Genomic DNA, 72,089 nt, shown 5'->3' with positions numbered 1-72,089 from the left:
CGCGCACCACGGCACCGGTCTTGATCCCCGGCGCCGATCCCGCTGCCCCACGACATCTTGACTTCGGCACCGACGACTTCAGCTTCAGCTCCAGCACCAACAGCTCCGGCACCGACGCTTCCGGCACTTCGCAGGCGATCCCGCTCCTCACGGTCCCGCTCCTTGCGTCAGCACCGACGGCACCACAGGGGGGAAGTGTCGACGCAAGATGTCGAGGCGGAGGAGACATTCCAGCTCAATCAGCTCCTCTCCACGCCGGCACCGCAGACGTCGGCACCGGCATTCACCATCATCATTCTCCAGGAGCTGCTCCCCTGTAAAGGGAAGTAAGCAGAGGTCCAGCGGCTCCGGATCCAGATCCCGGCACCAGGTGTCCCAGTTGGCACCGATGCCAGCTTCAGCGTGGCCTCAGGGACCTTGGCAGTGGCCATATTGGGGTCCTTGGGGTACACAAGTGGGCCAGGCTACCACCTTGGTCCACTCATCGGTGGCCCCGCCACCATACCCCCCCTACGAGCCAGCCGGATAAGGGCCATCCCTCCGATGGGGGATCAGACCCTGAGGAAGGCCCCTCCACAGGGCCACTTCCTCAATCCTCCTCCTCATCCCCGGACGATGTGACCTCCCGGGACCGTAGGGCACCACTGCCCGACTTCAAGGCTCATCAGGACATGCTCAAAAGAGTAGCAAGCAACCTGAGCTTAGAGCTAAAAGAGCTTTCAGAGAAGGAGGACTTCCTCTTTGGGGTTTCGGGGATGGCAGGCCCATCTAGAGTAGCCCTGCCAATACACGAGAGGGTACTCAAATTGGAAAAATCCCTCTGGCAAACCCCTGCCTTGGTTCCCCCTACTTCTAAGGGCGCCGAGAGAAAATACTTTGTGCCCACCGAGGGGTTTGAATACTTATATAACCACCCTGCCCCATGCTCGCTAGTGGTGGATGCAGTTAACCAGCGGGACAGATGGGGGGCCCAGGGTAACACCCCCAAAAATAAGGATGCCAAAAAGCTAGACCTGTTTGGCCGCAAGGTATACTCAACAGCGTCTCTGCAGCTAAGGATCGCGAACCACCGGGTGCTCCTCGGGAGGAATAACCTCCAACCTCTGGTCCTCACTGCAGAGGCTCTCTAAGATCCTGCCACAGGTGTTACCCCAGGATCAAGCGGCGGACTTCTCGACCATCATCGAGGAGGGCGCTGCGGTGGCAGGAGCGGCCTTGCAATCCACCAGCGATGCGGCGGATGCTGCCAGCAGGGCTAAGGCCTTAGCCATAGTCAGGCACTGATCCTCGTGGCTCCAGTCGTCGGGGCTGTCCCAAGAGGTCCAGCAGACCATACAAGATCTTCCATTTGATGGTGCTGGCCTCTCCTCGGACAAAACCGATGACAAGCTCCATGCCCTGAAAGATTCAAGGGCTACGCTGTAGTCCCTAGGGCTCTACACCCCACAGGCCTCAGTCTCGGCCTCAGGTTCAGCGGCAACCTCAGCCTCCCCCAAGGCAGCCCCCCAGACCCGCTCAACCCAGGAGGGGTCGGGAGCGGTTCTGGGGCCTCAACCACCATGACCATTCGGACTCTTCGGCGGGGCCTCAGCAAGGCCCAAATAAGGGCCAAAATAATAAAAAGTCCTTTTGACGGTGCGCATGAGGGTGGCACTCTTCCTTTCCTCCTGGATCTCTACCGGCCCTTTGCCCACAGACTCAGGCCACATTATGCCTACTGGCAAAATATTACTTTGGATCGATGGGTCCTGGGTATAGTCCGCAGGGGCTATGCCCTACAGCTGATGGCCTTCCCCCCAGACTCCTCCCCTACCCAGTCCCTCTTCAGGGACCCCTCTCATGAGCAGCTCCTCACTCAGGAAGTCTGCTCCCTCCTCCAGCTAGGAGCGGTGGAAGAGGTTCCTCCACAGGGAAGGGGATTTTACTCGAGGTATTTCCTGATCCCCAAGGCCAAGGGGGGCCTGAGGCCCATTCTAGATCTCCGCCGTCTGAACAAATTTATCAGATGCCTCAGGTTCCGTATGGTCTCCCTAGCCTCCATCATTCCTACCCTAGATCCAGGGGATTGGTATGCTGCCTTCGATTTAAAGGACGCATACTTCCACATCGCTATCCTCCCGGGGCACAGAAGGTTTCTACGATTTGTAGTAGCTGGTGGCCACTACCAGTTTTCAGCCCTGCCCTTTGGCTTTTCATCTGCCCCCAGGGTGTTTACGAAGTGTATGGCAGTAGTCGCGGCCCACTTGTGCCGCAGGGGAGTGCAGATATTCCCATACCTGGACGACTGGCTGATCTGGGGCAGGTCCAGGGCCCATGTCAAGAACAGCCTAGAGCTCACGTGCACAGTATGCACCAACCTGGGGTTGCTCATCAACGAGCAGAAGTCTGCTCTCACCCTGGTGCAGCGCATAGAGTTCATTGGGGCCACACTGGATGCCACCCAGGCCAGAGCCTTCCTCCCAAAGCCTCGCTTCGAGGCGATGGCTGCCATAATCGACGACCTCCACAGGTCCCCCACGACGACAGCCAGGCGTTGCCTTCAGCTGTTGGGACACATGGCAGCCTGTACGTATGTGGTGAGGCTGGCTCGCCTCAAACTCAGGCCTCTCCAGACATGGCTAGCCTCCGTGTACGCCCCAGCCAGACACCGTTTGAACAGGGTGGTCATGGTGCCCACTCAGATATTAACTTCCCTAGTCTGGTGGAAGGACCCAAGGGAGGTGTTGAAGGGAGTTCCCTTCAGGGAGGTAACACCATCGGTGACTCTGATCACGGACGCCTCAGATGTGGGTTGGGGAGCACACATCAGCAGCAACCTGAGCACCCAGGGGCGCTGGTCACCAGGCGAGATGTCCCTCCACATCAATGTCAGGGAACTCAGAGCAGTCCGCCTGGCATGCAAAGTTTTCCTCCGGTTTCTCAAGGGCAGAATGGTACAGGTCCTAATGGACAATACAGCAGCCATGTTCTATATGAACAGGCAGGGGGGAGCGCACTTCTCGGCTCTCTGCCAGGAGGCCATGCAACTTTGGGACTTGGCGGTGAGACATGACTTTCATATATTTTTCTCTCACCTCCCGGGGGTCAGGAACGACGAGGCAGACCGCCTCAGCAGGTCGTTCCTTCCCCGACACGACTGCTCACTTCACCCGGAGGTGGTAGCTTCCGTCTTCCGCAAGTGGGGTGTTCCCCAACTGGACCTGTTCGCGTCATCCTGGAACAGGAAATGCCCGAGGTTCTGCTCGCTCTGGGGTCGCGAGCCAGGCTCCATCTCCGACGCGTTCCTTATAGACTGTATGGGGACCCTCATGTATGCGTTTCCCCCCATTCCGTTGCTGCCCAGAGTCCTCTTGAAGATCAAGAGGGACAAGGCGGATATCATACTGATCGCCCCAGCTTGGTCGAGACAGCACTGGTTCAGCATATTGCTGGACCTGTCCATAGTCACGCCCCTGCCGCTCCCGAAGCATTACGACCTGCTCTCCCAGGACCAGGGTCGCCTGCTCCACCCGGACCTGGACTCCCTCCATCTGACAGCTTGGAGACTCTGTGGCTGACGGAGGGAGAGAGAGCCTGCTCCATGCAAGTACAGCAGGTCCTGCTTCACAGCAGGAAACCTTCCACCCAGGTGGTGTACCGAGCCAAGTAGAAGCGTTTTACCTGTTGGGCTCAGTCTCGGGGCATCCCACCGAGCTCCTCGCCAATACAGGCGATTTTGGAGTACCTCCTTCACTTGAAGCTACAGGGCTTAGCTCTGGTCTCTCTTAGCGTGCACACTCAACCAGAGCCCAGGCCTCATCGGCAGCCTTCCTGGGAGGAATCTGCAGAGCAGCGACCTGGTTGTTGGTCCACACCTTCACGTCCCACTACGCCATCGTACAGCAGGCGAGAGAGGACGCAGGATTCGGCAGAGCCGTGCTGTCGAGGGCGGCTCAACGCTGACTCCTACCCACCTCCAAGGTATGGCTATTTAATCACCTACATGGAATGCATATGAGCAATCACTCGAAGAGAGAAAACAGGGTTACTTACCAGTAACTGTTGTTCTTCGAGATGTGTTGCTCATATCCATTCCAAACCCACCCTCCGTCCCCGCTGTCTGAGTCGGCAGAAAGAAGGGACTGGGGGCCACGGGGTCGGCAATGCCCTATATACCGAGATATGAGTGCGGTACTCCAGGGGGCGCAGGAGCCAACCCGCGGGGGTTGCTAGGGGCAGAAAAGCTTCCGGAGACTCGTGCACGGGGCGCGCACTCACCCATATTGGAATGGATATGAGCAACACATCTCGAAGAACAACAGTTACTGGTAAGTAAACCTGTTTTTAGCCAGAAATCCTCCTGTGGCTCCTTTCTGCTCTGAAGCTCCTCTGGGTCCCATAAAATAATTTACTCAGTGTCTTGGGCAAGATCTGGTGTACAGTGTCTCTTTGGCTCAGCTGATTACACCCTCAGCTCCTGGCTTGAATGTTGCAAGTGCAAGTATCACACCAGGATTTAGGCCCATTCCCCTTGCTGTCAATCTTCTGACCGAACCACTAAGCAGTTGCCCCTTCAGCATGTCTCTGGTGGCTATGTAGGTGACATGACAGATTTCAAAAGTGAGTAGATAACTGCAATGCCCTGGCCACCCTTCGCTTTCTTGCTAAAACATCTCATATCCACAGTGGCATGTGAGTAATACAGTCCATGTTGGGGGGCAGAGTTACTGCACTACAGGGGCCAGATTCTGATCTGAGTTACACTGGGGTGTGAATCGATTGAGAGCAAAGGAGTTACTTTAATCCGTGAATATAGGCACTTATCACTGAGGTATCTCAGGATTTGTTGACTGAAAGTTTGTCATCTTCGTTCTTACATACAAGGTTATGCAAGAAGGCATGTCACAAGTTCAAGTGATTTAATGGAATCTGTAAAGAGTGTCACAGACACCTCCCAGATCTGGTCAAAGCCTTCCTTCTCATTCTCCTTGCTGCATGAAGAGCTTTTTTCAGTAAGAGACCTTGCAAAAATTCCTTCTTAAGAAAAAAAACCAAGAGTTCTGTGGCACTTTAGAGACTAACAAATGTATTAGCCTTTAAAGTGCTACAGAACTCTCGTTGTTTTTGCTGTATATAGACTAAGACGGCTACCCCTCTGGAACTCTTCTTAAGAAAGCCGCCAAAAGCTACAGCCTGTGAAACAGTCACATTTTTATGAACATTCCCAGCTCTGCCACTGCCTTGCTGTGTCACCTCCGGAAAAGTCACCGTGCACATCACTAAGTCAAAAGGTAAGGTGAGAGCAATAAAGAGATCGCTGCAGGGTACCATGCAGAGGATCTGAGCAGAGATGGGCCTGGAACAAAATGCTAGATGTAAACACTTCCAGCCTCTGGGCTGTTTGAAATCTGACTCCAAATTTTGGAGCTCAGGCCCATCTCCACATGTGACAAATGTTTAAGATGAATAAGTGAGAAGCCATTTCTTTTCATTCTGGCTCCGGTCTCGCCTCCAGAATGTCAGTGCTGCAGCGTGTCTGCACAATGCAGCTGCACGCCCGTATATGCCCCCACCCCCCCACTGCACATACTCCCACCTGCTGTTCTGCTCAGACAAGCAAAGGGGAGTTTGTGCTTTGGCAGCTTAGAAATGTGACTGTGTGAATGCCATCTGTCCTGGCTCCTGCAGTCTCTTGGCTGTTTTTTTCCTCATTACAGTAATTGTGATTGCATCACTTTTCTGTTTCCCAAGGACGGATTGCAAAGAAGTAGGTAGAACCTGCCTGTGTTTGATTATTTCTGGGAAAGTCCACAAACAACACCCAAACCAGTTCTTTCAAGGAAATAAACATGAGAGGAGGCCCTTTGATGTGCTGATGCCCACGCAACAGTAAGTCATGAGCAACTAGTGTCTTGATCCAACAAAGTATTCCACTTTGCTTCAGGCTATGTCTTCATTGACGGCGGCAAATTCGCCACCGTCAGATCGACTTACCTGGATCGATGAGTGCTCAGTGAAGACCCGGTCAGTCAATCCAGAAATCGACGTATTAAGACCACCTCCTCACGTAGCATAGCGCTGCGTTGACGGGAACACGGTTCCCGTCAGCGCAGTGCAGTGAAGATATAGTGCAGACCAGCAGCACAGAAGGCGACGGGAGTTACGCAAGTTTTTTGCGTAGTTTGCATAACTCCGGTCAACTGCCGCCAAATCTCTGAGGTAAGTGTAGACAAGCCCTCAGTCTGGTTCTTCCTCCCCCCTCCCAGACACATTCTTCCCTTCAGCTAATCCCCATCCCCTTTCCCTTCTGAAATATTAGTCAATACCACGTTTGTGCTCCAGCAGAGTAAAAAGGGCACTGTGCTGCTGGGTATGTTACCTTTTAGTTGTACAATAGCAGCTGTTGAAAAAAATTTCAACGAGGTTCGTTTACCCTGCACCGAAAAGAGATCCAAGCAGGTAGTTGGGCAGTCTCCAAATTTTATTTCTGCAGAGGTCAGACACTTCCCAGCAAGTGGTCCAGTGCAAGACTCCGAAGGCATGCTCTTTTGCATATTTATACAAACATAGACAAAGGAATTACATATGCATAAATTCTTATAGGTTCACTCAAAATTATTACTACCATTGCTATTGGCTTACAATTTCTACTTCTTCTAATTATAAAGCTCTGCATAACATAAAACATGTTGACAGAAGATTTCAGCTTATCTATCAGGGTTGCTTGGTCTATCTCTCAAGGCTACATAACTAGCAGGAACCAGTTGGGGCTATCTCCTTGCTTCTTCTGGGAAACCTTTCTCTGACCCTGACACCATAAGAAAAGGAAAAAGAAAGAAGAAGGGGGGGGAGCAATTTCAGCAGAGAGCAGAACACTAAAGAAAACTAAAAATGGAGTAACTGTGGCCATGCAAACATATATTTTCTTTCACAGCCCTGATCATATGCAGTTGTAAACTATCCCTGGACAAGTTTTACATGAACAGAGGTTTGAGCTTTTTTCTTTTGAGCAGACACACCTTGGATAGTTACATTTTTTTTCTCTTACCTAATACTCTTATAGTTTCTGCAGGATACAGTTTTCTTTTTTCACTTCCTGCCCTAAGTTGTTGTTGTAGTGTGGTTGTGCACAGTTACTATGTTCCACCACAGAGGTGGCCGAGATTTGGTGGTCATTTCTATATACTGCGTAGCTAGCTATTGTGAAGGTTGCTAGATAGGAGTACTTAAGACTATCAGATGCAAGATGCTAAAGAGGTGCAAAGTAAAGTTATTTTAACAAAATATCCTCAGAATGAGATTATACCCCAGTGATTTCATTCAGAACAATTTTTGTTTGTTTGTTTCCATAGCTTCTGCCATTAGCATGGTTCAAGTTTCTTACCATGCCTCTGGGTGTCCTGATTTTTTTGAACTGCAGAGGTTTTCCTCTCTCTCTCTGAACATTGCTAGCTCACAAGCACATTCAGTTTTGCGAAGAAAGAGAACTTTAAGCAGAGTGTAGAGTCCATCGGGTAAGCTGAAATGTTTGGGGAAAAACATGACAGGTCTCAGCTCGCCTTTAAGCCAGTGTTGAAAACAGTGTAAAAGTGTCAGCCAAGTTTTCTTACAACTGTTGTTGAACATAGTTTCCCTTGTCTACTGCAAAGGAAAAACAGTTTTCAATACCAGCTTGTGAGTGGGGGGCGGAATTAGAGCTGGGTGAAATCTTTCTTTGCCAAAGAATAGGGTTTCAGGTCAGCTAAAACTGTTTGGGAATTCAGATTGAATATGGTGAATAGTTTTGAATGGAAAAAAAAGGTAGAAAAGGGCAAAATTTTCTGTTTTGGCATTTTCTAAATGAAATGTTTCAACTTTTTGTTTTGAAATGGTTTCATTAAAAATTTTAGATTTATTTAAAAAAAAAAAACAGATTAAACCCCCTCCCCCCCAACTGACAACTAAATGAAATGAAAAAAAAAAAACCCAAAAAAATGGTTTTAGGTTTAACAAAATGTTTTGTTTGACTCACAGATGATTTCTTTTTCTTTTCCGTCAGGAAAAAATGAAGAAAAAATCTGCTTTGGGTTGACGTGAAACATTTTTTTTTTTAAAATGAGTTAATTGTGGCCGCTTAATTGAAAAGTCCATAGTTCACTCAGCTCTAGATGGGAGGGACTGCTGTGTTTGCCAGATGATGTCAAACAGCAGCTTTTTCAGTGTAGTTACAGCAGCCGAACAATGGAAAGTTTGTGACCTTGAGAGCGTGGTTCACTAGTTTGTGCTACTCTTGTCTGGCAGCCATTTCATTACTGCTTTCAGCTGAATACGTATGCTGTGATCTGTGTTCGGCTAAAACACCCTTGTTTTCATGTTATTCTTGGAGGTACCACACTTAAGCAGTGGGGAATAAAGCTGTTGTACTGAAAATGCAAGGTCTAACTTTAGATGAGGCTGATTGATTGATAGTTTAGTTGCTTACAAGTACTTAAAACATCTGACCTTTCCACTTAATAATTCATATTTGCATAAATGCATTTTTTGTCAAATCTCTGTTGAATAACACAGTTCCAGCACTTGCCCTCCACATTATGTTTCTCACCCTTGGATGTATATATATACACCTCCTATCTGTGATTTCCACTTCATGCATCTGATGAAGTGGGTTGCGGCCCATGAAAGCTTATGCCTGCAGAAATGTGTTAGTCTTTAAGGTGCTACAGGACTCTCAGTGTTTTTGCTGTATACAGACTAACATGGCTACCCCTCTGGAACAGTTACAGATGTTTGTGTTAGAAGAGAGACAGTTAGATGACATACAATTCTTCCCTCTGTGTACAAGATTGATCTCTGGGTTATAGACTCAACTGATGGAGTCCCAAGAAACTTCGAATGACTATTCCATATTCCAGTTGACTTTACTATTACAAATTTTCCTTGAGAGTTTGTTATCCCACTCATTTTATTGTTTGCTTATTCCTCTGTGTATCACACCATTACAGAAATACAGTGATTTTCCCTCTCTGAGCTTGACTCCCTTCGGATAATGGTTGTAAAAAGCACTTTGAAGATGCCAAGTGCTATAGAAATACTATTATTACAGGCAGTTAACGAAAATGATCTTGCATTTCTATAGGAAGCCTTTTCTGCAAATGGATAAAAGTACTTTACGCAAGGCGGTTAGTGCAGTTTATGGGCCAAATCTGCATTCCATGTTCAGGTAAAACTCTCATCGACTTCAGTGGATAAATATGATATACTATACAAAATATTATAGTGTGCAGAGCCAGATTAAGTCTGTCTATAGCCCCAGCTCCTGGAGTCATATAATTACACCAGACTCTCAGCTTTCATTAAAACATGCAAGTTTCCAACTCATACAGTTGTAAAGAAAATTTTGAAAATAGGACCTGCCTGTAACTGTTGCAGTGGGTCTGCCTGAGTCTGCAGCCAGCCTGAAACAATAGCTCTGAGTTATGAACTACTCCATGCATCTGAATGATGTATTAACTCCAAGACCCACTGCTGGGCAGGAACTGCCAACACTATTCCAGTGAAGGCAGGAGAAGAATGCAGCAAGCCCAGCTCCCTGACCCAAGCAGATACACCAAGGCTGGTGGGCTAAGTACTGAAGGGCCCTCCCTGTTGCTACCACAGCCTCTTTGTGACAAGGACCTATGCTGCCACCACTGCTACTCTTAAAGGAAGGGGGCCTGCTGCCACTCCTTGGGAGTAAAGGAAATGGGGAATGCCTACGCCCTCTGGGCAGGAATGAGAGTTGCCTACTACTGTCACTCCAGGTGGGGCAGGGCCATGAGCTTGGAGCCACAAGGGGCCCAATGTCAGGATGTGACTAGGTCCTCAGCTTACCTTAATGTGTCCCTGAGTGCATGTGTGTGTTTAGACTGATTCCCCCTCTTCTTCCCCTCCTCCCCCCCGCTGCATTACTGCCTTCATTTCAGTGAAGTTACCCCAGCATAGAACTGCTGTAGCCCGGCGGTGAATCAGGCCCAGAATGTATAACTAGATCTCTTTGCTGAGCCTTCAGAGGAGACATCAGTTTGTGTCATTCAGAACAGGAAAGTGAATACTATATCCAACTGGTTTACAAAGGAATTGAGGTAGGCCGAATATAATTATCCAAATGGGAATATTGCCAAAACACTGAGATTGCAAAAAGTGCCAGGAGATCTTTAATGGATACAAGTGGTAAGAACCTCACTTTTACATTTTATCCTAAAGAGTGATCTTTTCGCTTCCTAGCTGTCTTATTTATCAAGCTGTATTATACATATTTTGATCTTTTAACCGTGCTTCATAGGCCGTTCCCTTTGAATCGTCTGTGTTGCCCTTCTAGGATTGATTACTGTTTAATCAATTGTTTAATTGTTTCCCCTGGGTGAAAACACATTTATTACAGACAATGGTTCTATTGCTTATCTGTTCTTATTGGCCATGTGAAAATAAAAAGGTTTCTGTTTCCAGTAGCTGGTCACTGAAGCTTTTCACCCCATGTTGCACTACAGCTGCCATAACTCAGGGTCCCCTTTCATTTAAGTCTGGCTTCCCAGAGACAACAACAGGACTCTCTACTCAGCAAGGCTCAGCTCTGGAATAACTCTAGCACTGATTTCACTTTCTCCTGTTGAGCAGACAAGTTTCCATACATAGTCATTAGTTTTACAGCAAAGTGGGTTACACTGTAAAATGGCCAAGAGTATCGAAAGTGAGTCATGTTTTTGGATGCCTTAATTTTTGCTTGCTCATCCTGAGACAACTTAAAGGGACCTGAAGGTGGAAACAGAGATCACAGGAGCAAGTTGAAGTCACCGGACCATACAGAGGGAATAAGGCTAGTTGGGATGACCAACAGGAGTGTGGTGAAGGTGAAAAAAGATCTGCCAAAAGCAGCATTTGTGGAGCAATTGGAGAAGTAAGAGCATGGGGAAAAGATCGACATAGAAGTCCAAGGAAGAGAGGATCTCAAGAAGTGGGCAATCTGCCATGTGATAAGTTGGTAGAGAGATTAAAGAGATTCACTCTTGAGAAATGGCCCTTGGCGGGAGGAAGTCACTGCTATTTTTAGTGAGGCTGCTTTTGTGGAGTGGGGATTGTGGAAGATAGAGTGGCAGGAATCAAGGAGGAAGTCAAAGAAGAAGCCCTGGCACGGACCAGAACTAGAACTCCACTGAGATGAAGAAGCCTCAGTGACCAAGAGGAGAATATGGTTGAATGTGGTCTCTAGGGAAGGGGAAACACTTGCTTAACAGAGGATGTGAAAGGAGGCAGAGGAGAAAGTGATTAATAAGTGAGAGTCAAATTCAGCCCTTCTGCATGCTGATGCAACTTCCATCACCCCTGTATGCCAGAAGTGAATTTGGTCCCAGGAGAAGATAGAAGAAAGATCAAGGGAGGCAAGGACCTGGGTGGAGAGGGGTGCTGTGTCAAGGGGTTAGATGAAGATAGAAGCTAGGAGACATCAGAGTCAGACATACAAGTAAAGGACATCTGAGACGAGAGGAGGTGGAAAGAGAGGAAAGCAGGGCTTGGAGAACTAAAGACACTGTAATAATACTGTTTTTCATATAGTCTTCATTTGTTAGTAGCTCTTTCAGTTCTGTTCCCTGAATAGCTGGAGCTGCTCCAGTTGTTATGCAGAGAGATATTATATATCTGCTGCAGCCACAAAGAGCCAGTGAAGAGAAGTGTGAGCTGATGAAAGCGTACAAGCAAGACCCTGTCTGTAACTTCTATAAGCCAAGATAACATTGCCATTGTTTGCCTGACTATTGCCTTTTACCTAAAGGGGAGAGGGCAAAAAACAATATCTACTATAGCTCTTTCCAGGGCAATGGATATTTATTTTGTAACACAAACTGCATTTTGTGCCTCTGTGTTACTTGTTCCATTGGGAAAGACAGGACTTCAGTGTTCAAGGGCTGCATGTTCAGCAACTTTCATGGGCAATAAATACAATTTTTTTTTAAAAAGCCTTCATTTTATGTTTTCCAGTTGACAAACATTAATTGTAATGTAGATATTTGCCTGATTCTTCCTGACTTCAGCTTGCAGAGTAAATGTTCAGATCTGGTGTAAACAGGATTAACTCTACTGAAGTCCAGGACTGAATTTGGCTGACAATCTGCAAAGCACCCGAGTATAACTCTCCTGGAGGAAAGGCAATAACTAAAATTAAATTTGAGTTACTGCATTCAAAAAAGTTCCTCCTCCAACTTAATTTTATCACCATTCCAAGTTGGAGACTTGTGACCTTGGGACTTGTGGGAAGTCCCAAGTTGGAGGAAAATGACCGAGACTTGCCAAGAGACTCCCTAGTCCCCCAGGGCTTTTGATCTCAGAAGGAAAAAGCATCTTCAGGCTTATGGTAGTCAAAAATTTCACTACCAACACTGAAGCTGTGAAGAGAATGGCAGAATTCCAGCCACTTTATCTTGTAGTACTATTATCTAACGGCGTACTGCTTTACCATGGGATCTGAGCACCTCAGACTGATTAACAGATTTTATTCTTACAATACCACTGAGCTGAGGAAGATCTACTACCAGAGTGCTCAACTTATGCATCACCAGAATACCGGACATTATGGTACTTCTGGGAACAGAGTGGGCCTAGCCCCACCTGCGTGACCCCCCACCTTCACCAGCGTGACCAGGTCACACCTCACAGAAGACACCATTTTGAAGAACAGGCCGCCCCATCCCTATAGGTGTGACCTCGCATGCACGGTGGGCAAGGTCACACCAACAGGGGTGGAGCAGTGTGCTCTTCAAAATGACATTTCCCATCCATGATCCCAGACAAAACCACATCTGTTTTTCTCTGTAACAGACAGTGGACAAACCACCCAAAAAGAGCACTGTCCAGTTTAAAAGCAGACAAATGCCCTGCCTGTCTACTATCCCATTTTGCAGATGGGGAACTGAGGCACAGGATAGATTAAGCACATTAGGCAATGTTGTCTAAGAAGTCTCTGACTAAGCAAGGGTTTGGATTCATGTCTCCTGAGTTCCAATCCAGTGTCCTTTTCTCAAGACCATCCTTTCTATGTAGCTGGTCAAGCTATTTATTACAAATTTAGGCCCTGGTACTGCAAACATTTAGGTACATGCTGAAATATATTCCTTCTTATCTGAATCACTTTGTGATGACCAGGAGAACCGCATGGTGCATTGCCTGCTATGGGTGCAGATGGTGGATCTCTTGAGACGTCTAGACAGACTTAGGTGCAGTGCTAGGGAGAAGCTGATGGTCATGTTATATGTAGGAAAAAGTAGCAGGGAGGTCCTGGAGGCCAAATTTAGGCTGCTAAGTGAGAGATTAAAGCCCAGAACCTCCATGGTACCATTCTCTGAAATGCTTCCAGTTCCATACAGAGACAGTTAGACAGGCAGAACTGCAGGGTCTCAATATGTGGATGAGATGATGGTGTTGGGATAGGTTTTAGGTTTATTGGGAACTAGGGAGCCTTTTAGGAAAGGAGGAGCTTGTACAGGAAGGATGGGCTGCACCTAAACCAAAATGGAGCCAGATTGCTGGCAAGTAAAATTAAAAAGGTCGTAGAGGAGTTATTAAACTAAGGGCTGGGGAGAAACTGACAGGTGCAGAGGAGCCTACAGTTTGGATATAGACATCCCATGGGAAGGATCTATTAACCAGGATTCTCTATCTCCTAGTAAAAAGGAGAGGATAGAACTTGATAAAGTACAGGTTGGAACTGAAGAGAAAGTCAAATAAAAAAGAGTCCTATTCAATTATATTTCATGAAGACTGTCAACTAGCAATTTTTTAAAGTGCTTGTATATTAAAAACTAGAAGTCTAAATATTAAAATGGGTGAACGTGAGTAGCTGGTATTAAATGAAGATATTGATATAATAGGCATCACAGAAACTTAGTGGAATAATGACAATCAGTAGGACACTAATATCAGGGTACAAAATACAGTGTAGAGAAATGACAGTGTTAGGGAGTGGCACTATATGTGAAAGAAAGCATAGAGTCAAATATAGTACAAATCTTAAATGATATTCTATAGATAGAAATTTCACACTTGAATAATAAGAGTATAGCAATGGTGATTGTGAAATGCCCAAGGAGATTAGAGAGGCTATAAAAATAGAAAACTCAATAACAATGGAGAATTTCAACTATCCTCATATTGACTGGGTACATGTCACCTCAGGACAGGATGCAGAAGTAAAATTTCTAGACACCATTAATGACTCTTTCTTGAAGCAGCTTGTCCTGGAACCCACAAGAGGAGAGGCAATTCTTGATTTAGTCTAACGAGCAGAGGATCTGGTCCAAGAGGTTAATATAGCTGAACCACTCAGCAATAGCTATCACAATACAATTAAATGTAATAGCCTTGTAAGGTGGAAAATACCAAAGAAGCCCATCATAGTAGCATTTAACTTCAGAAAGGGGAACTACATACAAATGAGGAAGCTAGCTGAATAGAAAAAATTAAGAGAAACACTCACAAAAGTGAAATGCCTGCAAACTGCATGGAAATTTTAAAAAACTACCATAATTGAGGCTCAAATTAAATGTCTTAATTAAATTAAAAGAACAGTAAGAGGACCAAAAAATTCCCCCATGGCTAAATATCGGAGACAAGCTGTTAGAGGCAAAAAGGATCCTTTAAAAATTGGAAGTCAAATCCTATTGAGGAAAATAGAAAGAAACATAAACTCTGGCAAGTCAAGTATAAAAGTATAATTAGGCAGGCCTAAAAAGAATTTGAAGATCAACTTGCAAAAGACACAAAACTAACAGCAAAAAAAAAAAGTAAATCAGAAGCAGGAAGCCTGCCAATCAGTGGAGCCACTGGATAATCTAAGTGCAAAAGAAGCACTCATGAAAGACTTAGCCATTATGGAGAAGCTAAGTGAATTCTCTTCTTGGTCGTCACAGCAAAGTAAATGAAGGAGATTCCCACACCCATGTCATTCTTTTTAGGTGACAAATCTGAAGAACTGTCCTAGACAGAGGTGGCAGTAGAGGACGTTTTGAAACAAATTGTTTAATTTAACTGTAAACAGCCACCAGGACAAGATGGTACTCATCCATGAGCTCTGAAGGAACTCAAATATGAAATTCCAGAACTACTAACTGTGGTCTGTAACCTATCACTTGAATCAGCTTCTGTACCAGATGATAGCTGATGTGACACCCATTTTTTAAAAAAAGGCTCCACAGGTGATTCTGGCAATTACAAGCTGATAAGCCTAACTTCAGTAGCAGGCAAATTGATTGAAACTATAGTAAAGAACAGATTTATCAGACACATAGATGAACACGATTTTATCGGGAAGAGTCAACATGGCTTTTATAAACGGAAATCATGCCTCACTAATCTATTAGAATTCTCTGAGCGGGGAGGGTCAACAAACACGTGAACAAGGGTGATATAGTCAAGTGTAAAGACTGTAAAGAATTACAAAGGGATTTCATAAAACTGGGTGAGTGGGCAACAAAATGTAGATGAAATTCAAGATTGATAAATGCAAAGTAATGCACATTGGCAAACATAATCCCAACTATACACACAAAATGATGGGGTCTAAATTAGTTGTTATCACTCACAAAAGATTTTGGAATCATTATGGATAGTTCTCTGAAAATATCTGCTCAAAGTGCAGCAGCAATCAAAAAAGCTCACAGAATATAAGGAACCATTAGGAAAGGGATAGATAAGACAGTTAGTAAATATTAAAATGACCCTATATAAATCCGTGGTATGCCCACACCTTGAATATTTTTGCCGTTCTGGTCACCCCATCTCAAAAAAGATATATTAGAAATGGAAAAGGTACAGAGAAGGTCAACAAAAATGATTAAGGGTATGGAACCGCCTCCCTATGAAAAGAGATTAAAAACACGGACTATTCATCTTGGAAAAGAGGTGACTGAGTGGGGAATGAGATAGAGGTCTATATAATCATGAATGATGTGGAGAAAGTGAATAAGTTTTATTTACCCTTTCCTATAACACAAGAAGTAGGGGGTCACCCAATGAAATTAACAGGCAGCAGGTTTAAAACAAACAAAAGGAAGTATTTCTTCACACAGTCAACCTATGGAACTCATTACCAGGGGATGTTGTGAAGACCCAAATTATAAATGGATTAAAAAAGAATTAGATAAATTCATGGAGGATAGGTCCATCAATGGCTATTAGCCAAGATAGAGGGGGATGCAACCCCATGCTCTAGGTGTCTTTAAGCCTCTGACAGCCAGATGCTGGGATTGAATGACAGAGGATGGATCACTTGATGATTGCCTGTTCTGCTTATTTGCTTTGAAGCATCTTGTCATTGGCTGCTGTCAGAAGACAGAATACTGGGCTAGATGGACCATTGGGTTGAACCAGACTGGCCATTTTTATGTAATCCTGATTATATGAGTAAAGTTCAGCATGTGTGTTTGCAGGATGGAGCATTAGCCCACCCACCTATCACCACCCCGCCCCGCCTTTTTTTTGTTTTTTTTGTTCGTGAACTTTTTGCAAACTGATCCTGATCATCTTCAAATATATTCCTTACTTCTAAGTATTCTCTAAATAGCTGGACATATAATGTTCAGCCTATGAGTTCAAGAATTGTTCACTTCAATTTTTTTGTTATGCTTGGTTGGGGAAGTGGAGCTAATTTACTTAAATCACATATAATGTTGTGCTGCTCCCTGGTTGGGTAATGAAGATTTTAAAACAGCAGACTAGCCAGTGGTGAATAATGGATTTCTGGGATGAAATTTTGGACTAATAATAATGTAATAATCAAATTAATCTATGGCATAATTTGATGACACTGCCATTATGTACAGTGGGAGCTGCACTTTTACATACTGTGGCTGAATTTGGCTCTGAGATGTGTTATGTTCACATCATACACACACAGAAGTTAGATAAAAACGAGAAGGTCGCAATATAACACTATTTCTTAGAATAAGAATGATAAAACAAAATAACCTAAAAAACAGAGAGAGAGAGAGAAAACAGGCTGCTCCCTAAAAAATAGAGAAGCACAATTCAGCCCACCTTATTCTAAGCTTGATGGATGCACACTGACTACTGCTGCAGGGTTAGGCCCTGATTGTGCACATCCTTGCAGAGCCCCTTGGCCTGCAAGCAGAACTAGGAAACCCCCCTGAGTATTTAAAGTGACAGCTTACAATGTCAATACAGTTTTCAATACCCTGGACAGGATAAGAGAGAGACCATGAATACTCATAACTAATAAATATGACTCCACAGATCATAGTAAAACCATAATGCCTTTAGTTGTGAATATATTCTTCAATCAACTTTACTATTCAACCAGCTATAATTACTATTGATGATTAGGTATAAAATGGTGTGAACACCATTGCACAGATATGTACGGATGAGACACATACTTGTTTGTGGAAAATGTTCTAAAAGTAGTTGGAACAGAAATAAAATCACTTTCAAGCAAGCTAACCAGCAAAACACAGACAATATGCAACCTTTTCACAGCTGCCAAAAGAGATCAATCTAGTTTCTTTTTTTAACCAGAGGGGAAAACCTAACCAGTAAAAGCTCTTTGGAGCCAAGAAAGAAATTCCTTAAAAAGAGCTGGAACAAGCCAAAATCTCATTCAAAGATCAAAAGAGGCTGCCAATTAAGCTACTGCAGTGGGCCAAATTCATTCATGGAGTTAGAAGGAACAATTCAACTGAAATCAAATCAGCTGCACCAATTATTTTTGCTTCAGAGCATTTAGGTTGATGTTGCAGGCTTGTTAAAAGTTACGTATGTAAGAATAACATTGTAAATGTATACCCTACTTCAAAACCTTTCCTCTGCATGGACATGAAACAGCTCATGGCACTTTTCTTAAGAGTAGGGGACTTGCTATCGGCTCCTTGGCCAAATTTTTCCCCTTTTACCATGCTGTTCTGTTGGTTTGGTTGCTACACGTAATTCTTGAAGCAGCCATGTTACAGTGGAGCCATATGTGCAGAGTTTGTGAAACTGTTTGCAATCCTTTAAGCTAGATAAATGGGAGCTATTTTTTGCAGTGCTTTTCCTGGCATCTCTAACCCCCCACCTTCCAGTGATCATGACTGTAATATTTGCCTTTATGTTTATCCACATTCCATGGATGCCATGAACCTGAGGCTATCATTCCATCCTTAACTGAGTACCTTGCAACATTTTATCAGTAACTTCTTGAGGAGAAAAGGAACAGGCATCCCACCTGCATACCTCTTAGTTTCTCTATTATAGCTCAGGATTAATACTTATTACTTAAAAGCGTGAAGTCTTAAGGCCTTTTCCTAGTATACGTACAGGTAGAATCCATTTATTCAAAAGGGGGTATCAAAAACATTTGGATGCAGAAGTGAGATGTTCAGATAACAGGGGAAGTGAATGAGTAATTCACATCGAGGGGAACATAGAGTCAGGTAAGAGGACATTTCAGCTTAAATGGGTTCTGATAATGGGTTTTCATCATAATCCTAGTTAGCTGACAATCAATTGCATATTACATGGGCAACATGGTCTGTTGATTAGCTCAGGGGACTGGGTGTCAAAGGATATGGAGTTCAATTCCTGACTCAGCCACTTGCTATGAGCTAGATTATGTAATTTGTACCATGGAAGGAGTAGCTCCAGGAGACACTGTGACTCAGAGACGTGTTTGAGTCAAAATTCCCCTACTGCTTACTCCTGGGGAGTACTAATTTATTGCCTATAACAGGAAGATACTACTACTGACCCTGCTCTGGATCAACTACTGTGGACCCATGATCTGGATAGCTCAGACACTGTATGTCAACACAGCAGCTGGGAGGGTACTTCCCAGTGAGGGCAGATAGATACATGGTAGTTCCGCTCAGCAGTGTGGCTGTAGCAGCATGGGCGGCAGCTGAGACTGGCCACCACAGTACACACCCACGGATTGGTCAGGATTGTATTCAGGAAACACACGGCTATTTTTAGCAGGCTATCTCAAACAGAGCTAGTGTGTGTCTGTCTAGCTGCACTGAGAAGCTTCCTCAAAGCTTCTGTGTAGTCTTACTCCCATCTGCAGTCCTGTAGCCCAGGTCACAGTGTTGTGTGATTTTGGGCAAGTTACTTAACCTCTGTGTGACTCAGTTTCCATCTCTGGAAAGTGGTAATAATACTTCCTTATCTATGAGTTCCTCAGATGAAAAGGGTGCGACAGATGCCAAATGTGATAATTATTATGCCATTCCTCAAGGGACTGGATTACTTTTGATTTCATTTGTTATGTACATCATATTTATACCTCGTGTGTAAAATTCTTCTGCTCATGTGAATAATGTTGCTTTCACAATCTCTCAGGAAAGTTCTCCAGTTCTCTTGCCTTACCTTGTGAGTGCCTCAGAGCAAAGATCCAATATGATCCACTCTAGTAATATTTGGTATCTATCTTAAAACCCCAGTGCCAGGAGTCATGTGATTACATGAATGTCTCAGCTTCCATTTAAAAAAAAAAGAGTAAATTATTTCTAGCCCTCGTGGCATGGGAATAAAGATTGAGAATGTGAACCATAAAGGCTCAAAAACCAGAAGACAAAAGAAAAGACCCCAAATTTATTATTTTTTAAATGCTCGAGACTTTTAAGACAATCTCATGATTTTGGGAGGTCAGATTGTCTTTCCTGAGTACTTTGAAAGTATCTGTCCTATGCATAATACTAGTAGAATGCTGGGCTTCCCAAAAGATGATATTTCTGAACAGGAAATGCTAATGTAGGAGAGGCATAGGTTCTGCTGCTGCTGGACCGTGCTCTCCTGGGGAGACCCTCTGTCAACTGGCCATGATGAAGGACATTTCTTTTTCTGTTTCACTCTATATATTGCATTGGTACAGAGGAGGCAGTGGCACTACATTGCCCTGGGCTTGTATAGACAGGTTGTAAAACTTGTAGCAGCAGAAGAGGCTGGCTTGGTAGGGGCCTCTAGGGAGGGCTGACTTGCTAAGTGCAAGATGTGCAGAGAATATGCTCCATACTGTAACAACAAACATAAGTATGTGCGTGACTAGTGAATGCTGTGTGGTGAACACACTGCAGCAGACAGTGAATTTTGTAGGTGTGTTCAGAGAGTGCTTCAGCTTAAGATGCCTATCTGGCTAGAGTGGGACCCTTATGGAACAATCATATGGAATTTAATAGAAAATTCTAACTTTCCCTTCCTTCCTTAGTTGTTGTTTTTTGTTTTGTTTTGTTTTGTTTTTTGCTATAGAACTGAATACAAAATTATTTCCCTGCTACAGAGTTCCATAGAATGATTCAGAACACCTATAGAGAAATCATCTTCTATTACAAATTTACGTAACAATATAGTAATTTGTATAGAATTCTATATGTTTCATCCCTATTAAATTCCATAGGAATTGTGTATGGGGGGAGGCCAGTCTCAAGTAAGATGAAGGAATGTTGGCCTATCTCATCAGCCTACAGCTGCCTGTCAAGAAATTGCTCAGCTGATTCTATTGTTGCATGACTGAGTCCTTTGTCAATGCCATAATTCCAACGCTCTCGCTCTGAATCAGAGATTACATGCCACCGCAGAAGAAGATTTTAGACTCTCCCTGGTTGTGATAGAGGTCTTTTTTTTTTTTTTAACCTCAGCCTCAGTCAAATCCCACCTTGCTCTGCACTATAATAATAAGTAATAATACTAACAATAAAAAATAATTAAGGATCTGATTCGGCACCCATTGAAGTCAATAGCAAAATTCTCAATGGCCCTATCAGCATGGAAAGCTTTTAATTGAATAAGTTTGCAGGGGGCCCCGAAGCCACTGAAGGAATAAGATGCTTGACAAACCCACACACCTACAACAGAGAAGTAGCTGAAAAGAAAAATAATAAAGAAATAAAAAGTGGAATTTAAAAAATTGGACATTATTTATTATATTGTGCTAAGCAGCAAAATGGGAGTAAAAGGGGGAAGCAAAATTTTGAAATTTCAAGATTTTTCAAACAGGTATTTTGCAAAACGTCTGGGGAAAAAACCTAAAATTGTTCCATTTCAATCTCTGTGAAACAAAAACAACTTTGAAAGGTCACTATTTTTTTTTCCTATTTTTTTCTTTTCTATTTTTGACCAGCTCTACTGGAATCATCGTTAGATTTTGAGCCTGGCTTGATCTTTTCATGGAAACTTTAACTATGTTGGTGCTCAGAGTTGCACACATATTTACAAACACCAGTAATTTAATGAAATATGTAAAATGAAGCTGAAAAAGAAGTAGCCTTTACTCCTCTGTCATGACTAGCAGACAGAGGGGCTTACCAGGAGAGGCCAAGTCAGAACCTGAGCAAAATCTATACCTCTGGTTAGCACTGCCTACTCGGCAATATTTATCTTTTGGAAATCAAGGTCTGACTGTTATAATTTATGAATACCCTGCCTTGACCTTGATCCCATTTACCCACCTCTTGCTCAAGACAGGACCCCTCTTATATTCACTTGTGCCAGAAGTGAGAAAACATTGTCTGTTCTCATACTTTGTTTGAGAGCAATAAGGGTGCAGGATTGAGTTTTCCACTAAACAAAGTCACTGTCTCTAGTGCTGTGATGCATAGTCTTGGTTAGCCAGACTGTGCTCTAGACTTGTGTAATGTAGTGCACTTGTGTAGTGCTCAGTGCATAAAACTGGAAATCAGGAGATCTGGCCACTCTGTTCCCAGCTCTGCTATTAGCTCATCATGTGTCTTTAGCCAAATTATTTAACCGCTCTCTGCCTTCATTTCCCCATCAATAAAATGGGGCTAATAATACCCACTTTTGTAAAGTACCTTGAGCTTTACAGACAAGTGCAAAGTATTATTTATTATAATGCTGTGCTGTGGCTTCTGGACATGAAGCTGTTACTGTGAGCGTACAGATGGCGGTCTGGCTGCTTGCTTCTCACTGAAGGACACAGCACTTGCAGATTGTCAGTCTGACAAATTGTTATTGCGGGTAGCCTTTGAAGAGGCTTGAGGCATGCAGGCCCATTTATGCCACTCTTCTGAATTTCCCTGCCAGCTACAGCAGTCAGCTGCCTCCTTGAGAGTTCTCTGTGTCTGTGACTCTTATCTCCACCCATTTCCAATGTGATCACGCATAATGGTCAACTGCACTCAAGGGAATAAGAATATGAAATTGCAGATCAGTGCCTACTGGTAGCAACAGTAGATAGATAGCCTATTGAAAGTTACTGTACCTCCCAGGCAGGAGTACATCACAGGGTGTATATAACATACACTGTTACAACCATACATGGGTATCCATTATTACTGAACCATGTATTAAATATGTAAATCATAGACAGCGCAATTCTCTCTTGGCATTTGGAAACTGCTGCTACACATGCCCCAGGGGCCTCAGGGACCATGTGAGCATAAGCACACGCTATCCCGGGATAGCAGGGGTAGAAAGTGGTCACACCAGCATCCAATGCCCTGGTGACAGAAGAGGGCTTGGTAACAGGCACACAGCTTTGTTAGTGGCAAGCAGTGTGCTTGACACCCCTGCAGTAAGGAGTGACAGCGAGGCGTAGCTGATTTCTGAGGTGGGAACCACAAGCACCAGCAGCAGAAAAGGAAGGCACTGCATATCCAGCCCCAAGAACTCAGAAAGGAGGAGGAGTATTGCAGACTTCTGGTGTACAGCAGCATGTATTGTGCATGCTGCAGATCCACCCCCAGTCAAATGGCACTGTGAAGCTGTACACACAGCCTCACCCGTGGCGTTCAGCAACATAGATTACTCTTGCGGGATACGGATAAACACCTGCGCTAAGAGCATGGATCTCTTTCACAGGCAGTAACAGGGCTCCTTGCAGCTGGAAGTGGGTATGCTCTATATGCTGCCTTGGCAGCAGGATGTGGGTGTGCTATATATGGTGCCTTGGCAACAGGGATGAGCGGCTGTGTTGCAGCTGTACCCCTCTGCACTCTGCAGTGGAGAGGGAGTGTGCACACAGTTTTCTCTCATTGGCAGCGTACTGTACAACTGTACACATTACCCCAGAATTCCAGTCTGCAGCTCTCTGTGACCTGGCTAGACTCAGGATACAACAACATTTTTTAGACTGGAAATGGTATATGCTTTTGCAGGGAATTGTCCTGAAAAATAGTCCTGAAGGTGGCTGCTTTTGGTGAAGAGACATCAAAAAATGATAATGATAATAATAATACATAAATAAAAATATCTAGTTCTTTAGTAACACATTTCATTAGTAGATCTCAAAGTGCTTTACAAAGAAGGTTACTATCATCATCCTTCTTTTACAGATGGGGAAACTGATGCACAGGGAGGAGAAGGGACTTGCTCAAGGTCACCCAGCAGGCCAGTGGCACAGCATTTGTTTTTCTGACAACTGTGTATTATCCTAAAGAAAGCAGGGATGGTTATGATGTTGAGTGATGTTTGAAGATCTCATTCTTTCTCACCTGCTTTTTATTTGTTCTGAGGGAGGGGACACACGGACAGAATTAAGGCTGCTTGGATGAACTTAGCTCTGCCATTCATACTTCCTAATTTTTTTGCAGGATGGTTTTCCACGCTAAGCTTCACGTTTTGTTTTAAAAGCAAATTACAGTATAAAGGTTTTTCTCCCTTAACTTGCAACTAACTTACACTCTCTGTTTACAACCTTAACTCCAATTTAGTAAAGTTTACCGTGTAAGATCTTTAATTAGTGGGCTGAGTGAAGTGAGGCCCTACTCTCAACTCAGTGGCATTTAGTACATATGTAGCATGATTACTTTTGAAAACTGCAGCCAGTCAATTCCCACATATTAGGGAATGTTCTAGGTATCAATGGGCAGAATCCTACTGTTTCTGGTGATAATCAGAAAATGGGAAAAGTCCAGTTTCCACTATCTGGCACACAGATAGTGCTGCAGGCAGAGGATGCTCCCTGGCACTTTCTGCTGTTGCAGCAGCCAGAGCTTACTAGAGGGCCATGTATTCCCAGTTTATGCAGGGTGAGCTGTACATCCAGTTGGGTCCCTGTGCCCCAGCTGGGCCCCTCACAATCACTCAGGCCAGCCTCCAACTGGACTCCTCACCTAGGATTGCCAACTTTCTAATTGCTGAAAATGGAACGCTCCTGCCTTGCTCCCTGCCCTGCCTCTTCCCCCAAGACCCCACCCCTTCCCAAAGGCCCCACCCCCGCTTACTCCTCTTCCCCTTCCCTCCATCACTCACTCTCCAGCCCCCTCCCCTGTTGCTCACTCCCACTCCCCTGGGACTCACCTGCCACTGCAAGAGCAAGGGGCCAGGGAGGGGTTGGTCCCTGTAGTGAGGGGCAAGGGCCAGGGCAATTGGGGCAGGGGAGGAAAGGGGTCAGTTCCTGTAGCAAGGGGCCAGGGCTGAAGCAATCAGGGCATGGTAGGGCAGAGGTGGGGGCTGATAGGATCCCCTCCCCCAGGCAGCGGTGCTGGTACCTAGCTTTGTAGCCAACTACTACTCTCCATCAGTAGCTCAGCAGACAGCAGCTCCTCCAGGCTCCATGAGCACCTGCTGCTCTTCCCATCCTCCATTGGCAGAGGCCTTTTACTGCAGGTAACCGGTCTTCTAGCATCCAGTCAGCACTGCTGATCGGACACTGCCAGGTTCCCAAAAAACCAAACACCTGGCAACCCAACTTGACAAGCTGCTCCCCAGCCGGGCCTCTCGTTCCCCAGGCTGGCCTCCATTTGCACTTAAAAGGTTGAATAACACACACAGAGCTTGGCCTGCGTGAGTAACAAAGTGTGTGACCCTCTAGTTTTAAAACTTTGTGAATTACTCCATGACAGGAGTCCTGAAGAGCTTGCAAGCTATGGGGGATGTCTTATGGGCTTTACAGGGCTGAGGCTTGGCGGCGGTAGAGAGCTCATTAAGAGAATGAAGGAATAGGATATGGAGCAGCAGAGGTGGCTTATGCAGAACACATCATCATCATCATCATTCATCAGGCCATGAAGTCTGAGAATGAATACAGTACAGGATCCTTTGTAAGGGCTTGATTCAAGGTGTCTAATCAGAAAAGCTTCACTTTCCTTACAATATTACACTGAAAAGTGTGGGCGGGTGTTAAAGCTTCTTCCCAAATATATCTTTTGGGAGGAGCAGGATTCCTGCAGAGCTTTTAAATGGATGCTGTCAATTTAAAAAGCATCTCTCTCTAAAGGCTATTTACAAGGAACCCCTGAGGTGACTGAAAGAGATTAGAAAGAAAAGAATTTGTAGTCCACCCCCCCTGAAAAATCTACTTTCATAGTAGATTCTGGTCTATATGAATTCAAGGTTCTGTCATTTGGATTAAAAATTTCTGGTGTCACCTTCATGAGGCTCATGAATGAGGTTTTGGACGGGTTACAAATCTTTGCCAGAGCCTATATAGATGACTTGGCTATTTTCAGCAATTCCTGGAGAGATCACTTGTACCACATGCGAGTCATGTTACAAAGGCTAAGAGAAGCCAACCTAACTGTTAAAGTCTCCAAGTGCATGTTAGGAGAGGCAGAAGTATCATACCTGGGACACAGGGTGGGCAGTGGACTAATACACCCTGATCCTTTAAAAGTAGAAGTCATAAAGGGCTGGCCTGAACCTACGACAAAGAAGCAGGTCCAATCCTTTACTGGGCTGGCCAATTATCGCAGTGACACTGTAGCCCGCATAACAGACTTATCCAAAAAGGAAATCCGGACGAGGTAAAGTGACTGAGGCCTGTGAATAGGGCTTCCAAAGAATAAAAGAAGCTTTATCTAAAGAGCCTGTATTAGCCAGCCCTGATTTTGAAAAAACATTCTTTCTGTGCACAGACACTTATAATATTGGGTTAGGAGCTGTACTCATGCAGGATAGGGAAGGGAGTAAAAGGCACCCCATTACATATCTGAGCAAAAAACTAACCCACTGAACAACACTATGCTATTATAGAGAAAGAATGCTATGCAATTGTCTGGGGCATAAAGCAACTTAAACCCTATTTGTATAATAGGAAGTTTTCTGTGTTCAGCAGTCATGCTCCATTGGTATGGTTACACAAAGCCAAAGGAACCAATTCTAGGCTACTCCGTTGGAGTTTGGCCTTACAGGAATTTATAGTTCATATCGAGGGCAAAGAGAATCTTGTAGCTGATGTCTTGTCAAGACTGGGGACCCCTGGAGATGTATTCAGGAGCTCTGATTACTCCCTCCCACACCAATCTCGCATTGGAGGTGTGACGCTAGACCCAAAAAAACTTTACAAATTGCATGGTCCAAATCTGACCTTTAAAGATATATTATAGGAAAATACAGTGGTAGTGAGGGTCATTCCTCATAAGTAGACTAGAGCTTTGATATGCATGTGCATTGTTGGTAATTATTTGATGTCATTTACATATCTCTAGTTAGAGGTTAGCAGTGTAGATAAACTGCTTTCCTGTCTATCACTGTTCTATTGATTAAGAGTTCAAAAGGAACATATGAACATTTAGATGGAACTTTGAATGTAACAATACTATTATTTGTATTTCTCTTTGAAGTTTAAGTAGTAAATACCTGTACATGGTTGTAAGTGGCCAAGTACTTTGTGCTAATGTAACTAGTTACTGGTGTGCACAGGACATAGGAGATGATACTTCAGAGTCCCAAGTAATCATCTATTAATTGTTCAAGGACGCACCTGTCAAGAAAATATTGGTCAGCCTGCCTGGATCTATAAAAGACTGTAGTGGACTGATCCTTTTTATCTCAAATCTGTCCAAGCTTGTCAGAGAAAGTTTGGATCGCAAGATTGAGATCCCAGCACCAGCCGGGAATCACCCTGCTAATCTCATGAGAGAATTTGAACAAACTCTGAACATGGACTATTTAGTCTTCATTTCTCTGGATTTCTAACAAAGAAGCTCTAAACAAGGACTGATGACCCCCAAGCTGTTTGGGTAATTTCAGAGACTTTGCAATTTAAGAACTTTGCAATTCAGTTATCATCTCTACTTTGAAACTGACCTTAGAGCTTTATTTTCACCTGTGTATGTATACTGACCTTTTAACCATTACTCTTTCCTTTTTTTAGAATAAATGTTAGTTTAGTTAATAAGCATTGGCTTTAAGCTTGTATTTGGGTAAGATATGAACCAGCGGTTCTCAACCTTTTTTTCCCCAAGTACCAGTCGGGCCAGGTACAGTCAGGTCAAGTACCACTTCACCTGACTGTACCTGACCCGAGTGATACTCGGTAAAAAAGGGGGGGGAAATAATTTCGGCGGTGGCAGGGTTGCATGGGGGGATCAATGCCCTCTGCCGAAACCCTGCCGCCATTTGCCCCTTTTCGGCGGCAGGGTTTCGCGTGGGTGGTGGGACTTTCGGCGGCGGAAAGGTTTCGCGGCGGCGGCAGGAGGGGAATTCGGCAGCGGATTTGGAGGCAAGGTACGGATCGCGTACCACCCAGCCATCTTCCGCGTACCACTGGTTGAGAACCGCTGATCTGAACTATTTATTGACCTGTTTGGTAATGTGTCCAATCCTTTGGGATTGGTAGAATTTTTTTTACATATGATGGATAAAGATTTTCAGTAATCCCCATCATACTTGATTTGGCTGTCTGGGTGCTAGCCAAAGGGAACTGTATTTTGTTTACTGACTGACCAGTTAGGTCATCAGAAGCCGTTCGTTGCTGGTTTGGTATATCTTATGGAAGAAAAACCACCAGTATTTGACAGCACTTTTTGTGTTGTCATTTCCACTCTGGCCTCTGCACAGTCAGTTTGCCTGGCTGTTGGTGAGCCTTTCACACAGCAAAAGGGAAATGAAAAATTAAAAAAAAAAAAACAGGAAAACAACATTATTCTAAAACCAAAAAATTGGGTGGTGGCCTGGGGCAAGATGTAGGATGTGAAACTACTATTAACTCATTTTGTGAAACTGACTAGATTAACTTTTGTGATGCATAATTAGTTTATGCATAATTTAGTTATATGATGAAATGAAGTGATGCCAACTCACCTGATTTTATCACAACACCCTTAATTGTGGGGCTTTTTCCTGGGTAAAGCCCCCCGCCAGGTTAGCATGAAGCCAGATCTGGGAACTTCACAACTGCGATAGCTCTGACTGGCGGAGTGGACGATGCTTGTTTGATGTTGGGTGTTATATTAGAGAAGAATCCTTGCCTTCCTTTTTTTTTTTTTTAAAAGAAGACTTTCGGTCTCATGGTTTGTGGAGAAAAGCTAGACAACGTGCCCCTGAGTTCAGCCAAAGACCTCCAACACCAGCTGCCAAATAAAAAGATTTACTCCCCCCTCCCCGTGGGTTTTTTTTTAAATTTATTTATTATTCTTTGTGTTTTTTAAGCCATTCTCTTTTCCTGGGGTGGGGGAAGGGGGTTGACACCGGAGATGTGAACTCCTGCGGGTGGCTGGCAAGACACACGCGGCCCGTTGCCAGCTGAGAGTGTCCCCTGCTACTAGCCGGGTGCAGCAGGAGCCTACAACCGCCATGGAACCACTGAGCCCCCCCGCGCCTGGGTGGCACCCCCGCCCGCGAGCCCTGGGACTAGTAGAATCTCCCCTCCCCCACCCACCGCCCGGCCCCTGCGGTAAGCGAAAGCGAAACGCGCGCGCCGCTGGCCCCGCCCCGCCCCGCCCGCCGCTGGCTGCGCGCGCGGAAGCGTTAGGAGACTCGGAGCCGGGGCGGGCGGTTTCTGTGTTGCCTGGCCGAGCGCGGTTCGGTTCGGCCCGGCCCGGCTCGGCTCGGCTCGCCCGGCGGAGGGAGGAGGCGGCAGCAGCCAGCATCGCTGCTTCACGCACCGAGCGCCGCCGACATGCGGGCGTTGGGGGCCTGGCTGCTGCTGGGCGCCGGGTGCGCGGGTGAGTCGAGCCCCGCCGGCCGAGCCCGGCCTATCGCGGGCAGCCCCAGCGCTGGCAGCGGCCCCCCACCCTCCTTTGCCCGAGTCCGGGATGGGGCGCGGCCTCCCGCCGTCACTGAGCAGCAGGAGCCGCGCCCGGCGGGCGGGACGGAGCGAGGAGGCACCGGCCCCCCCTCCTTTGCCCCTTCTCCGTTGCCGGCCTCGTGGTAGTAGCGGGGCTGGCCCGGCTCGGCGCTCCCGGGCGGGGCCCGCGGCGCTGCTGAAAGCGCCATTCACGGCAGAGGCCCCTGGGAGAGCCCGGTCCGCTCCCTGCGTTTCTCCCCCCTCCCCGTTACTGGCTGGGAGTGGGGGGGTTGCTGCGGTTTTTGGAGCGGGGCTAGGCTTGGGAATGGAGCCGGGGAGGGTGTGTGTGTGTGTCTGTCTGTCTGCGTGCGTGCGTGCGTGTCTGTGTGTGTGTTTGCGGGGAGGGTGGCTCCTTCCCTCGCCAAGTGCCAGGCCGTGTGCGTTAGAAACAACGTACGCCAGCCACGGTTTTGAAGCCTCTCCGGGTGTGCAGTTAGTTAGCTGACTTCTGTGTGCGGAGGCTCCTGAAAGGCCTCCCCTGCGGAGCGCCCGCAGGTTCCCTTGCAGGCTGTGGGACTGGCCGGTGCTCAGGACCTCCCAAAGAGCGGGCCACTGCCATTTAGGAGCTAGGGTGACCAGATAGCAAGTGTGAAAAATGGGGATACTTTCCCCCCCCCCTCCCCAGCGGTGGGGTGGGGGTTATAGTTTCATATAGAAGACGAAACCTCTGATATCAGGAGAGTCCGGATAACATTGGGACGTCTGGTTACCCCTTTAGGAGCCCAGCTAACTTTGAGCTTTGATGTATTTGGGTATGTTATAGCCCTTTGTACCTTATTTGAAATGTAGATGCAGAGAGATCCCTCCTATACAATTATAATTGTCTTTCTCTGTGTGTCTACATTAAAAATGAATTCTCTTGTCATGTATATCTTCCTTGGATCACAAGAAGAAAGCTCAAAGCTAAAACCAGGAATCAGGTAGGTGAAGTCCACAGACAGGCCCAATTCAGTGACAAGTGCCAACATCTAAGCATATGAGTAGTCCCCTTCAGCTTCAATAGGACTGTCTTGTGCTGAAGTACCTTGCTAAATTTGGGATGCAATGATAACTCTCAAGAGTTTTGTTAGTAGTTAATTTAAAGGAATATTTAATACATTTAATTTTGAGTGATTTAGATGACATGATGTTTTTTATGAGAGTTGGTATCTACAGTTTCCTACAGTTTTCAAGTCAAACTTCATAGTGAATCATAGCCAATGGAAAATATACTGATATGGAAGAATCCATATAACTTTTCCCATATAATGTTTTGTAACATAGGCAGTTTGCCAAAGTTGTACATACCCCATTAGCTGTAACTTGTCCTTGCACAATGAACTCTGTTGAACAATGAATACCTTTTTTTTTTAAAAAAATGGATCTTAAGCTGAAATATTAAAATAAAAAATATTAGTTGTAAGAGTCATTTATTTGGTCACTTTATCAGAGTGCCAGTGTCATTTTTAATGGTGTGTATTTGTTTAATATAAACTTAAAGACTTAAAAATAAAGTTTATACAATTTATGGTAGTGTACAGCTTTATGTGCAGTTCTACTATGTTTTGGTTTTCTCAGAGCATAGTCAAAAAACATTTAATGAGTAAGCTGTGATTGTTTTGTTACCAAAGCAATATGTGTTAGTCTTTTTCATTACAAGGTGCCAACTAACCTGTAGTATATATAAAGTCTCTTTGTTTATGCTTGTTATGTTCATGGCCAACCCAGTGATTAGTGGCAGTGGGTTACAGTAATACATTTCAAGGATCTGCTGCCTTTTTTGGGGGAGGATGGGAGTATGATCATTTGCCAAGACCAGTGCTTTGAAAAGCTTGCTGGAACTGCAAATAGTTGTATTATTTGGGAAAAAAGTTTCCTAGCTATGGCTGGTTGTCAGATAACTTTCATGTGTAAGTGCAGGATCATGGCATGTATCTAATTGAAGTCAGTGGAATTGGAACTACTCATGTACATGGCTAACTTTATACCCAAGTGTTGGCAGGACTGTGTGCCTAGGTCTGTATTGTGCCTATCATGTTGAAATCCTTAATCCAGTTTGAGGCTTCTGGGTATTAAGGCAATTAAAAAAACTGTAGTTTTTGAAGTGTAGTTAATTAACAGAAATATTCAGCTAAAACACTCGTGCTGTAAAATCAGATTATCATCTTGCTTCTTTTGGCATCCTCTGTGACTTAAACTTCTGACATTATAGTAGCCAATATTCTTGAGAACTTCTAGAGTTGAGAAGGAATGTTTTATTTCATTTGAAAGCTGGCATCCCAAGCTTTCAGATAGGTTGCAGCATTAGCATTAACTCTAATGTTTCTTGAGATAGTGACCAGGTCAGAATTGAAGTAGAGGGTAAAAAGAACAGTGGTAATCAGAAAGATACCACATGTCATGATTCTTAGACTATGTAGCTCTTTGGATCAAATTCTGCCCTTGGATATGTTCATGAGGTTGAGCCACTCACTAACTTGCATTTGAGCACAGGAAACAAAATGTAGCCATAGTAGACAGGTCTGCAAAGAAGAGGAGAGCAGAAGATTCATGAAGTCCATGAGGGTCCTTACTATGCAGAGCTCATTTACTTGGGAAGTGTCAGGCGATAAATGCTATAGAAAACCTTTAGATAGCTATGTAGAAAGAATTTGGCCTTTTGTATTTAAAAATTCTGGTACATTTTGAGTCACAGTGTGGCAAAACACCTCCTGTAATTTCGGAATTATCTGTCTTACTGGCTATATACATCTAAACATATGAGAAGATAGGCTCTTATTTGAGCTACTTTTTTGGTGTGCAACCCCTCTATGCAAAAGTAAGACATAATTTGCAAAGTAAGTTCTAACCCTCTGGGGATTTGGCTCCACCTTCAGAATACAGGAGGCACAAAAACAAACATCATTTTTGTATAAACCATCACATCCCTTCCATGCTTCTCTAGGGACCATGGAAGCAAAAACACTAGTGGTGTTTGTTTCCCTCCTAAGCTCCCTTTCATGTAAAGAAAAAGTCTACAAAAGAAGAGCTTGTCTCTTACTGATGGTGCTGTACCCATGATACAGGGGTGCGCATGTCTGCCTTAGGCCAAAGTCGAACTTTAGAGGGGCTACTCGTATACTTAAACATGTGCTTTGCTGAAATTGGGCCTTAGTGCAGATGTTTTCTCCGTGTGGCCCTAGATCTAGAAAATACCCCAGAAGAATTGTCTGATAATGTTTTATTGATATTTATGTATGTTAGGTACTTCAGACACCGGTTGAGGTGGTACCTAAACATCATGTAAGAATTAAGAAACAGTAAATGTCTAAAAAGGGCTGTAATCTCACCTTCCTCTCCCCAGGCATGGCTTTCTTGGGGAATTTTTTTAAAATCCATCCATCCTTTCTTCCTTTTCTTCACTACTTCTTCCTCAAAGTTTTTCTTCTTACCTTTTTATCTCTTGTTGTCCCTTATGAAGAACATTAATCTGTGCTTGTTTCAAGTGTGTGCTCATGTTTGGCCAGCGATTAAACTTTTCAATAGCTTTCTTGTTGCATAAATTAATTATGGAGGACTGTCTAACAAACTATTTTTCTTTTTCTTCCAGCTTCTGCCCAGTTGCAGTTCAGAGCAACCAAGTCTGTTGAACAAACAGTTTGTAATGAAACAGTCATCCTACCTTGCATAGTGACTAATCTAGCATTGAAAAATATTGCAGTCTTGTTTGTTAAATGGAAACTAGAAAAAAAAGAATTTTTCAGTTTTGACGGATTTGGAAACAAAACCCTCATAAGCTCTAATTTTTCAACTGCTGAGTTAGTATCTTTATCTCATTTACCGCTGGGCATGGCCTCCTTGTCAATCTCAAAGACACAAGCAGTTCCAGGAAACTACAGTTGTGAGGTGACAGAATCGAACAGGGAAGGAGAAACTGTAATTGAACTTAAGTACGGTCAAGGTAAGTAGTCTGTCATGTGATGTGGTAAGCCTGCTTACCAAACAAACCAAGCCTTGAGGGAAAGGACACAAAATAACAAATGTGAAAAGGAATTGTTAAAGATACCTAGAACATAAAGCCTGGTCCTTACTCACCTAAGCAGACCTTGTGAGCATAGTTATATCAAAGTCCAGGGGAATGTTTCTAGGAGTAAGAGTTGGGCCTGCAGGCTGGCATTGTCTCTCTCAACTTTTAGGGATTGTGAGGCTTTTCCACCTCCTTTAGCTTTTACAGTGTGTGTGGTATTTCTGCCATACTCATTTTAGTTTATGTATATTCTGATTCACGCTCTGATCATAGAAATGCAGGGTTGGAAGAGAATTCGAAAGGTCATGTGGTCCATACATCCCACTTGAGCCCCTTAGCTGAGGCAAGTATATTTAGACCATCCCTCACAAATGTTCATCTAACCTGTTCTTAAAAATTTCCCCTGATGGAGATTTGACAACTTCTTTTGCAAGCCTATTCCAGTACTTAAATATCCTTATAGTTAGAAGTTTTTCCTAATATCTAATTTAAATCTCCCTTACTGCAGATTAAACAAATTACTTTTTATCTGCCTTCAGTGGACATGGAAAACAATTGATCACTGTCCTCTTCATAACACATTTGAAGACTATGATCAGGCCCTTCTGTCTTCATACCTATATAATACTGAGATTCATGTGCTACTCCAGATGTTACATTAATTGCAGAGACCTTAAGTGTGAAAGTCCTGCATTCATTACTCATTCAAAACTCATATTAATTTCATCTGCAGTTTTGCCAGTGTATGAACTTCAGTCTTTGGTCCAAAGCTGTGTAATTTTTGTGAGGGTTGGAGGCGTTACCGCCATACCAAAAGCTGTTAGTGAAGCCCACTGAATGTCAACTAATTTAATGGAAAATGCTGTTTAAAGCATTTTTCTGCACATCACGAGTAGCATTCAGTTATTTGAATGTATGTTGTTTTTAAAATATCAATTGGCATTAAAACTATTGCCCAGTTAATGTCAACTGAACATTACTGTTCTGCTGCTCCAAACAGCACTTTAATTGTAATTGTTACAGGTGGCTCTAGTGTCTTTTCAGTTAACTGCATGTGTCTTGTGGAAGACAACTATAAAACCAGGGGAAGAGCAACTAGTTCACTGTTGCCTCTGCTCTGCTTCTCAGACCCTCACACTCCTTCACTCCTCTCTACGTTCCCACTCAGCTGCAGTGCTTGAAGGGGATGCGGAGCCACCTTTCTAGCTTTTTTAAGTGATAAATGCTCTCCCAGGGGCTCACAGGAGAGAAGCAGCTCCAGACAGCCTCCAACTGCACTCCACTAAACCCCAATGGCTGCAAAGAATTGTGGAGTACAATGGGTCACAGGGTAACTATTTTGACTTTTGGGTATGCAAAGTGTTCTCAAGTTGTTGGGAGCTTGCTGATGCATGCTGAGGCCTTGACATGCAAAGCATGGCCCACTAACCTGGGGCAGCTCAGCCCCTGCACCTAATGTCTTCCAAAGGCCTGGGTTACCTGCGTAGGTCTTGGCTGGAAAAGTGTGACTTGCCAATCCAGGGCAGCCCAACCATTGCTCTCTCCTACAGCTTGCAGGAATCAGGAATCTCTCCAGTGCCTCCAGAATTTGCCTCACACGTCATGGCATAGGTGTACATTTAGATTCAATGACGGAGCCACCTAAGTTGGCAGGCCCCTTTTGCATGGTGAGACCTAGCCAGGCACAGTGTTTAATGGCTCACCTTGTGGCACTCCAGGAAGTCCTGATAGTGCCAGTTGTGAACTGCTGCAGACAAAATAAAGCTGCGCTTTTGGCTCATGAATAATTCTCAGCACCGTCTAATGGTATCATTGGGGTTGGATACAGAATCTTATTTGTCCCGATTGTGATGATAGGAGATGCAAGCTACTGTTCATTGTTGGCCTATATTTTCATTTTGAAAATGCTCTCTGCATTCTTATTGGAGTATGACAATTTGTGCATGCTGAGTGATACAATTAAACAAGCAGAATCCATGTACCGTGGCATTTTGGGCCACTTTGATCATCAACCTCATCATGGCAGAAACAGGATGTCAGGAAAAAGCCTGGGGAGAACAGGCAATAGAGGCATTATGTCACTTAATATTCCTGTCCTTGATGGTGGACGTCTTAATGAGCAGCCCCCAGTGTATATTTGTGAGGCAAAATTGGAAGGCAGATAAGTAGGAGTGGCTTTTGAAATGCACTAGCCTGTGTGCTTGGCTACATGGAAAAGACAAGTCCAATACTTCCTGACAGAGAGATCATAATACTCATTACTGTACTGCTCTCCACAAAAATCCCAATCTGTGTTGCTTGTGATTGTGTCACTGCCACATGGTCATTGATTAAACAGAGGGCCATCAGTAAAACCACCTACTGAGTCAGGCCTCTTGCAGTGACAGGGAAGTTGATATATTTCCCCTCTTCTCCCCTCTGTAGCAAAGGGTACATGACTAGTGATGCATGCGTAAATAATATGTGCCACTTCTTGATCTTGTGAGGTTTGTGAGCCAGAAAGAAACTCTATGAACTTTCTAAATATTGCCTTTCTGACTTGGAACTGGGTGCCAGATACTAGGTGAGGTCAAACCCAGTTGGGTAATATTAGTTTGATGGAGATCAGTGCCATAGTTTGAGCCACAAAGCTGATCAAAAAAGATGCAAGGACCTGAAAATTTTTAAAACAAGTTCTTTGGGAATGAGGTGGGACTTTGTATCTCATGAGGCCCTTGACCAAATGACCCCAAACTTGCATCCACAGCTACACCTCACCTTTGGAGTCCGTGTCCCAAAGAACCTGGGAAAGTAGTGTTGTTGCACTGATTAGGTGAATGTTCTATTCTTTCCTATTGCTGCTCCCCTGTGGGAGAGAAGAATGAGAATGATGTTGAAAAGGTAGCATACAAAATACTGTATTCCACAGGCCATCAAAGCAACTTGCTCCTAGCTGACTAGTGGGGGCAACTGGAGCCCTTCTAGGAGAACATGGCCTGATTGATACTAATACCCTTTAATACCAGCCCTTAGGTACATACAAATAAACAACACAAAGAGAACAGATGCACCACAGTAACGATATAAAGTAGAAATTTAACATTTTCAGCCTCGTTTTACATAAACTATAGCAATTGTAGTTAAATTTTACTACTTCTGTTCCCTGCTGTTTTGCATGTTGTGCTCATAAACAGCAGAGTGCACTTGACAAAACTAATGTAACCTTTTAATTGTCTCTTCTCCCATCCAGCATGGTTGAGGAAGGGCTGCCAACCTGGTATGAGAGATTAGGGAGAAGAATTCCAGAGGGGTAGCCATGTTAAGTCTGTTTTTAGCAAAACAGCGAGAGTCCTGTGGCACTTTAAAGACTAACAGATTTATTTGGGCATAAGCTTTCGTGGGGAGAAGGTGGCAACCAAGAAACAGAGGTGAAATCAGAGAGCATACTGATGAGTCAAAATCAAGAGATACCAGTGTGTGTGGTGGTAGTAAAATGTGTGAACCAAGAACAAAAACCTTGCCAATCCCTTTCTTAGTCCAGATGTGGGTAAGGGACATAAGAAAAAGTAAAAATGTCTGGAACTGGGAGTTACAGTATTGGAATTTTGAATGAGTAGGCGAGCAACAGCCTGTCATGTTTTATCCAGTTACATCAGAAGTTGTAGTTATAGCTCTTAAAATTTGTAAGAGTGTTAAGCAGAGTACAGACTAGGCTAAAATGAGCACTTCTAATATAAATCTAATAAGTTCAAATTTGATGCCCCCCTCCATTCACCTTCCTTCTTTTTGTGTCTCAATTCAGCGTCGTGGTTTACGAAAACAGAAAATATTCTCTTCATAGTCTTCCTGTTCTTTGCTATTTTGTTTTATTGGAGTCAGTTATGTTTTATTGGTAAGTATTACATTTTTTTTAAACTCTTTACAAATGCTGAATTTTAGGACTAGTATCATTTGTATATATGAAGTAGCGGGGTAAAACTGAGTAACAGAAAATGGAATCTAGGGTTAAAAAAAATCAGATGGAAAGTAGAAGCCAGTTTGGGTAGCACTTTAGAAGATCCACATTTAGGGCTCAATGCAAACGCTACTGTAATTTCTGATGCCATAAGTAAGTTTTCTGCAGAATCGGGCTGATGGATGATAAGTTTTATATCCTCTACAGTAATTTCATTAGAAGGGAAGTAAGCATTTGTCTGGTGTGGCTGTCAACTCACCATATTATTGGTACATCCTAGGAATAGGAACATATTTCAATTTATGGCAATAAAGTCATTGTTGCAGAAAGATAATGCTTTCTTTTTAATGTAACTTTGTATGTTGATTTTATTTTATCGGTCTGATATAATCTAGTATCGACATACCATCAGCCATTTTGTTAAAACTCTTAAAATTTAGTATTCTGGAATGTGGTAAAAAGTAAAGATTAATTCTGGGGAAATTCTGCGCCAAAAAATAAAAAATCTGCACACAATATTTTAAAATTCTGCAAAATTCTGTATATTTTGTTTGTCAATAAATAAATGTGGGGGCTACAGAATGGGAGTGGGGAGCACAAGTCTCTGGCTGCACTGAGATGGGAGATCACCCTGCAGCCCCGTCCCCTCCCAAGGACACTGACCTGGCGAGGAGGCTGCACCCAATCCTGACACAGTGCAAGGGCCAGGTCTGCCCCAGAAATACCCTGGGATCCTGCCTTTCTGCACTAGGCACACCAAGATAGCAAGCAAGAGGGACAGAATCTTGCACGCACACCCAGCCTTGGCCCCTGATGCAGGTGTGGGGCAAGCAGGCTCAGCCCAGCAGGATCCAAGTGTAGAAGGGCTTAGTGTGGAGGGATCTAGGTAGGGGGTGAGAATGTTCTTTGTGGGACAGTCTGGGTGTGGGAGGCTCAGTGGGGGATCTGGATGTGGGGGGATCTGGATGTACAGGGCCTCTGGGGGTGGGTTCTGGTTGCAGGGGGAATGTAAGGGGGTCCAGATAAAGGTGGTTGGGGCTCTGGGTTTTTCTGGTTGTGGTGAGCTGAAGGGGGGACTCCGGGTGCAGGGAGAGGGGGCTTGGTAGGGAGTGGGGGAGGGGGAGGAGGTCCAGGTGCAGCTGATTGGGACTCAGTGGAATAGGGGTTGAGGTGTGGAGGGTAGGGCTCATTGGGGTGTGGGTTTTAGTGCAGGGAGTGGGCTGGGTGCAGGGCTGGGGGTCCAGATGCAAGGAGAAGGGGATCAGTGGAGGGGGTCTGGGTGCGGGGGGGGGGCTCCCCCTACAGTGACCCCTCCCCCTGTAGCTGAGGAACAATGGGGCAGAAACGGGGGTGGGGGTTGCAGTGCCTGTGGAGGTTTATGGGCCTGTGCCGCTCCTTGCAAGGGAAGAGGAAGTCCTGTCCTCCCCAGCCCAGCTGGGACTAGCAGCTGAGCTCAGCGCAGGGTATGAGCCACTGGGTTTGCCGGCCTGCAACTCCTTCCATTCAGGGAGTGACTGCAGCCTTTCCCAGCCACAGCAGCCCCCTTGTTGCAGCCAGCTACCTGGATTTGTACAGGCCCTGCCTGTTCCTGCACAGGTGAGCCTGTTCTTAAGTAACTGCCTCCAGCCTAAATTTCCCCTGCTTGCAGCCTAATCAGCTGATTGGGCCCACCTGACCTAATTCACTTGTTGCAGGGCTAGTGTGGGGAGTCCACCCCTTCACACCCCTATTACTGTTTTATGAAAGCCTCAGAATCTTTTATTTATTCTCACAACACCCCTGTGAGGTAGGGAAATATTGTTATCCCAGTTTTACAGGTGAGGAACTGAGATATAGATATACTGAAGTGATGTGATCTAGATTGCTTGGGAAGCTAGGCGCAAGCAAACAATATGCATTTTAGTATAATTAAACTTACACATTTAGGATCAAAGAATGTAGGCCATACCTACAGATTGGGGGATTCGATCCTGGGAAGAAGCGACTCTGAAAAAGATTTGGGGGTCATAGTGGATAATCAGTTGAACATGAGCTCTGTAGCCAAAAGTGATCCTTGAGTACATAGACGGTGGACCTTCAGTGGGAATATAGAGATTGGTTTACATATGTATTTGGAATTTGTGTGACAGCTGCTGGAATACAGTGTCCAGTTCTGATGTCTACAGTTCAAGGAAGTTGTTGATAAATTGTAGAGGGTTCAGAGAAGATGCATGAAAATTATTAAAGGATTAGAAAATATGCCTGATAGAGAGACTCAAGGACCTCATCTAAGTTAGGTTAACAAAGAGAAGGCTAAGGGGTGAATGATTATAGTCTAGAAGTACGTCCATGGGGAACAAATATTTAATAATGGGCTGTTCAGTTTAGCAAGGAAAGGTATAACACAATCCCATGGCTGGAAGTTGAAGCTAAATAAATGAAGACTGGAAACAAGGTGTACATTTCTAACAGTGAGAGTAATTAACCATTGGAACAATTTGCGAAGGGTCATGGTGGATTTTCTATCATTGACAATTTTTAAATAAAGATAAGATGTTTTTCTGAAAGATCTGCTCTAGGGATTCTGGTGTGAAGTTCTAAGGCCTGTTGTACAGGAGGTCAGACCAGATGATCCCAGGGATCCCTTCTGGCCTTGGAATTTATGAATCTATGAGATGTCTAAGTCACACAGGAAGTCTGTGACTGAGCAGAGATTCGAACCCAGGTTTTCAATATCCTAGGCTAGCATCCTAATCACGTGAATAACCAATTCATAATGCAATAAAAAAAATGAAGACTAAGCATATCTAATTGAAATGGAAAAAGGATTTTATGAAACTGATCCAGCTTGCAGTGAAGTGAGTGGAAGTTGTCTTGTACTCTGTGGTATTCGGGATGTAAATTATTTTGTGATTAAGAATTTGTCAAGGATACTGATTTTGAGTTTTATTGCTGTCAGTGCTGCAGGGATAACTGGAAAGATGTGTAACATTAAGGTGCCATTCATGAAGGGATCCTTTTTCTGACCACCATCATAATTTAAAAGCTGTGTATTCTTGTGAATGAGTACTTCATCTCTAAACGAATTATCTCTCTGACTTTCATTTTCCCTTAGTTTTAACATATGAAACTACACGTCAGAAGAAGATCTGCTTAATTATTGCAGGAGTCATCCTCTCAGTTGTTGCTGCTGTTGGTTGTAGTCTTGTAGTTGTAGGTAAGTGTAATATATTAACATATCTAACATATTAGTGGCCAGAAGTGATAAGCATACCGAAGGTTGATTTCCTTGGGAAGTGCGTGTTGTCAGCACCTCTGAAAATGAGGCCAGTAATGTACTCTTCTGTGTTTTAGTTGGTATAATCCTGAATTTCTGTGCACCATCAGTACAAAATGGTTAAAGGGAAGATTAATGTAATTTGTGATGGGAAGTAGGAGGAGTTGAAATTTCTTGAAAGAATCAATATTTTTATGTATGTTGATCAGTGTAAAGAAGCCATAACAATTTCTGTTAAAAGATGTAACTCACTAGAGGAGTTCTCCTAAGAATTTCATATAGAGTCAGTGAACTGAAAGAGATATCACTTGCTCAACAAACAACGTTGCACCTATTTTCCTTTTCCAGTACAGCTAAAATTACTCAAAATAGTTGATCATACCACAAAGGGGCCTCTTTACTTTCTATTTCAAAGTTTGTTTTTGTTTGTTTGTTTTTTAACTGAGAAAATTTAAACATAAGCCTGCTTATTTTTTTAAGTATAGAATCATAAACATTTAGGGCTTCAAGGGACCTTGTCTGACCTGTTCTTAAAAACCTCCAATGACAGGGATTCCAGAAACTCCCTTGGAAACCCGAATTCAGTTCTTAATTATCCTTACAGTTAGACAGCTTTTCCTAATATCTAACCTAAATCTCCCTTGCTGCAGATTAAGGTGATTACTTCTTGTCCTACCTTCAGTGGACATGGAGGACAATTGATCACTGTCGTCTTTATAACAGCCCTTAACATATTTGAAGACTGGCATATCCTTCCCTCCCCTCCCCCCCGAACCCTTCAGTCATCTTTTCTCAAGACAGAACTTGCCCAGTTCGTTTAATGTCTCCTCATAGGTCAAGTTTTCTCTCCAGTTTGTCCATCTTTGTTAAAGTGTGCCACCCCAGAACTGGACACAGTACTCCAGCTAAGGCATCAGCAGTGCTGAGCAGAGCTGGACAGTTGCCTCCTATATCTTATGTACAGCATTCCTGTTAATACACCCCAGAATGATATCAGCCTTTTTTGCAACTGCATCACATAGCTGGCTCATGTTTAATTTGTAATCCACTATAATCCCCCATTCTTTTCAGCAGTACTATTATCTAGCCAGTTATTTCCCATTTTGTAGTTGTCCATTTAATTTTTTCTTCCTAAATATAGTAGTTTGTACTTGTCTTTATTCAGATTCATCTTGTTGATTTCAGACCAATTCTCCAATTTAAGGTCATTTTGAATTCTAATACAGTCTTTCAAAGTACTAGTGACCCCTCCCATCTTGGTGTCATCACAGATTTTACAAGCATTATTTTCCAGTCCACTACCCACGTCGAAACTATAAAATAGTGCCAGACCCAGGACAAACCCCTGTGGGAACCCACTAGATATTATACCCCCAATTTGACAGTGAAGCATTGATAATTACTTTTTGAGTCAGGAGATTTAATTACTTTTTGAATTTAGGAGATTTAAATCACCAAGTGGAAAGTCTCAATTTAAATAATCGATTTTTAATCAACTTTTCCATTTGTGCTCCAGTTACTTTCTAAAGAAAGGTGCATTCTAATTAGTCAATATAACCATTAAACATGTTGATTTACAACTAAATAGAGTCTTTACACTAGATCTGGTTCTTTTTGCTGCCTAGGAGGGTATGCTATACCAATATACATTTATTTAAACAATTATATAGCTTACTATTTTCAGATTCTTTATTAATTGTACATTTTTAGTATGTTAGAAAATGGTAAAGGATATGTTGCTTTTTTTACTAGAAAATTAACTTTTTGTCCATGATTTGTGACAAGCTGCATTGAGATGATAACTGGAATTTAATTAAACACAAAACAGCATATAAATTACTTTTATTAAACAAAACAGCCTTAAATGTTTTGGATACATAAACTTCTTTTATAAAAACATGTTTTATATTTACAACTAAATGATTTATTAAAGGAACGAAGGGACTAACTGTAATTAGTGAATTAAACTGATTATTTCAGGTCAGGCTGGGAAAAATTTCAAATATGCCCAAGTGACTGGAGCTTAACTTCCTACTTGCCTACAGCCATGTCTACACTACCACTTATGTCGGCAAAACTTACAAGCAGCACCCCTGAACAACATATGTTTTGCCGGCATAAATGGTAGTGTGCACAGCACTATGTTGGCTGGAGAGCTTCTCTCGCCAACACAGCTACTATCGCTTGTTGGGGGTGGTTTAATTATGTCAACAGGAGAGCTCTCTCCTATCGGCATAGATCAGCAACAAGAGAGATCTTACATTGGCATAGCTGTATTGGTGCCACTGTAAGGTCTCTGGTGTAGCCATATCACGTCTCTTGAAAATGAGACAGTAGTGTCCTAAGTTACTAAGGCTATCCTTCAAACTTTAGAAATAGTAGATCTCATCCACTCCCTCCTCCTTTTGGATTGAGAATATTGGCAAGAAAATGAGGTGGAGTAAGTGATTGATCCGTCTGCTTCTTTACTGCCTGAAATTTAAATTTGTTGTGGGTATTTCTTTCTTTTGTGTCTATTGGAAGTTCTTTCCAAGTTTCAACAGCATCAGCAATACAGCAGCTATCTTTCAGCAGTTTGTCCAAGGCTACAGAACTAGGTTTCAGTATAATTGGCATATCTTCTACATTTCTCTTGATTTCGATGTTGATTAATTTGACTGTGATAGTTCCATCTATTTTGCCATGATTTTCTTCACAAATTGTTATCAGAATAGGCCAATTCTTATAAATAGCTCAAAATAGTCAGTCACTGAATTCCGTTCCATGTCTTGGGGGAGAATTTGCTTAGCTCCTCCTTCTCTCTTCAGTGAAGCTGAAGCAAAGTTCTTGTTATGGAAGTACTCTGCAATTTCAACAACATTTTCCTTTATGCTGAAGTTGTACTTAAGTCTTTGGCTAAAAGGTGCGTCAAATGAGCACTGCACATTATAAATTTCATGTTCCCTTCATTATCTTCTAGATTTCTTCTCATCTGTGCTACATTTGCAGCATTGTCTGTGACAAAGCTATGCACTTGACCCTTGAAGTTTTGTTCACAGTTTGTTGTAACTTTTGCTACTTTTAAGTATTCTGTGGTGCCAATGTAGACAACCCCATCTTCTGTTGCCACACAAGCATATGTTACTGGATCAGTGTGTACATTGGTTCCTCTGTCAAGATCCAGATTAAAGAATTTCAGGTCAATCTTTTTTGCATACTGTTCAATTTCCTTCTCATATAGTGTATTCAGAAATCTTTCACCAATGTCTGCTCTGCTGGATGGAGTATAGCCTCATCATAATCATGGAACCATGTCACTAAAATGTTTGTTCTGAACAAGACAAAAGGGAGAATTTGCATAAATGAACTGAGCAGTCTTTTCATCTATGGAATCTTGCTAGAACTAGCATGGATTTACTGCACGATGAAGAGAGTCTCTCTCTCCTTCCCCCCACCCTCCTCCACATCCATATCCGGGTAATTTGTCTCATGTATGTTTAGTTGCAGCACTGCTGATGGTACCACCAAATGGCTGTGAAGTTGTAACAAACAGATGATGGATGTTCTTAACCCCTTTATGTATAAGTTGGTAAAAAGTCACTCTCACTATTACTTACTGCCTTAAAAAAAAAAAAGATTGTAAATGAAAAGTTCCTCCTACTCCAGCTGTTTGTACCACTGTTTAAATTATGATGATTTATTCTAAACCCTGTTGTATTGGGAAAATAAATTGTAAGGATTATCTAAATCTATTCAAATACTTATCTCTAGAAAGGTACCAAACAGGTTGAATTTTTAAAAAAATGTTAAAATTCATAAATGCCTAATAAAATACTTTTGAACAGAAAATCTTTAGCTAGTATGTTTGATTATATTGTGATAAAAAATAATTTCAGAAGTGCTGCAGTAACAGTAAAAATGTAATTGATAAATATTCCCACAATAAACTCACATACCAGGTATGTTTTAAGCACAGACATTTTGAAATTCATAAATAATCCACCCAAAACACAAATTTTTTACAGCGATCTAAGTTATTGTTCACTAGCATAGTAAGACATTGTAGGCAGTCCATAAAATGTGCAAAAATAAGTTTACTAACCATTTGATCCAGATTGAAGATGATAATGTAGGCATTTCTGAACAGAATTTTTGCCTTCTGAGGATCATTTTGTTTCATTCTGACAACCAGGCTTTACATCTTTTTGTTGCACTGTTTGCATTTGGCACGTGTTCCTTTTTTTTTTTTTACCCAGAGGTACAAAACATTCCTTGAAAATATTCCCAAATAGGGCCTTTTTTACAATCTGCACCCAGGGCAACTTTTGCTCCAGTTACCAGGCGTTGAAATCAACAGTATAGGCTGTAGTCTGCAGAAGGTTGTCTCTCTTCCTGTGGTGTTGTACTTTGACACCAGTGTTGCTCTTTTCTGGCTGTCGCTCTTCTCCTTCTCCCTTGTTACAAAACTCCCCAGAAAAATGAACTAACAACAATCCAAGACTTCAGCTTATGTAACCAACATGCATTCACACTGTAGTATTTGATGGTTGGAGACAGAGAGGGAGGCAGTCAAAAAACTAATGAATTTCTGTTTGTTTATATCGCTGTCTGTGCACACATGCGTGGAGACAGAGTAAGGCCATTTACTCGAAGTGCCCAGAACCAAGGGCTGGTAGTTATAGGGCAGATCAGTGTTTTTCTATGAGCTGGAGAGTACTCTTCCTTGCTGGGAAGAGTCACAAATATTTGTAATTTAAGAACTGGGCCAATCAGAGCTCAGGTAGGGAGAAGCAATAAAATAGGAGTATGAGAACATTCTGTTGGGCTCAGTGGATGATGCTTAAGATACATGATGGTGTCTCCTGAAATCAGAGGCCAGGTACCAATGCCTGAGTTGACTTTGCTAGTCTCTTGCACCCAGTAACACAGCCCCTGGGATCAAGCTCATAATACAAGACATGTCCTATTGTGCCATATTTATAATGCTTGACCTCAAAAGTTAGGTGTCTTTCCATCTTTATATAGAAAGCAGCTTTTAACTCAGAGTTTTTGATAGAGGCTCGTGGAGTCAGCATACCTATTTTTTATTGAAATATTGTTGAGATCATTGTAAATTAAGGGCTTAACATATTTTGTATTAAATACTGATTTAATTTTAAACAGGTTTATTTTTTTAAAGGAAAAACTTATTATAATTTGAATAACAAGATAAAAAAAATCCAATTTAAATAATGATTTTCATCTACCCTGCTCTGAGTAGTCTTTAAACCAGTTGTGCACCTACCTTATAGTAGTTTAATCCAAACCACATTTTTGTAGTTTTCTTATGAGAATATCATCTGGGACTGTGTCAGAAGCCTTATTAAAATCTGTGTATATCACATCTGTTGCCGCCGCGCGCCCCCCCCCGCCCCCCCCCCCCCCCGCCCCCATATCCAGTAGCTAAGTAATCCAGTCAAAGAAGGAGATTAGGTTGGTTTGGCATGATTTATTCTTGACAAATCCATGCTGGCTGTCCTACACTTTTTGTCTTAATTTTTCTCATGATATTTGCTAGTTGCACAAGACCTTTATTTAACCAAAAACTTGCTCAATTAGCAGCCTGTCTGCCCCTATTTGCCCCTGTGGTGAAGGCAGAGGGCAAAATTCTTAGATCTACACAGTAATGATCAATTTCAGAATTCCGATCTCTGAACTGGATCCTGCTCCCATTAAAGTTAGTGGCAGCACTCCTGTTGACTTTTGTATAAGTTCAGGCCACTAGTGTGTGTCTTTCCCATTAATATAAAAAGCAGACTCCTCACACATCAGGAGAGAAGAGTGCCAAAATTGGGGTACTACCATGTAAATTCTGGAAGGAAAAATGACTGATATAACTTGCACAGCAACAGAGTGCTTACTTTGGCCTGGATCTTGCAAACACTGATGCATGTGACTAAAGTTACTCATTAAAGTTACTCATTAAAGTTACTCATTAAAGTTACGTTATAGATAAGGACTCACTCCAGAAAACACTTATTTGCATACTCGGGTAGAAGTAGCTCAGCTTCCATAAAATCAAAAGAAAATACAAAATATTGGATAAGTATATTTCTAATCCTTTAAACATACTTTAGAGGCTTGCCTCAGTTTGAAAGTGTCTTTTTATTTTTAAACTGCAAAAAGAAAGGGAATCAATTTGATATGCAGATTAAAAGACTTAATTAAGGGTTTTTATCTCCTGTTCCATGCTCTCACAGAATTCCAATTGATATCAGTGGGATTTCTGAATGCAGAGCAGCTGCAGGATTGAGTCCAAAGACATCAAAAAATCTGTTAAAATGTGTTGACATGGTATAAATCGTATAGTGTTATAGTAGTATTATTTACTGGATTTTTTTTAAAGTAACAATTCTAGTAAACAAAATTAAAGCAACACAACGTATGGGGTGATTGATTCTTGGTGAGGATGCCACTGTATGCTCTCTCTCGTTCTCGCTCTCTCTCGATTTCCTGATGAGTAATTCTGAATTCATAAGTGGTGCTTGCTTAAATTTCATACCCGAAATTCAGTTTTTACAAGGTGGGAGTCAAAAAATAGTTTCAGCTTTGTCCATATTTGCAATCAAATTCTGTTGAATGTGCAGACTGCACAAAGCAATATCAAAACCTGTCATTATCAGTACCGAACACAATGGACCAGATTTGAGCTGTTGTAAATTGATGAAGCTGAGGATCCAGCCCCATATGTGGTAATATATATGGAACTGGCTTGGATGAGATTCTCTCTCCTCTTTTTATGAGACTAACTCATAAACTGGGCTGGTCCATACTTGACTGGGCTAGGCCACAAACTTTACCAGAATAGAAGAATGTCTTTAATTAATCTAAGTGAAGTTCAATAGGATCTGTGTGTGGAGTGCTCAGAAATGTCAGTGTATCTTGCTACCAAGAGCATCCACCATCATAGAAGGAAGAATCAGGAAATAAGGTACTATTAAATATGCAGGATATAGGCAATGTAACCTTTTTTAGGAGGAATGAACAGGAGTGAGCAGAGAACTGAGCAAAGAAGCGTATCACTTTAGGCAACACAGTATGTTAAACAAAACTCCTATACCTGGGACTCAGCGTACCCCATCCAGGAATATTCTTTTCTTCAGAATCTGGTACTTGAACAAGTTTGGTCAAAGACTCCCTTTTGTACAGAACAAACATTTATGGTCCCAGCAGAAGTCTAAACCTCCAGGTTGAACCTAGCCAGGTGAAAGGAAAAAAATCACAAAATCAATCTCCACCAAGGTTTGATGGATTATATAATTACTGTGTGTTTATTTAAAATGTATTACTCCGTTGGATTTGTACCAGGGCAGCCTTATGATTTGCAGGGCTCCAAGCTGAACAAGGGGAGAATTAGGCCACAAACTGATTTCCTCTTGTCTTGCTTCTGAAGAGATCAAAGGCCAGGAAGTGAGTTGCAGAGCTTGCATGGGATTTCCAGACCCCTAAAAGTGTGAGGACTCCAAGAGGTTACTTGCTTTGCATGTGCTTAATGCTAGCCATGATTTTCTGTTTTATTAATTTGTACAACCATTTACAGATGCAAATGTGCTAAAGAATCAAGTTGGACTTGGCTTAATTGTACTGCCTACTGGGATTTTAGTGCCACTTCAGTACTTCATTCTTCAGATAGGTGAGGATTCATTTATTTACTGTCTCATGAAAAGCTTTTTAATCTACTGTTAGGAACACCAATTTTCTTTTTTCACTAACAACATACATATGGGTTATTCATAAATAGGCACTATGACATTGTGCTGGGGTCCTGGTCTTCCCAGTGTCCAGTGAACAAGGGGTTAACATGAGATCACAGTGAATAGATGCTCAAGGAAAGAACTAATGAATTAGCTAATGTGGGTGGCGGGGGGGAGGAGAGGAGAGGAGGAGAGAAGGGTGGTCTAGAATGTCTTTGGGTACCTCAGATTCCTCACCCAGGGTCGTGGGATTGGGTTGAATCACAACCTGGGGGATTTTTTTTTGTTTTGTTTTTCTGCTTATGTTGTTTGCTTTTTATTGTGTACTTTGTCCTTTAAGGGAAAGGCCTAACTGTCTGTCTCAGAATTTCTTTAGTCATCAATACACAAGCTGGCCAGGAGTGGGATTCAGAGGATCCTGGTTCCTAGTCCAGTTTGGATCACATACATCTCATGTTTTCCTTTGTTGTCCTTTTAAAAGCTATAGTAGAATATGTGGGTTTTTCCCCCTAGTTTTGGAGAGCGATCGATCACCATTAGCAATTGCTGTGGCAGTCCTGAAATTAGTTGGTTATTTGATTGCTGTCATCGGATTTTTCCTGTGCATCAACGGTAAGCAATATAGCTTCTTTTAAAAGAAAAAAAATTTAATTTTAGCATTTGCTATAATAATAAGCATCTCTTAGAAAAAAGTATTTTGTGCATCTGTTCTTTTTACCTTTGTCTATACCTCTTGGGAACAGTTTATTTGCACATTAAGACTGGAATATTTTGTAATGGCTTTTCTGCTTCATGATTTAGCAATTAAACTGCTATAAATATACTCTAGGACCTCTGTGTTACTACTGTTGTATCTTGTGAAAGAAAATAGTCCTGAGGCATTATGTTACATTATATTATAGTTTCATTATTATGACTATCTAGAATGGCTGCATCCTGCAAGCAATTGCCTAAAAAAATAAGACTGCTTTTGTTTACTTATTATTTTGCAACATTACATACCCTAAAGAGTCCCCTACAACCAGCATTGACCTTCGTTACTGAGTTATTTTGACTGTGTCCCACACTCTTAAAAAGAAGACACAGGCACAGAAGCAGAATCCGTTTCTGATGTTGAAATGAATAAATCAGAAGAGTGCGTTGTCAAACCTATGCTCGTGCTGTGTTGGTTTTAACTGTGTCATTGAGGCAAATGAATCACAGGAGCTTCAGCAAGATAGGCGAATGCATTAAACGGTAAACTCAGAAGAGTGCCTCCACTGTTCTAATACAGTATTGATTAACATTTGGCTTTTATTTTCTAGTGTGGCAGCAAAAAATTGAAGCTTTTTTCTTCAAGAATAAAACATGGAGCAAAGTAATCTTGGAAGAAAGAGGGGGAAAATTTAGGGCTGGCTAACCTTGGCAGTGTGTCTGAGAATAATGGTAGAACTCTGAACTGTGTTCATTCAGAATACTTGTAGATGTCTTGAAGTGATTTATCCTAGAAAGCATTAACGTGAATTTGACTTGAGAGAATTATGACCCTGTTCTACTAAGTGCACCATATTGAGAAACAGCTTCAAAAATTGATCTTGAAAATGATGTTGATCTTCAAAATGGTGTCAGGTAGCATTGCTGTTCTGGCCAGTGTGAACAGGGTGTAACTTTTTAAATGATGGTTAGGAATGGGGAAGAAAAATCATGGAGAGTTTTCAATAATATATATTCCCCCCCCCCCTTCTAAAAAAAGATCAAAGACACTCACATACCTTCTGTGCATTGGCCTCAACAGCTGATTACAAAATATTTGAAAATAGGTTCTTCTTCGAGTGCTTACTCATGTCCATTCCATTGTAGGTGCGTGTGGGTGCCCTGTATACGGATACTGGAAAATATTTCCCCTTAGCAGATCTAGTAGGGCTGGCTTTGGCACCCCCTGGGGTCCTGAGCGCATGGCGTGGTATATTAGGTGCAGCCAGCCTAATGCCCCTTCAGTTCTTTCCACCACTGACAGTTACTGGAACTGCATTCTTACTTGCTTCCCTGAGTGCCTCTTAGCTGTAGCCTTTGTTTTTATAAGTACTTGTTAAGTAGTTGTTTAGATAATTGTTGTTGTAGTATTAGTAGATAAGGTATGCCCCATCACTGGGCTTTAAGTCTTGTAAATTCTGCAGGAAGGCCTTCCGGATTAGTGACCCCCTATGAAAACTGTTTAAAGTGCCTTCGGGAGTCTCATTGAAAGGACAAGTGCCACATCTGCAAGGCCCTCAGATCGAGGACTCAAAAGGACCGATATCCATCTGAAGTCCTTGTTAATGGAGACATCCCTGAGACCGGCGTCGGAGCCCTCCCGCTCCCTTTTGGGATCGATGCAGAGTGCTCCACCAGCACCGGCTCCATCACAGCACTGGGCTTCCTCTTCACCACAGAGGAAGAACCCCAGAAAATAACATTTGGCAGAAGACCGCTCCCCTGCGCAGAAGAAGGCTAAGGACGCAGGGTCGAACTCCGGAGCAGCTCAGAGCCAGTGCACTGAGAAAGGGGGGGCAGGTTTCACCCAGGGCAATGAGCCCCCTGCAGAGCACCCCCGACTCTGGAGAGCGGAATGGGACCGCTACACCTTGCGGTGCAATCGACTCTGGAGGATGCCCTCCTGTTCTTGCACCCCGTCGGCCTGGACAGAAAGGACGAAGGGTAGAAGCACCTGCATCGAGGGGAAAAACTCTGATAGGTCCTCCCCAGTGGCTGCACACCTCACCGATGCACTTCTCCGCGAAATGGGTCATCGTGGTGGAGATCAATCCCACCAAGAGGCCGATCCCCTGGGGCGCATTCCCCAGCACTGAGGCGGTCTCCAGCGATAGAGCACCGGTATCAGGGGAGCCCAGATAGTCTGAAGCATCATGATTGCTGGCACCAAGGGCAGCAGTATCAACAAGTCAACGCTGGTCCTGCTCAGTATCGAGCAGACACTCCCCATTGGGAGCTCGGCACCGTTCTTGGTCACTGGCACCGATGAGTTCGCCCGCACATGGGAGCTGCAGAACCCAGTCGCCGGCATCGCGGTGCTCGCCCAGGGAGGAGTCTTTCCGACTGAAGTCTTCGATACTGAGAGGCTCCTGGCCACCCAGACGCCGCTCTTGCTCCTCCTCTTACCACAGGCAGTCCTTCTCGCTGAGTTGGTCCAGGCAACGACACCACTGGTCACCAGACTCGTACTCCTCGTCTCTAAGACGTCGGTCAAGAGAGCACCAGGATAGGAGGCAGAGATACCGCTCCCTCTCCTCTTGGTACCGTGAGAGAAGGAGATGATCGAGCTCAGGGTAGTGCTGGAGGGTCTGACAATTCCAAAGGGAAAAGAACCTAGAGGCTCCCCCCACCCAGCCTCCTTTACCTGAGGGGCAAGAACAAGGTCCCTGCCCAGCCCTTTCAGGGTGGCCTCAGTAACCATCTCAATGGCAGTACCGGAACCCCTGGGGGTTACAAGTGACCTCAGGACCCTACCCCCTCGTCAGGGAAGCAGTCGGGGTGCCCTAGCACCATTGGCAGAGGCCAATGATTCCGAGTTGGGGGAGGAGTCAGACCCCATGGAGGGTACATCTATGGGGGCTCCAGCACACTCAGCAGAAGTGCTGGCTCCTCAGCACTGGGTCAGTCATCTTCTTCCTCCCCAGACTAGGCGCTGGTGGCAGGTCCATTGGTTTCCTTGGATGACTTCCGGGTGCCCCAGGAGCTCCTCAAAAGGGTGGTCTCCAACCTCGGACTAGAAGCGGTGGAGCCAGAGGAGCAGACGGATGACCTGTTTAATGTGGTGGCAGCAGTGATGCTGTCCCGGGTTGCTTTGCCAGTGCATGAAGGTGCCCTAAAGTTGGCCACGGGTGTCTGCAAACTCCATCCTCCCTGCCTCCGACCTTGAAGAGTGCAGAGGAAAAGTATTATGTTCTCGTGAAAGAGTTCAAATACTTGTTCACTCACTCTGCACCAAGCTCCCTAGTGGTGCCAATGATCGATTTATTGTCTCGTTGCAACGAATCTCCTCCTGGATAACTGCCTGCATATGTTTCTGCTACGAGCAGGCGAAGGTTCCGCTCCTGTGCAATGTCACAGCTCTCTCCAGTAGAGCGCAGGCATCTTCTGCAGCATTCATGGTGCGGGTGCCCATGCAGGATGTATGCAAAGCTGGTACATGGTGGTCGGTTTGTACCTTTACGTCCTACTATGCTATCGTACAACAGACTAGGGATGAAGCCAGATTCGGTAGGGCAGTGTTGCAGTCAACCAACCTAGGTTATGGCCTAAACGCTATCAAATGCAACAGTTAGCAAAAATGTTGTCAGTTTATTTAATACTTCTCATTTATTGTAATCTAAGGTGGTGTTTTTATTATAATAGGTGCAACATTTTCAAAAGAAGTGATATTTTTTCCCCAGATTGATGATGTCCCTTTCACATACTCTGTTCACAGCATAAGATGGACTTTGTGTATATTTTTGAATAATATGATCACCTTCTTTTAAAAATTCAACATTTAAAAATTTCAGTAGAAAATAGACACCTTGAGTCAGGAAAGTACTTAAGCATGTGCCTGGCTTTAAGCAGATAAATATTCCTACTGAATATCTTTGCAATTCTTTTCTTAATTGGGGCCAGGGTGGGCATTTTGGAGGGGGACTGGGTTAGATTTTAACAGCCAAAGATCTGCTTTCAGCTCTATCAGTGTAGGTTTGGAGAACCTGGGATTTTTTGGGTTTTTTTTTTCTGAACCACTCCAGATTTAGGTTTGTGTTGACTGAAAGCAGAATTTGACCCATAATGTTTACTATGTATTGGTGTCTCACCAAAATTATTTTAATTATATTTAATTTCGCCGTATTGTAAGAAGGGGATAGAAGTTCTAATCTAAAGGAGAAAAACACTGAAAATTAAAAATGCCATTAGAATGCAACAGATAACTGTAGAATATTGATACCATAGCTACAATATCACAGAACAAATTTGTGTATAATTTTGTTAAATGACATTTCAGAAGGTACAAGGATTTTTTCTGCATATTGTTAAAACAGATAAATTAGACTATTCTCCCTTACTAGCTGAAAATGAACACTCATGCTATAAACAAAAAATGTCAGTGAGAAATTAATCTTATATGTTCCTTTACCTACTTAAAATAAAATAATATAAATATTTAATTTGTTTTCAACAGCATGCCCTCCAAAATGTGGTGCTGTCGTGATTGCTGGCTTAGCCATTATGACTTTTATGGTAGCTGTTGGCCTAATTTGTGTGATTATTAGGGGTAAGTGGCACCTAATATTTTGTATTATATTTTATCTGGTATTTTAATCTGAATGTTCAGAAGAACTCTTCCCTGAATTCATTTTTTTTTAGATGTGAATATACTATATTTAGAAATAGCATGTATCTGATAAATTACGTTGTTTAAAAAAAAAAAAAAAATACAGGGCCCTAAACTCCAGATACAGTTTCCTTTTCTCCACTGATCTGTGACATGTGGAGGTCATAGTCCCCTCCCTCTTGTGAACCCTCCTCCCAAGAAATCCATTTCCTTGTGGGATGGGGAGAACATCTGGTAGATATTTTGTGAGGGTAACTCCTGGAGTGAACAGTATGGTTTACTTAATGCTTTTTCAAAGTCAAACTACAAGTTCCAGGAAAGTCTCTGGCCAAGATAACTCTAGAATTGGTCTTGCTAACATTAGATTTGTCTTTCAGTCTCCTTGCATAGATTGATCTCATTCAATACTGGCATCAGAATAAAGTGGTCAGAAAAGTATATAATCTAAATATGTGCTTTTGGAATACTTATAAAAAACAAACTTCTCTAGGTAGTGGACCGAGGGGAGGACCAAAAAGTGAGTAGGTAAAATGGCGCAGGCAGGATGCAAACTTAATACAGAAGGAGAATTGAGGTAGGAATTGAGAATTGGGAAAGAGTAGTTTGGGAGATAATTTTTTTTATTTATATGTATTAGATTTAGTTATGGAACAAATTCTTCTGGATATGTGCAGACTGGAAGTTGTGGGGCTGATCTATAATATGTTCTGAATTTTGAATGTGACTTGGTTATTGGGGTAGATACTGTAAAGCTATACGTGATTATTGAAATGTTTGTTGTAGTCATGGTGATTTAGTTTAATAGCCAGGCTGTTAGGAAACTAGCAGGAAGGCAACACAATGACTGTAGATAAGCAATTTCCCAATAAGTAAGGTAGAGCTCATTAAATGACATTGCTTGAGCTGTTGAACTAGGAAGATACTACTTCTAGGCTGTAGCCAAAGTTAGAAGACGTATTTTGCCCAGGATGATAGCGAGCAGGATTTAAAAGGACATTAAACAGTTAAAAGTTATTCTCTAGAGAGAGGGGGAAGCAGTATCAGGCAGCTGTTTGCTAAGAGAAGACTGACAGAGACAGGCATTCTGCAGAATGGTCTGAAGAAATGAACATACCTGGCCCATTTTCATAGGGTGGTGGGGATTAGGGTAAAACAGAAATACATGTAGCCCCTTTGTTGTATTAAAATTTGTTTCTTTTATATTATACTGTGTTCCTGATAGGATTAAACAATGTTTAGTCTGATCACCTGTATTAACCCCTAGTCACAAGCTTTCAAAACAAAGACTTGCAGATGCTGAACCCCATTGGGTCTGCTGAGTTGTTATGGTTGATACCCAGGGTACTCTACCCTAAGCCTGGCCATAACAATAAGAGAATCAGAGAAATCCATCAAGGAGATGTAAAGACATTAAGCTTGACATCTGAGGGGTGAACTCAGAGAGACCAGAGGAGTCAACAGAGATGCACCTAGCCCTGCAATTGTAACACAGACATCTTCCGTTGCTTTTGATGGGCACTACGTGTGTGTATCTGAGAGCAGAGTTTGGCTTTGATGCAGCATGCTCATGATCTACACTATTTAGCTTCACTTTTGTGGTTCATTATCACCAGTTTATGCTGATACAGTGGTGTTAGATAGGTTTTGGGAGGTAGGGAGTAGAATGAAATCTCATTGCAAGATCAATATTCATGTGATAGATTTTTATGCTGCGCGCTGGCCAAGCAAATAGAAAATGCATCATTGTTGAAAGAGTAGCTCCCAAGTCACCCAGCACAAGCCTGATATAGTAACAATAATAATAATGTTCTTGTTAGTGCTTTTCATTCATAGATTTCAGAGTGCTTTAGCTGAATTAATACATGGAGCACACGTGTTAAAAAAGATTTCTCTCTTGTACAAAAGCGTGATTTAGTCTCCTAGAATTCATAGATCACACAAAGTAGTTTGAGATAAATAACCAAGGATGTGATTCCTTCTGAGTATTGTTACTTTCCTTTAACTTTTGTCGTTTTCTTGAGTTAAATGTTGATTTCTTTTGTGTAGCTAATAACGTGTGCTCATTTTTATGTTCTGTAATATTTTTAGGTTACAACAAGAAAAGCCATCAACTTCCAAGGGTAAGCTTACAAATAATAAATTGGGGGTCACTAGATGGCTCAGGGAGATTGGTTATGAGATATGAGCCTTTCACCATTAGTTCGAATTCTGCCCAGGTTGGTAGCAAGCAAAAGTCACTGCTGTATGATAGCTGTTCAGTGTTCTATGTTAATTGAATTGGTGGTCTTAGCCCAGTTCCTAATTATCTACTTCCAGATCTCTGTAATTTGGTCCCCTTGCTGGCTAATTTATGTGGCAGACCAAGGATTTGAATGGGCATGGAAACAGAACTACCCTAATTGGGCTGATCAGGCTGTGTAAGGAAGCTTGCTGTTCCACTGACCATGCTGCATATTTTGTGTGGCTGTATGGGTACCTTCAGTTGACAGTGCACTCTTTGTTGGCACTAATAGATGTGTAAAAAATTAATAAGATTTCAGTCTGTCTTTAGTAATTGATTCTTTGTGTATATCCCATTGTCCATCTCTCCTCCACTCCCCAGCCCCACCAAATTGTTTCTTTGCCAAGATCTCTTTCACACTAAGGGTCTAACACTTTTTTGGGTTCTCAGCTACACAAACATTATACCCTTTATGATTTTCTTTAAAATGCCCCTAATATTAAAGAGGCCATCTGAAAGTAGAGTGGCTGTTGTCTTTAGGTCATGCAGGATAGGTGAATGTTTGGTTTTTATTCTTTCTGAGGAAGGTAATCCTGGTTTTGCAGTCTGTCGTCGTTTCCGCCGCGCGCACCGCCCCCCTTCCCCCCCCCCCATACTAGGAACAATTGCCTCCTAAAAATGGAGTTTCCATGGTGTTGTACCCTGTTTTCTAAAGGGTAGACATATGTGATCTGGCCCTTTTTATATCTGTAATCAGAATCCCTATCGTTTTGCGTGTCTAATTACTGGTTTTATGACTAGGTGCCCCAACATTTGGGACTGGATAATCCCAAAGAGCGAGACAGATATATTGTTTTGTGGGTGCAGTCAAGAACACAGCAGTCTACAGGCCCAATGAAATTCTGGCTGAAAATCAGGTCTAGGGTTGCGGTCTCCATCAAGAGATACTCAGCATGTATTGCTGTGGTTGAAGGGATTTATAAAAAGAAGTGCAGTTGGCTTGAAAATCAAAGGGTTTTTGTTCTTTGTAACCTAAGGGCTATGCTAACCTTGCCCTCAGAGGCTTGTGGTTTATTTTGGTATTAGGAGCATATTTCTAAAATAACTCTTGATGCTTTCTTGAGGCCCAGGAGAGAAGGGTGTGTATTTGAGACCTGTCAACCATAATCAGTTTCCTTTTAAAATCTATCAAGTTTCCTGTTTGCCCATGTTCTTCTTCCTTTGATTCATTCTGTACCAGATAAAATGCACAAATATTTGTGATGTCTTGTAGAGCTATTAACTGCTTGATTTTTAACCTTGGTACTGTTCACTTCCTGCCCTACTGATCAAATTGCAGAGAAAAGCTGTTGCTGCTTCACTTAGAAGTAGTGTGTCTCATTGCATATCTCTTGTCACATCTAGACATTTCACTAGGAAATTGAGACTCCCGATGTGGCAGGAGATGAGATGAAGAGAGTGCCATTATTGATGGACTTGATTTTCATAACCATAGTTACTAATCTTCAGCTTCTTTCATTTTTGTAGAATCACTACTTACTGTATATGTCAATTAGAGTAATTTAACTGTGGCGAGCCAAAAAATAGACATGAAGGCTTTTTATATATATATATATATATATAAATATTTTTAAATATTTTACAGAAAGCTGTAGAAGAACCACTTAATGGTAGGTGGTAATCAAAATCTTATGTTTTTACTTAAGGGGTTATTCAAAGCCTTTTAGAGATGGGATAAAATTTGGCTGCAGCACTGAGTGTGGTTGCTTGGGTTAAGGTGCCTCAAATTATTCAGCTCCCTGAGCCACTAAGTTTGATGTATCACAGATGTGTGATGCCTGCAACTCTGGGTATAAGGGAGTGTTGTGTGCTGCTCTGCTGTCTACACCTGCTGGTCATTGACTGCTGACTGTTTCAGAACAAAGATAGCATCACAGTGGGAGCAGTATCCCTGTCTGCTTTACAAAAACACAACCTCTTACTAAAAAGAGATGCTTTTACAGGAAGACTGTTGTTGAGCCAGTCTTCTTTATGGGGTGCATGTAAGTGGGATAAAGGGCTTTCACAGTGGGGTAAGACAAAATCTTACTCCTTCTCTATGGTCTCTTGGCTTTGTGAATACCTACGGTGGTGGTGTAAAATGATATGGGAGAAAAACACGGGTGATACCTGCTGTGGGGGATTTTACAGTGGAAGAAGGGTGGCCCTGAAACCTGTCTTCTTTACTCTGTTTGGAAATTCACTAGTTGACATACTGGGAAGTAGTGATGTATCAACACCTGTTTTAAAACTAACCAGAATGCTAATCATGTAACACTTCTAATTATTTCCTTGTCTAATTACTAATCTTCTACTTGGCTTTTAAAGATGCAAAAGGAGTGATGTTAGAATGATGGTGAGTTGAATGTTATCTGCTGCTGTAGATTTTGATTGGTTAATTAATATTTACTCTGGGATTTTGAAATTAAAAATCACCCTGTACAGGGGATGCTGCTAATATAAGTTATAGGTGACCTGAAGAGAGATGTTTGTATCCCTTTTTTTTACTGCTTTATGACATATGCTATAAAGAAGGACTGAAAGGTGTGCAGGGTTTTCCAAGTGTCGTGGGTTTTCTGCAATTTTTTATCTTGGAAATCGCAAAAAACGTCAAGTCTATCTTTGTTTAGCTGGAGGTCTCTTTTGTAACAATCAGAGTTGCAAACTGGAATCTCTTTTAGCCCTTACCAGAAGGATTGGAGATATTGAATCATGAACAAAAAAAACTCCTCTGCCCCCCACTTCCCACAAAATGTTAGGTATGTGAATTAAATAGGTTTTAACAAAAAACACTTTCCCTTTCAGTTAATCAGGTATTACTTTGTGATGTCATAAACTTCCTTATATGCCTGTCACTGATAGAGTCTTCCAGGAAAAGACGGTAGTCAAGAACTGAATTTATAATGTAAAAAACAAACACTTTTTTTTTTTTTTTTTTTTTTAACTTTTTTTCTCCTGGAGGTGAGGGAAAGGGTATGTGCAGATCTTTCAGTTTCCTTTATGGATTATCATGGACCAAAAAGAGGGGAGACACTCAATGGTTTTCCTCTCCTTTGCTGATTATCTTTAAAGGGACATTGTCAGGTGGACATTGGGTCCAACTTCTAGACTTCGCTTTAAATAGAAAAATTTGCAGAATATTTTTTTCAAAAGTATACAAAGTGAAATGAAAAATTACTTGTGATTTGAAGTATTCTCCTGATTTGTTGGATGGGATCCAAAAAATGGCCATGGACTATCCAAACATAGAGAGTGATGTGCAAGAAGTTAAGTAAAAAATTATTAAACCTCTAGTGGTTGTAATAATCAAATATGGGATTAGTAGCGCGCAGAATGGCATAAAATGTTATGTATTAATTTGATAGTGTCACTTTAAAGTTGTGTTAAATTTTCACTTGTAATCTGTTGTTCTCCGGCTGGAGCATGCAGATTATTTTTCCACTTAGAAATTACTTTATTTTTTTGAATCTGATATTTGGTACAAAAACTTAATAGTTTTTGGGGGAATGCTATTGGTTAAGTAACTTTTTTTTTTAGTTTGACAAGTAGAAAAGTTTCATGTTTGCCTTTTTGACCAATTATCATTTAACTATTAATATTTCACATTAAGATTTAATGTTGCATTTAGTTTTCCGTTCACTGATGCATTTGATTGAAAAACTAGCTTTGAAATGGTTACAGTATTTAACTTAAATACTAAGCTAGTCTGGTGGCCATATGCTTTGAATGATATTGCTACAGTTTTCCCAATACATTAGTCATTTAGTTGCACACGGATATCTTCACACTGGCAAATCTAGTACCTTACCCAGTGTGGTCATGGCAACTATTTGAGAATGTTTGCAATTACCGTGTCACAATGTGAACTTGCTTGTAAAATTACACAATTGCTCTAATTCAGGTAATAACTTTTTTTGTTTTAGTTTTATGAAGTGCACATTTTAGCAAAATAACTTAGAGCTAAGGCAGCCACCAAACACATGAAAAAACGCACACCCCTACTAGGAGATCTCCACAATTAAGTCCTACCCTGAGTATCTACCCTCATCCATTGTTGTAGAAACTTGTGATAGTGAACCAGACTTTCCACAGTATCACTGCACTGTTTGATTTCCTCCAATTGAGAATTCCCTTGGCTTTGTGGGTTTTGTCACCCTTTTCAGTTATTGTTTTAATGGTCTGTGTTCTTTCATGTCGACTATGTATTTTTCTCCTTGTATTCCTTTCCTGCTAGTATGTCACATTTCCTGCTCTCACGTAAGTACTAGGAGACACTAACTCTATTTTCACTGCCCCTAGAGACTGATAATGCCAGTTCAAGAAAATTGCCAGACCCTGAGCCTAGAGAGAAAGTTACTAGAGAGTTTTTTTCAACCAATTTTATCTTGAGTCATAGCAGCATCTTGGAAATAGCAGCAGCCAGTAAAATTACTGACTGACTGCTAATTTATTGATAATTTATATTCCAGGTTGTTTGTAAGTACAGTGTAGTGCTGAATTTATGTAGCTCATGGCTAAGCTGTTGTGAGATTCAACCAAGTACACATAAGGACTGCTTTTTAAACCAATAGGAATGCATCTGCTCATATGATGCAATGAATAACTTCACCAGCATATCTTAGATAGTGATAAAATCTCTTTAGTTATTTGGTATAACTGAAATAAAGAGTGGGGGAAGGCGCTCTATCTATAGCTCCTGCTTTGGAAATAAACACCGTTTTCCCTCAGCAATGATCTAACATAAGCAGGCCATTATACTGTGTGAATTTCTGTCTATCTAAATGTTTTAAAATGTCAGTCGGACAGCAAAATGGGATCAGTGCAACAACCTTGTACTTCTGAAGACAAATTCTGCTTTGACACACAATTTTAAATGAATTGTTCAGTGTTTCCCTGGACCCTGTTGTGAATATCAAATTTCTTCATACCATTTCTGTTTGAAGTCTTCACCCAGTATCTTAAAAGACACACAAGCCAGTTAAGAACCTGCTGTTTGTGCCTTTAAATATCGTCTCCTAGAGTAATAGGGGTTTTATAGATCAAAACTGAGATACAATGCCAGAGCTGTGTAGAGAGGTTATATAGCAATTGTTTGTATATACATGGCTCAAGTCAAAACTAGCCACCTTCTGTTTTATGAGCAGTAAATCTGTCTTCATTTTTAAAAAAAAATTGTAAAGTTTGAATTTAGTTAGGCAGCACAAAGTGTAGGATGTGGGTGAATGTTAATCAAAACATTCTTGAATAATCGCTTTGTTTTGTAATTTTCCAGCGTAACTAACGAGTGATGGAATCTGCTACAACCATGATAATATGTGAAAAGAAGTACATTTGTTTATACACCATGGCCTTTGATGATGCACTATTTGAAGAGAAGAAAAATCAGGAACGTAGCTGTTTTGCACGTTTGGGGAAAAAATGCTAAAATGATTTACATGTAATTTTATAGTCACAGCAGCTGTAGTTCCATTCAAGAGAGAGGGTTTGTTTGTTTTTGGTTTGTGTGTAGGGGAGGTGAGGGTGAAAATAGAAAAAGGCGCTATTTATTGACCACACATTCTTTACAATGTCACTATTAGTGGTAGCTTTTTAAAAAACCATCAGTTTTTGAAATTGGGGCAGATCAGTGACCAAAAGATAGCACTATGCTACAGGAGTAAACTTTTGCGATAATTTAAACAAATCTGTAATTGTATGAAAAATGTCACACTGTTTCTCTCCTGACTCACTCTTCCCTCAAATATTAAAAAAGACCGACCATACTACTATGAAGTTTAATATGACAAAGGCTGTACTTACATTTAGATTAATGGGGCTTTGTGTGTGTGTGTGTGTGCATGCATGGGCAAGATTTGTTCATGCCTAGATGGTCTGAATAAGAAGTGGATGTTGTACAAATGTTACTCTTTCCACTTTCAGCATATGTATTATCACACTGCACAGTGCATATGCACTCACCACACTGAAAAAACTACATTTAACAAAACTTTGATTCCTATGCCTTTTTTTTAATGATTACCCAATTTCCCCTGCTTCCATATACTATAATAGTTTCCATGTATATAGAGTAGTTTTGTGGTGTGCTTTGATTACAGATAGCTTAGGCCAGTGTTTTTTGTGCCTCTCTTTGTAGTCTTTGATTAAATATGACTCACCTCTGAGCAAAATTCAGCGCTGCGATTGTTGGACACAACACCCATTGATTTCAGTGTCGAACATGGCCTTTAATATTTATATTGTACAGTCTGTGGTACTGGAATCAGTCTCAGGTTTCTCCTCTGCAAACTAGAATTTAAGAACCTCTTGCTGGCTTTCAGAAAACTGAGAATAATCCTAGTTAGCAGCAGTTCTGCATTTTAAATGTATTTTCTCTCTTTCTGCTTCCTTATTACCAGGAAGTTATGCATAAAAACAGGAACAATGTTAGTTCATGGGATCCTGCTACTTATACCTTAATTGAAATTGTCATCCTGGGTTTGCGATATTGTCATTAGTTATGTCAAACAGAAGACTCTTTCAAGCAGGGAATAAGTAAATTCAGGTTCTGAAAATATTGAAGTTTTACAGATAAAAATTTATTAAAACCTAATTAGAATCACTTCTACATGTCTTGTGTAGTCTGTGCGGCCTTGCCTGCTCTTTGAACAACTATACTTTGAGGGTTCACCCTCTATAACTAGTAAGAAAGCAGTTTTCTCCTTTAACAAATGTTTGTTTAAAAATCCTTTACACTTCCCCTTTTTGTGACTATAGAAATCCAGGGCCATGCTGCAGTTTGATACAGGGACCATGTTTTAAATAGAATTAACTTGAGCGTCTGAGTCTACAGCCTTCACTGGCATGGCATAGGTCCCATGTGAGGACTGCAGGATTGAGCACCTCAGCTAACCCAGGCTGCAGTCTTACAGAAGTCAATGTGATATTCACATGTGTAAATGCTTTATAAAGGACCTAGTCAGAAGGGCTTTAAGTCTTTGAAGGTGTATGATTTTTGAATGTGGTATATCATATGGGTTTTCATAAAGATTTGAAATCCATATATAGTAGTCAAGCCTCCCCCATCATAGCAGACATCAAAATAGTCTAAATAAGGAGTAGGAGACAGTAAGGATCTATAACAAGAGGCAATGCAGTGACTTTGCTTACATTTATGCATGCAGCTCTTCATCTACACATGTCTAGTTACTGATACCCTCTGGTAGTTTATAGCAGCTTCACGCAGTAGCAGGCTTTGAAATTGTGTTTTGCCTTACACTTCATAGAGCTTTAAAATCAACTATCAGCCAATTGGATTTTAGCAGCCACTGTTGTAGTGAAGCCAAATTCCTTTAATAAAATATTACCATGATTGAATTCTGCATTCTGTACTTGTCCATTACTGCTGTATGCAAAAGCTCTGCTTTGAGTTTCTCAGAGTACCAGTTAAAAAGTGAGTTACTTAATTTCCTAAGGTCATTTAACACTTTCTTCCTCCAGTAATTTAAAAAACAAAGTTGCTTAAATGACTGATTCCAGTTTATATATATATAAAACCAAATTCTCATTTGACATTTTGAATATCTGTAGTCTTTACCCAAGTGTTTGTTTATGAAACATAACTGTAAATAATGTTCTATTATACTACAAATAAAATCTTTTTAAACTGTTTCTATGAGTCTTTTTGTTCCTGCCACAAATTAATTATGCCTTTCAAGAGCAGTTACACCAGTAATTTCAGGGAGTGTTGGCCTGCTTTTTCCTATGTAAAAAACCCTGTTGAATCAAGTAAATCATTCCACTGTGCCATCACCATTTTACATTGAAATCATCACAACTGGAAGAGTTATTAGTGCTTTTATTTTAACCAATGCTAATGTCTGAGTATTTGATACCACAGTGATATACTTTGAAATTAAATCCTTTCATTATTAAAACAGGGCAAACTATTTAACAAGAAAGTTTTAAGCCATGGCTGGGTAAGCAATTTAATTATCTTAGAGCTACAAAGACTTTTGCTGCAGTATCTGTGCAGTGGTAATGGGCATTTAATGTCCTGCCCTCTCTACTGCTGGGAACTCAACAGCAAAGCTTTCAAAGTGCATGGTGCTGAGTGCTCACAGCTCAATATTGAAATTGTGAGCACAAGGCCCTGCATCCTGATTAGAGCCAAAGCTACAGATTCCTCAAAACAATCATTTAAAAAAAATCATTTTTATTTTCATTAACTGATTAGAAAAGGGTTGTTGCATCTCTTCCTAAGGACAGTTATTGAAGGACTGATAATGGCAGTAGACATTTCTACAGCACCTTTCTTGCAAAGATCCCAAAGATGTCACTAAAGTAAATCTGGGAATCTCACTCACTGCAGAAACATAGCATGGTGGTGTGGAAAGTAGCAGTCAATTTAACAGCCCCCAGGAACTTAACACACCACTTCATCATGGAAGATTATGGCCAATACATCTATACAGTGAAAATTTTAGAGATAAATTATAGCTATGTATTTGAAATATATCCAGGACTGAAAGCTCTTACCTGAAGCCTCTGAGGCTTTACATGCTGGCAGTCAGCATAGTTCAGTCCTGAGGACTATAATACTAGCTTTATTCTATGATTCTATTCAATTTTTAAACCCGTGTTGCCATTACATTTAATTTGATATTAAACATCTTTTTTCAAGCTTTCCTGACTGTTTCAAATTTCTCTTGATCCTCTCCCTCCCTCCTTTCTTCCCCCCCCCCCCCCCCCCCCCGGCTAGTGTTTCTTTCTTGCTTTAGTCCCAACTGTCTGCCTTTTTTTCTTGTAACTTTCCATGCTCTAGTCTAAAGCATCCTAAACACAAGCTACTAGCCTAGATAACTAATTGGTCAATGCTGGCATGGCAGATTTTGTGTCATCTGAGAGCAAGGAAGGACTTGGGCTGTAATTAAAGTATTGGGTGGAGTGGGACTTGAGAGCGGTGGGTTCAGTAGTTATGTCTGATTCTTTGATGGGCTGGGGGAAATCTTTCTGATGAGCTGCTTCATCTCTGGGGTGGGTAACACCACTTCCCTAGATCATTTGTGTGTGGGGGGGGTCTGGGGGCATAAAAATTGATACTTGTTCATGTGTCTGACTGCCATATGTACAGCAGGACTGATTTTTTCATTTCACCAGGTTTATGCAATGTTCCACCTGCACACTGAATTTTATAACTGAAGTCAAAGGGTTGGCTGTCCTCGTTAGTGCTGGAGTAGGCAAATTTAGTACTTTCTGCTGTTTGGCTGTATCTAGTCCCACTTGCCTGGTTGCAGGGGTGCAGTGTAATGGGCTAATCTGGGGGAAAAAAAATCTCATTTTCCCTTTAGGGTCTTTCTTACAGAACAAGATAGACTATTTAAATGGGGATGTCTGCTGTAGTCTGCTTACCCTGCTGAATCCCACCGGCGGGTTTTTGCATTCATGGCTTTGCCTGTTTTCTTAGCTGCATTTTTTTACGTGGGGGGGCTAGACACATGAAAGAACAGACATTCAGCAAACTTTTTCAGAATGTTATATATGGTCAATTTAACTGCTCTCAGTTTAGCATGAACAAAGTCTTAGGGCTAAATTCACCCTTCAGTTACAGGCACTTGACACTCCCCTCCCACCCCATTGAAGGCAGTGGGAATTATACATAACCAGTGGCATACGTTGGCCTTTACTGTATAGGGAAGACCATTGTTCATTGTTGGTTAAATTTACTTGAACAAATCAGCAGAGGAAGTACACGCTGGTAATTCAACCTATTCCTCTACAAAAAAAAAAAAAATCAACAAGATCTTTATGGCAGTGCAAGGTTGACCATGACCACACAGGTGAATTCAGTCATTTAAAAGAAGACCTGAAATAAATGGTGAACTTCCAGAAACATTTACTTGCTGGTTTATGCAGCTACCTCGTGGCTTAATGAGAATATAAAAATGGGTGACGGAACGTTGGTATGACTGGCACATGAGGGTCTAATCATATTTGGCTCATGTCTGCCTTTGGCTATGCACATGCAGCGCCCGCTGCACTCAATGCACACTGAGCACCTATTGTTTGAGGATGGAATCAGGCCTCTTGATGGATAAATTAAATTCTTCCAAATATTGAGACTGTGAGCATTAAAGTAGAACTAACACAAAAAGGGGAATAAATGCAAGTGCTGTGTCAGTACACCCTTAGAGTCTTTCTCCAAGCTAGAATGAGTTAGTACGAATAAAATGGAATGTCTGCATCAACTGCTTTCAGGTTTCATGATAGCAAATGGGAACCTTAGGGTTGTCCTAAAATGTAGGAATTTGATGCAAGGAGGGAGATTTCACAAGCATCTTTTGAGTGATGTTGAAAAAGCTCAACAGGGATAAGATCTAGACCTATATTTGACTATAAATGTTATCCACAACCCCTTATTTGGGGGATGGAATGAATTAGTAGCTGCTGGTGGGTACGAGATTTCTAAAAGCAACAGAGTCACTGTACAGAGTGTTACGCAAGAGGAATGCCTCAGAGAATCCAGCCACACAGATAATATTAAGCGATTTATTTAGCAACACGTTGGGAAGAGCTTAACAAGCAGCTTCTGAGTGCAATTGTTACAACAGTTTCTTAAATACTCATCAAGATTAGTTTAAACTAATCACCAAAACCAATTCTCTGCATCTTGGGGAAAACAACTCCAGATATGGTGGGGAGGAGAGAATAAGGGGGAAAGTGGTCTCAATGGATAAGGAAGATGAGGGGCATGAACACAGTATACATGACGGAGGGCAGGGGTGCAGTGAGGAGTATGTGATAACATGCAGGAACAGTCCAAAAGGTATCTTGTTCACTGCTTGGCTAGGTACTGTCTGTGCTTGTGGTCCTTGGTGTGTTCTGCCTCACCCCAACAGATTCCCTCCTGTTTGACATATCCAACTTGTGAGTGAGATACAGTCACTACTTTAACTGTAATTATATTCGTGATTAATCTTGTGAGTGAGGGTGAGGAGGAAGGGGTCATAGGCAGGGGGAGGAGTATGGGTAAAGCAGGGGGGAAGAAACAAGACCCATGTGGGAAGTGGCATTAGCAATCATAGCAACACACACACACAAGACAAGGAGGGAAAGCAGCAACAGCTATCTGCAAGATGGTCTACCACGTGCTGAGGTTGTCGGACGGACCAGCAGTTGAACCTTCCAAGCGGGTTATAATCTGGTTGGAGAGCTGAACCTTCACCCAGCCTTCAACAATGTTGGTGGCAGACACAGAGGCAGCAACAAGGACTACTTTGGCCAGCAGCTCTTTTGCTAGTTGGACAGGGGTATTGTCCAGCTATAGATTGCCATACCACCAAGGAAGCGATGTCATTCCAGTGAAGACGCGGCCAGGTAGATAAATGTCACCCAGGGTGAAGGAGTCTGTGATTTGCAGGCACATGGAGGAACTGGCAGGGTGGTGTAGTGGGCCGTAGTTGTAATGCGTTGCAGCGGTGATAAAGCACCGAGTGGCAGACGCTTGGACAGCAGCCTCAGCATCCGGGAGGGGAAGGATGGTAATAACCCCAGGGGAAAAGAATGTTCAAAGGGCAAAGAGTAGAGCAAGAGCAGATAATATAATCAGCAGTCTCTGTACAGCAATCTGAAGTCGTCAGAAGCATGCTGCCACCACTCGCCGTCTCCCCCACCCCCTTGGGGAATTGCATGCATTGGCCAACCTTGAGACAGGTATCTTACGTGATTTGGACTACAGGTGGGTCCCAGGAGTGTGCGGCATTGAGGCTCAGGAGAAGGATCATTAGGAGGAACAACATCTTTCACCTGAAAAGACAAAGTTAGTGTACAGGACACACATTAAACAGACTTACGCATACAACTTAATTCTGGTTTTATGGATCCGAGTTGGAGGTGTCTGTGTGTGCTATTACTGCCAGTTTAGATGGTTTTTGAATTGCTTCTAGTAAATTTTTGATATACTCCCCATTTTTTAGCAGGGTACTGAACGAGATGAGGTATCCCCGAGCTGTCCATGAAGTCAGGTAGTCAGTCGTGCACACCACTAAAGGCATAGCGACTGTTGGTGTAGACAGGTATTAGCCCTCAGCTAATAAACAGGCATGAGTGAGGGCTACCAATTCAGCAACCTGGGCGGAGCAGGACGGGGGTAAAGAGTCTGAAAGGAGACATGACCCTGAGCAGTCTCACACACAGCCCAGCCAGTGTAAGGCTGTCCCATAGCATACTATCGAGACCCATCAACAAAAAGGGTAAGGTCAGAAGAGGGTAAAGGTTGTTCAAGAACAGAGTGTTTGGGGGGAAAAGGTGTCCTCTGATAGAGGACATGAATGAGGATCCTCCGAGGTTGACATTAAGGTAGCAGGATTAAGGAGATTAGAGTGGGTGATGGTAACGTGGGGGCTAAGAAGTGTGTATTCCCATTTAGACCATTGTGCTGAGGTGACTTTAGAAAAGCGGCCGCCATCCAAAATGTTATAAACAGTGTGAGGGACATATATAGTAAGAGGAGCCCCAGAAACCAGGAGGTCTGAAATGGTTACTGCCCAAGAGGCAGCTTCAATGGTTTGTGGGCAATGATTAAGGGCAGAGGCTACAGGATCCAAGCATGTAGACTAATAGGCTACAGGGCAACGCCTATCACCATGGGCCTGTGTGAGCACAGCAGAAACATGACCCTCCTGTACATGTGTCCAGAGTTCAAACGGTAAAGAAGGGCGGGGGGAACCAAGTGACGGAGCGGAGAGAAGGGCTGTTTTAAGCTCAGCCACACAGTCATCATCCAAGGAATGGAATCAGAGGAGGCAAGAGCACCCTTAAGGAGGTCATTAAGAAGTTGCGCTAAGGAAGAAAACCATGGGATATATTGCCTACAGAAATTTAAAAGGCCCATGAGCTTGCACAGCTCCCACACCGTGGTGGGGTGAGGGGCAACGGCAATACGACGATCGGAGGTGTGGGCCTGTGAGTCCTGTGAGATGGTAAAACCTAGATATTGGACGGAAGGCAAAGCTACTTGAGCCTTCCGAGGACTGGCTTTTAAACCTGCAGTCGCTAAAACTTGCAGAAGCATCTGGAGAGCTACCAGGTGGTCAGAGAGGGTGGGGGAAGCAAGTAGCAGATTGTCAAAGTATTGTACACAGGTGGAATTAACAGAGGACCAGTCAACCCCAGACAAGGCTTTGGCCATAAACCAATGGAAAAGGATGGGACTGTTTTGGGGAAGTTGGGTCCAGGTGAATTGGGTCAGGTCAAAGGTAAAAGCAAACCAAGTCTGAGAGTCTGGATGCACAGTGAAGCTCCAGAAGCCATTAGCAATATCTAACACAGTGAAAATACAATAAGAAGGGTCAAGACCTGAAAGGGCAACCAAAGGATCGGCAACAATGGGACCAAGTTTAGCAGCATACTGATTAACTGTGTGGTAGTCAATAGTAAGACGCCAAGAGCCATCAGGCTTCCTAACAGGCCAGGTGGGGGAGTTGGTGGGGTAAGAACAGGGGACTAGTTTGCCGCGCTGGTGTAAGGAATGTATAATATCACCTACTGCATCCCGGGCCTCAGGCTTGAGGGGATATTGTTTGGTAGGTGGAGGAAGTTGACCAATAACCTGGATGAGAGGACAGAGGTGCTCAGGTACCAAACAGCAGGACAACTTGTCCTCAGCCCAGACAGAGGGGAACCTGGAACAAAGCTTGTGTAAAGGGTTAGAAACATCCCAAGTGTGGGGTGCAGGTTTAGCAGCAGCAACAGAGGAGAGTGACTGTTTGTTGGGTATTGTATATGTGCTCAAGAGCTTATCTGTAACAGTACTTTTAGCGAGATTTAAAGTAGCAGAAAGATCAGAGAGAGCATCCATGCCCAGTATGGTCTCTTCAGTATTTGGAGCAACATAAAAAGATTGCACTCATAAAAAAGAATTAAATTCAACAAGAATTAGGGGGCTTTTGTATGCAGTGATATGCACGCCACTCACCCCCGAAACTGTGACATGCTGTTTGGTGGTAGGGAGGGGGAGATCAGTAACAGAGACCCCCATGTCCACAACAATTGTGCATAGCCAGCCCCCTATCCATGCTTGGAGGTGTGGTCTAACGAGGTTGTTGTTTGTGTCTGCAGAACTGACGGGCAAGGGAGCGGAAACGTCCCAGCGATTCATTGAATCAAGCGGTCTGACCATTTCTTCTTTACTCCGACGGGCATAGGGGCTAGCAGAGGAACGATTGGGGTGAGATACAGTAGCAGGAGGTGCAGTAGCAGAAAGAACTGGGCGGCTCGGGCAGCCAGCAGCCCAGTGTCCCACTCCCCCACAAATACAGCATGGGTGGAGGGTGCAGAGGTGTGGGTCACAGGGCCGGGGCAGGACAGAGGGGTGTTATTACGAGACCCAGAATGGCTGCGGCCCTGCCCTCGACCACGACCCTGCCCTCTGATTGGGCAGTCCCTCCGCCCTTGACCAGAGGCACCGCAGTTGTGGCGGGTCATTTTAGTTCCGGTTGTTACTGCAGCAACACAAGGGACTTTATCTTTCTTTTCTTTTCTTTAGCCTGTCTTGCTTCGCACTCAGAAACCCAAATACAGATTGACTCGTAGTCAGAGCCCGGGGTGGACACCTAGGTTGAGGGCTGTCGGGAGATGAGAGTTAAAACCTTCCTTTAACATTTTTAAAAACACTTGGTCGGTTTCTTTTGCTCTGCATGTACCTCGCATTTACAAAGTTGTCCTAAAAAACAGGGATGGTTGAGTGGAATCCCTTGTTGGGGTGAGGCCTCTATGCAGAACACCAGAGACTGCAAGCACTGGAAGTACCTGATTCTGTGAACCAAAGCAGTCATAAAACAGGCTTAACCAACCAATTAAAATGGGTGAAGGCTGCGTTGTGTCACTGAAGCAGTAAACTGCAGCTGGAACATACTAGTCAATCTGATCCCCAATCTCATCGTGTCTTCCATAGCCACTACACTGATTGCTCTAGAAATTCACTTATACCCATTCACCTAATGTAGTGCAGTGGTGGCTGGCCTAACGTTTCCTGTGCTCTTATGTGCCTTTTTCATTGCAACAATGATACAGCGCAGACCTCACAGTACCCCGAGAAGTTTCACAGGCAATCGTCACACTTTATGGTGACCACCAGCATCCCTAGAAATGTAGCTAATTAGATTTTTTCAAACCTCACCAATGACACACTTAAAAGAAAACCTGGACTATTCTAAATATATTTCCACTGCATGATGCTGATTGTGAGGCGCTGTTCCAAGTGATTACTTGAGAAGAACTGAAATGATGTCTGCGTGGAGTCAGTCTCAATAATCATAGAAGCTACAGATGCAAATGACTTATTAAAGCTATCCAGTCCATATCCCTAATAGTATAGGAATGTTCCTATAATGTATTTTCCAGTGTTTTACCCAGTCTACTCCAAAATGTCTCAAGTGATGGGGCTTCTACCACTTCCTTTGGAGACTATTTCACAGCCTAATGTATCTCTCTCTGTCTACGTTTTCCTTTTCTTACTTTTGTTCCATTATTCCTACTCATACCCTCATGTACTGCCCTAAATAACTCCTCTCTAGCCTGGGTTTTGTGATCTTCAGCTATTTGCTGAGTGTTCTCATATTCCCCACTGGCACTTTTCCACTACTCATTACTTAGCCAAGCTGTACTTAATCTGGGAAGCACAGCTTTTGAAATATTGATTAATGCAGCCAAATTATTACAGCAGTGCACAATCATCATAAATTTCAGTGCTTTTGATTTAATCATGTGCATTTCCCTTTCAGTAATACTTGTAGCAGGTGCATGAATGGGCTGAAGGAATCTGCAAAGACACTGCCTATACAAATGCAAAGATTGGTGCTGAAATGCCTAATACGAACAATCAGCGTTTTTGGAGTGCAACTGAAGAACATTGGTAGGACAAAGAAGTAAGCAATGAATAAAGAATACAGACGACGTACAAAAATGTTCTTCAAGTCCAGTGTCCAAAAGATAAAAGGCTTAAGCATTTCCCGCACACTGACTTATCTTTTGGACACTGGACTTGAAGAACATTTTTGTAAGTAGTCTGCGTTCTTTATTCATTGCTTTCTTCTTTGTCCTGATTATATATCATCAGTGGACTCAGGCCATTAACAACTCATAAACCTTTCGCACATACGTATATATACACATACATACATACATATATGAAACCAGGAGAATGGGGTTAATGAAAGTGAAAAGGCAACCTTTGGAAGAGTGATCAACTTTATAAGCAAGCGCCACTCTTTAAAAAAGAAATCTTGAGCCATGATAGAGAACCCAGAGACAGAAAGAAAGCCATACAGGGACATGCCAAACGAGATGAAACACATGCTATGATCTGCATAGCACAAATGGAAAGTGTCTGCTTGATGAGTACCTAAGACCAAACAAATGGGTAAGAGAGCAAAGATAAGATCTCTTTGCTGAACACATGGAGCTAAAGTGACAGTGGAAAAGAGGCTAGATGGCCTTGTGGTGTATATTTCTTCTAAACAGGTGTTTTTACTGTTTCTGAAGAATTTGGGCCTGATCCCATGGGGTGTTGCACCGCTCCTGGGACTTACCCAGCATTTTCATCTCCCTCAAGTATGTCCCAGTAGACTAAGGTACTTAAGCATGCTCCTAACTTTAAGCATGTGAATAGTTTAATTGACTTTTTTG

The 72,089-nt window shown here is 42.6% G+C and overlaps 1 protein-coding gene across 9 annotated transcripts; it reads left to right on the top strand.

Annotated features, from left to right (window-relative positions):
- Positions 1-28,633: 28,633 nt before the first annotated feature.
- On the top strand, positions 28,634-63,074 carry CD47 (CD47 molecule). Of its 9 annotated transcripts, XM_067546201.1 has the most exons (12): positions 28,634-28,820; positions 32,511-32,861; positions 36,709-36,798; positions 39,956-40,057; positions 47,676-47,768; positions 48,343-48,441; positions 53,015-53,107; positions 55,256-55,287; positions 57,034-57,058; positions 57,756-57,783; positions 59,662-59,684; positions 60,700-63,074. In XM_067546201.1, exons 1-10 carry the CDS (start codon positions 28,775-28,777, stop codon positions 57,779-57,781), a joined length of 957 nt encoding a protein of 318 aa, XP_067402302.1. In that variant the 5' UTR covers positions 28,634-28,774; the 3' UTR covers positions 57,782-57,783; positions 59,662-59,684; positions 60,700-63,074. The 9 variants fall into 9 exon arrangements, with proteins under 9 accessions (XP_067402302.1, XP_067402301.1, XP_067402305.1 ...); XM_067546200.1 differs by lacking the exon at positions 59,662-59,684; XM_067546203.1 differs by lacking the exons at positions 28,634-28,820; positions 59,662-59,684 and adding an exon at positions 29,253-29,694.
- Positions 63,075-72,089: the final 9,015 nt, after the last annotated feature.

The sequence above is a fragment of the Emydura macquarii genome, unplaced genomic scaffold (assembly GCF_026122565.2).
Source record: "Emydura macquarii macquarii isolate MOO-44397 ecotype Brisbane River unplaced genomic scaffold, CSIRO-AGI_Emac_v2 contig_1119, whole genome shotgun sequence".
Taxonomy (NCBI): domain Eukaryota; kingdom Metazoa; phylum Chordata; order Testudines; family Chelidae; genus Emydura; species Emydura macquarii.
The sequence above is the reverse complement of the archived record's forward strand: the minus strand, read 5'-3'. Positions and strand labels throughout refer to the sequence as shown.

Excerpts from the sequence above, each read along its gene's own strand:
- CD47 (XM_067546200.1), top strand. The coding sequence starts at position 28,775 with ATGCGGGCGTTGGGGGCCTGGCTGCTGCTGGGCGCCGGGTGCGCGG. Across the intron at positions 53,108-55,255 it reads AATTTGTGTGATTATTAGGG|GTTACAACAAGAAAAGCCAT; the intron begins GTAAGTGGCACC and ends TAATATTTTTAG. Across the intron at positions 55,288-57,033 it reads AAAGCCATCAACTTCCAAGG|AAAGCTGTAGAAGAACCACT; the intron begins GTAAGCTTACAA and ends AATATTTTACAG.